Genomic DNA, 72,089 nt, shown 5'->3' with positions numbered 1-72,089 from the left:
ATGCTGTTCCCTTAACCAGGGCCTTCTCTCTTGTCTGTTGGCTTCATCTCCAGATGGATCTGAATCCCCTTCCAAGTTCCCTGTCCATTCCCTGCACATGGGAGCACTTCCCATTCACATGAAGTCATTTGTTTAACGTCCTCCACAGGAACTTGAACTTCACTCCATCAAAGGAGACGTGTCATTCATTTTTCTTTCCACAGCATTAATCAAAGTGCCCAGCATTTATTTTGTGTAAAGTAAACGTTTGTTTGTTGACTTGAAAGTGTATCAACAGAAACATTAAGAGGTCTACCATGGAATAACATGTAAGTACTAAGAAGAAGGAGTTAGATTCCCCCATATTGATTATAATCTCAGTATAGTACACCTCTATTTTTTTTGTAAAAGGTGGAAAAAGTGATCTTTTGGGGTTTTTTTTCCTGTATTTTTCTGAAGTCAGAAAAGGAGAGAGACAGTCAGACAGACTCCCGCATGCGCCCAACCAGGATCCACCCGGCACGCCCACCAGGGGGCTACGCTCTGCCCACCAGGGGGCGATGCTCTGCCCCTCCGGGGCATTGCTCTGTTGCACCCAGAGCCATTCTAGCGCCTGAGGCAGAGGCCAAGGAGCCATCCCCAGCGCCTGGGCATCTTTGCTCCAGTGGAGCGTCAACTGCAGGAGGGGAAGAGAGAGACAGAGAGGAAGGAGAGGGGGGTGGAGAAGCAGATGGGCGCTTCTCCTGTTTGCCCTGGCCAGGAATTGAACCCGGGACTTCTGCATGCCAGGCCGACGCTCTACCACTGAGCCAACCGGCCAGGGCAGTAATCTTTTGTTTTTAAGATTTTATTTATTCTTTTGGAGAGAAGGAGGGGTGGAGCAGGAAGCATTGACTCCCATATGCGACTTGACCAGGCAAAGCCCAGGGTTTCTAACTGGTGACCTCAGCATTCCAGGTTGATGCTTTATCCCCTGCATCACCATAGGTCAGGCTAGAAAAATAAATCTTTACCTTTGTTTTTGCCTATCTGGAAATAGCGAAGTGGATGGAAGAAATCCTAAGTGTAATCAATCCATGGTTAACCCAGCAAAGGAGATTGTAGGGGGTGGGAGGGATTTCCTTTATAACTGTTGTCTGACTTGTCACAATGAGCTTATCCTGCTTTGTAAAATCAATTAAGAAAAATAAAGATTGATGAATGAGTAAATAAGCTTCAGGAAAGAAGTTTTCAGAAAAGAGAGAATGTTGTTACTTTCGTGCAAACCCTAAGAAAGTTGAAAGAAGGAAATAAAACCCCCCAGAACATATAATTAAGGTATGATTACTCACTTTGTAGAGGATTTTTCTCTCCTCTCAAAGATCTCCAGAGGCTCCTTTTTCATAAAAGACAATCCCATTAAAGCTCTTACCCATTTGCTAACAGATCATTAACTGCAGCGCCTGACAGCCAGGTAGGACGGGTGGGGCCAAGAAGAGAAAGTTTTAGGGGCCGGTGACAATTGAAGATTAATCAGGAAGGAAGATAAGCTGCACTGATATTAGAATGTAATTATCAGGGAAATTATTACATTGAAAAAATTCAAAGGTCACAGGGTTTTTCTGGAGAAAGGGCACCCAGCGGTTCAGGGAGGTGGGGACAGGGGCCTAACTTCCTGGGCGGGGAAATGGGCAGGGCCCCAGACTGGGAAGCTCTGTCCACTTGCCCAGCAGATACAGTATCCAGGTCTTCATCTCACTCAGAAAGCAAATCCTGTCAAGTGTCTGCACTTAGTCCGTGAGGAGAGGTGGGAGGTAGTGGGCAGAAAAGAAATCTTTTTTTTTTTTCTTTTAACAACAACAACAAAAAGGTAAAGTAGACCTGGCAGTCACCATGAAAATAAAAGAAACTCTGAGAAACATTGTACCATGAGAATGATATGGCCTATCTTATACTTCGGTCATTAAAGCAGAGAACAATAAGAACTATTGACTCATTTTTAGTATTTAATAAGAAAAAAATCAGCTGGGCTTGCATTAGTGACTAACCACCTGCTTGTCACTAAGGGATAATTTAAAAAAAATTTTTTTCCCCAAAAACAAAGGAAATCAATCTACCTGTATAGACCTCTTGGGCTCCCATTTTCTATTTTTATACGATAAACATCAAGTTAAAACCGGTAAGTGCAGCCTTGGGAGCGGGAGGAAGAAGATGCAGTGTAGCAACAATTCATCTGACTTTTTCTGTAAATAGCCAGATAGTAAATATTTTAGGCTTTCTGGGCCAAGAGATAAAATCTAGAGTATTATGTAGGCAGTTTTATAACAAAAGTGAAAAAGAAATTTTTCACTACTTTTTTTTTATTGGCCAAATTTAAAATTTCATATATGGACAGTGAAGTTTGAATTTTATATCATTTTCATGTGTTACAAAATAGTATTCTTTTCAAAATATTTTCAACCATTTGAAAATGTAAAAAGCTTTCTTAGCTCTTGGGTCGCATAAAAATGGGGGGCGGGGTGTAGGTGAAGTTTGCCCCGGGGCTATAGTTTGCTGACCCCAGACATAGAACTTACTGAGTTATGACTGGGTTCCTTAATCAGGAAAGGCGCTAGAAGCTCAAGTGAAACTTAGGCACGACTTCAGAATCCTTCTCAACAAGGTGGTGACAACCTCAAGAAGTGGGGTGGGGTGGCCTCCCTACCATGCAGTAGCCATCTCTCTGGTGACGGTTCAAGGATGGTTAACTCAGATATCAGCTGGGTTCTCTCTTTACTTTCCAGCTCTGGAGGTAGTTGACTAAGTCCTCTGCCCCCAGCCTCAGGAAAGTGAGTTATTCCCCAAGGAGCTTGTATGCTTGTGTCCATGAGCAATTGCTTCTGCTGCCTTAGGTCAGTTTGTGGATTCCCTCACCCTTGTTTCCATTACCCCTTCAACCAGAACGGCAAATTCAATTTTTTTTTTAATTATTTTTATTTTATTTATTCATTTTTAGAGAGGAGAGACAGAGAGAGAGAGACAGAGAGAGAGAAAGGGGAGGAGCTGGAAGCATCAACTCCCATATGTGCCTTGACCAGGCAAGCCCAGGGTTTCGAACCGGCGACCTCAGCATTTCCAGGTCAACGCTTTATCCACTGCGCCACCACAGGTCAGGCAAATTCAATTATTAATATTATGAATATATGTATATTTTAGATTTTATTTATTCATATTTTTTTAGAGAGGAGAAAGAGAAAGAGAGAGAGAATGGGGAGGAGCTGGAAGCATCAACTTCCATATGTGCCTTGACCAGGCAAGCCCAGCATTTCGAACCGGTGACCTCAGCGTTGCAGGTCAACGCTTTAACCGCTGCGCCACCACAGGTCAGGCCAATCAATATTTTAAATATTTTTAAAGAAACTCGCAGACTTTTAGCTGAAGATCTGGGGAGACAATGATGATATAAACAGCGGTAGAAACAGCATCTGCTCAGTGTTGTCGTTACAGCAACATCATCGCCAATATTTTCACATGTTATCTTATTTAATCTTTCAATAATCATTGGAAATATTATTTTTAAACAATTATTATTTTGTTTTACAAAACAGAAAAGGGTGAAGTTAAAAAAGAGTAAGACATTTGCCACAGAGCTCGTTAGTGGTAGAACTGAACAGTTGGCCACCCAGAGTCCGTGCTCCCAAGCACTGCATGTTCTCCTGCGTGTCAGGTGAGCGCCAGAGATTCAGACATGTTTGTCCTTGTAAGTCCTTTCCCACCCTACTGGGGATTCTCAGTGGCCAGGCCACCTCATGGAGGGCCGTGACTTCCCGCCATTTTCCTGGCCCTGCTCCTCACCGTGTCTTTCTCACCTCTTCTTCCACATCACACCCATAGACTTCCGGTACCCAGAAACAGTTCTTTAGAGCAATTTGCGATTGTCAGTCACCTCATACAGTCCCAAACTGAGCCCTAGAAAAGGTCTTCTTGGAGAACTGATGTCATTTTACAGAAAGAAAATCTTGATGAGCCAATTGGATGTGGACAGATAAGACAAGGTCTATAACAGGAAGGTGGGAGAAATAAGGTGCACTAGGAAATTAGAAGATTAAAGGATTTCTTTCCTTTCTAAGAGAGAGGGTCAGTAAATAGACAAGAAGGGAGGAAATCAGGGATTGCTGAACTGAACGACAGAGAAAATACAGGACTTTTTTATTTTTAAGAATTTGTTCTATATGTAATCGTTTAGTACGGTCTTCTACACAGAGTGGCCCATCTGGGGATCATACTGTTGCCTCAGTAAGAAAAACGGGGAATGTACAGAGGCCACCGTCCCCAATGTAGCATTGAGGGAAGGCCCACTGTCTCCGTGACAGGAGCTGTGGGCCCTGCAAGTAGTGACTCTTGAGTTACACTGTGCCTGTTCTAATCAACTGAACTACTTGGCCAGGGCAACTGTTGAGTTTTTTTATGCTTCCCTCATAAAAATCTTGCCTCACCATAATCTCTGCCCTGTTAAGAACCCTAGCTGCAAAGGAGTCTTAGAAATATAGCCTTTTGTTTTTATGCTCTGCAGTACAGAAAGCACACTAGAAGAGATTGGGATGGAGGCAGAGAGGCATCTGTGACAGTTGTATATGTCATCTTGGTTAGGTTAGGGTGCCCCGTTTTTTGGTCAAACACCAGTCTAGATGTTGCTGTGGAGAGGTTTTTTTTTTTTAAGTTGTGATTAACATTTAAATCTTTGACGAAAGCAGATTATCCTCCATTATGTGGGTGTCCTCATCCAATCAGTTGAAGGCTTTAAGAGAAAAGACTGAGATTCCCAAAAGAGGAAGAAATTCTGCCTCTACAATGTCAGCCAATTCCTTAAAATAAATCTCTCTCTCATATCATATATGTGTATCAGTGTGTATGTACATGTACATATATACTCATACACGCCAGTAACTTTCTAGGTATTTCAACCAGAAATGAACATAATATAGGGAATTACGAAGCATAGTTTTACATATAGACATACACATCCTGTTGATCCTATTAGTTCTGTTTTGTTGGAGAATCTTGACTCAATACACTTGGAAAAGGTAGGGATGGGGGTAGAGGGCAGGGTCAATAGATCTCCCATTACTGAGGTAGAAGAAACAAGACTCAGTTACAGTTTCAATGTAGAGGAAGGGAAAGAGAGAAGTACAGGACTAAGTTGATTCCCAGGTTCCCAGTGCAGATGACCAGCTGGTGCCCCTGCCAGCGGTAAGGAAGAAGATACAGTACCAGACATCCCACAAGAAAACAGAGCATGTGCTCATCGCTCTTAGGAGACACAGTTAACATCTCCCCAACGCAGCCGTGCTCCAGTGCATGAGACCCACTCCGCACATGACACAGGTTGCCCGAGACAGGTGTTTTGGTTGTTTGCTAGTTTATTCAGTTTCTCGTCCATTAAATACAGGGGTGGGAAAAGTAGGTTTACAATTGTTTATATGGAAAATCATACAATAGTAAGTAATAATAAAAGATTAAACTGTTTCATGTTCTCACCCTGTAAACTTTTTTGCTCACCCACCCCTGTGTTTAAGTGTCTACCAGTGTCTGTCTGGTACTAAGTGTTAAAGGCACTATGGTGAATTAAAGATGAGTTGGCTTCTTTCATGATGTTTTCACTCTAATTTAGGAAGATGAGAAACCCACAAATGAACAAATGCAACAATTCCAGATAGTGACATGTGCAGTGAGGACATGAAACAGGGCAATGTGATGGAAAGTGACAGGGAGTGGGGGATACCCAAGAGATGGATCTTCAGCTTGAATACACCTGGACCCTGCATGGACCTTTAGGAGAGGGGAGGGCTGAGCTGTTCCGTCTGTGACCGAGGTGGGATGAAAACAAAGAACTCCACGCTTAGTGACGAGTTATTAAAGGGAACCCAAGCGCAATACTAGTGTCTAGAATCACTCCGTGGTTCCCCATACTGAAGAGAAGTAGATGGTAACTGAATAAGCCTGTGTAAGGCAAGACGTGCTGAGCTGAACGGCAAGGTCCACATCCAGGGCTGGGTCTCAGAGCAGCATCTGGGGCCCAGCCAGAGGTTCCCTGGGCTGAAGGCAATGCCTGGAGTTGTTACATTCTCAAAATGACACAGCGCTTGGTGCTTGGTGGGTCCTCCTCCATCAGGACGGGGTGATGAATGAAGGAATCCGTCGACTGAAGATGGAGGGGGCGGCTGTAGCAGTACCAGGGCGTTTGCATTCGCATGGTTTCTTAACTCCCAAATGCTGGGGAGAGGCGTTGGCCTCCCTTCATATCGCGAGTCCCAGAGATGTCTCTAATTCTGCGCCCTTGAGTTCAGCACTTGCAACCCCCCAGCTGTAGTCTGCCTTTAACGCTCCTGCTGTAGTCGGGCCCCAACTCCTCTCCCTGGGTTTGCCTCTTTTTTTTTTTTTTTTGCATTTTTCTGAAGCTGGAAACAGGGAGAGACAGTCAGACAGACTCCCGCATGCGCCCGACCGGGATCCACCCGGCACACCCACCATGGGGCGACGCTCTGCCCACCAGGGGGCGATGCTCTGCCCATCCTGGGCGTCGCCATGTTGCGACCAGAGCCACTCTAGCGCCTGGGGCAGAGGCCAAGGGGCCATCCCCAGCGCCCGGGCCATCTTTGCTCCAATGGAGCCTTGGCTGCGGGAGGGGAAGAGAGAGACAGGGAGGAAGGTGCGGCGGAGGGGTGGAGAAGCAAATGGGCGCTTCTCCTGTGTGCCCTGGCCGGGAATCGAACCCGTGGGTTTGCCTCTTTAGCAACTGAGAGAGCCGTGGAATTCTAGAAGACTTCATTAAATGCTAAGGGAGTAGAAAAGACTAGGGAGCCAAGAAAACACAGGAGGGATGTATAGTTTTCTGATGTTTCTAGACCTACCAGCTCTGGCACCACATACTGTGTAGAAAGACTGCTCATATCCAACCCCAAGAGATGGGTACAGTTTCAAAGAGGACGTGACTCAGCTGTAGGCCATCTCCACAAACAGGGAACAAATCTTACTTCCTCTCCGCAGCAAAGCTGGTATCTGCCATTTGGATGGCACTGACAAATCTAGCAAATAAATATACACGGCACTCGGTTAAATTTCAGATAAATAAAAAATTTTTTTAGTATAAAATATATCTCACACACTGCATGCTCTAAATATTTCATGTGACATATTTATATTAAGAATGAATTGTTCATATGAAATTTGAACTTTCCCAGGAGGCTCCTATTTTACCTGGCACCCTTAGTAAAGACCATGAAAGAGAGCTGAACTTGCCCCCTGCATAAGGCTTTCCCATTTGATCCTTATTCTGCTTCCAGCCTGGGGGAGTCTCCACACCTCCCTGGGGGTGTGGTGGAGCTTTTACACAGTCCCAGTAAGTGACTTCTCCCTGTATTGAAGACCCCACTGTCATTGCTACACACACAGGGGTCCTGCCTGTCTGGACAGAATCACGATATCTGAACACACCCTGGGCATATCATCCACACAAGAGTTACCCGTTCTGTCATGCTATTTATCCAGGCGGCATATGAGAACTTTGTACTTTTCTTTGGGGGTGCTGAGCTCAGTTCCCCAGGGGCCGTCCTCAAAAATCCTAAGGACGGACGGTACAGCTTCATGGACAGTTGGTAGATAATCAGGCTACAATACTTGCATTTCTCTGACATGTCAGAGGATTAACTAGTCAGCCAGCCACATGACATACCTGGCAGCTCTTTTCAGCTCTGTTTTAACCTGTTGAATTCCGGATAGCAACTTCTGTATTTTTTTTTTATTATTATCTTCGCTTATGCTTCCTTTGAGGCAATAAGTATAGGGCAGTGAAGTTAAACAGAAATAACTAACAACTTTCAAGAAAACAATCTAAATTAAGCACCTGTGTGATTATAAAAATAAACAGATTTCCTTTGCTCCCACTGGTGATGTTGAAGCCCATACATTTGTGAGGCATCTGCACGTGATGCACATTTACCCACGCAGTTCTTTTCCATTTAAGCTTTTAGGTCAGATCTGTTAGATTTCCTCCCTCCCCCAACATGTGATCAGTGCAGGATTTCTTGCTTTCTTGTGTGGAAGCAGAGTGATAACACTGTTTAACCCTTAATTCAAATATAAAATTAATGGCCACTTGTGCTGTTACAAAATACGTCCAAAGGCTGGAATTCCTGGTCCTGGTTCTTTGACTAACTCTGGCTGTCTAGACAATGTTTAAAGTGTCTCTAGTCACCTCCCCTGTTTTCCTTAAGTGGATTGTGAGTTCTTCAATATACCAGAAATTCAGTGAAGACCAGAACTTGGTCTTGTTCATTGCTGAAATTTTTTTGCTGTGGCTGCCACACAAAACCACTACAGACTGGGGGCTTAAGCAGCAGAAACGGATTTTTTCACAGGTTTGGCGGCTGTAAATCTAAGGTCAAGATGCCGGCAGGTTTGGTTTCTTCTGAGGCCTCTTTGGCTTACGGATGGCTGCCTTCTCGCTGTGTCCTCACATGGCCTTTCTCTGTGCATAGTGTCTCTTTTTTTTTTTTTTTTTTTAGGTTTGCTTGCTTATATACTTTTTTATTTTTTTATTTTTTAGAGAGGAGAGACAGAGAGGGAGAGAGAGGAGAGAGAGACACAGAGAGAGAAGTGGGGAGGAGCTAGAAGCATCAACTCCCATATGTGCCTTGACCAGGCAAGCCCAGGGTTTCGAACAGGCGACCTCAGCATTTCCAGGTCGATGCTTTATCCACTGCGCCACCACAGGTCAGGCTGTGCAAGTGTCTCTTTGTCCAAATTTCTTCTTATGGAGACACAGTCATAATGGCCTCATTTTAACTTAGTTACCTCATTAAAGGTCCTGTCTCCAAATACAATGATATTCCAATGTGCTTAGAGTTAGACTTCAACATATAAATTTTGAGGAGACATGATGCAGGCCCAAACTACTGTATGTCCAGTAACAAACTTCGTGGCTGGCACATGGTAGATGCTGGGCAAATGTGTTAGGCTTAACTCACTTGTACTTTGCCTGCTTGATGCATGACTATCGTGTGCACAGTCTATGTAAGGCTGCTGGTACTTGCCCTCAGGGCGGCAGATTGTAGGTTGTGATCGCCTGCCGCCATTGGGAGGGCCATTTTTTTTTTTGCTATTGTTTGCCAGAGAGTGGTTCCTCTCGCCACCCCAGCCTGTTTGCTCGTCAGCCCCAAGAAAGGGAAGCAGCCTTCCCTGCCTGCTAGCTCATCCATCCATTGCTAGACTCTAAATGGAATGGCCCACCATCCTCTGGCTCCACAGTTCCTTTACTGTCTGCCTGAATCCAGTGTGAATTGCATGGCCACGGCCACCAGCCTCACAGTGGACAGTACAAGTTTGTTGAGTGGGAACTCCGTCCCGCTCCCAGGCACAAAGTTCTTGTTGAGAATAGTAAGAACATTGCATTGATGGGTCACATCCACAAACTTGAGTTTCTTGTACCAGTTAATCCACGGTGTCTGATATATTTTTCTTAAATTTATTTATCGATTTAAGAGAGAGAGAGAGAGAGAGAGAGAAACATCAATCTGTTCCTCTATGTGCCCTGACTGGGGATTGAACTCACAATTTGTATGTTCCAGGATGACGCTCCAACTGACTGAGCTATCTGGCCAGGGCCCCCACTGTAAGTTTTTGTTACCTACACATTTTACTGGTCATTGCTTGTGTAAACGGAAAGTAATCTGACCAGACATAAAATTTGTGACACTGATTTTCCACGGAGATGAGGCTGTATGTCAGCGGCGTCCTTCCCGCTCCCAGGCACAGAGCTGGTCACCTCCACGTCATCCCCACCTGCTCCCCGTCAGGCTGGTGATGGCGGCAGACTGTACACGCAGTGGCAGTAATGAGGCGCCCCAGTTGTCATTCTCCAGCCCTCCTTTAGCAGATGCTTGACCTCACCCTGTGGAGGCATGCATCTCCCTGCTTCCGTTATTTCCTTCAAACCGGGAAGAAAAAATATAACCCACCCAAGAGCTCCTGCTTCCTTTCTAAGGGAGAATGGGCATCTCAACAACATACCTATTGTCTGATCTGAGCTTTGCTCTACTAGTCTTTCAGGGGGGGGGGGGAATAAGCCCCAAAACTTTGATCCCTGGGGAGGTGAAACGGAAGTTGATCTTCACCATTAAATTTTTTTATAGATAGCAAAGTCCATGCTTCCACCTGCATCCAAAGCACAGAGGCAGCTGGCAGAACAAAGAAGCAGAGAAAAATAGCTGGCCAGAGTCTCTTAAATTGCCCATGTACAGGTGCAGCTTGTTTTTCATCTTGGTGGCAGTCACTAGTGATTGACAATGTTTTACCCAGAGGATTTAACCTTTTTTTCTCTAAGATGAACCAGAGTCACATCTCATGGTTTAGAAAACAAGCCCTACTCCTCTGTATGTTCTAAAAAAATTCAACCCAAATGGATGGCAACAGTACTTTGAAACAATGTTACCTTCAATGAGAGAAGGAACTAAACAATTTCAGACAAAATTTTTGAAAAGTGTTCACTAGGTCTTTCCCGCTTTGTTGCCAAGGCTGATAGACACCCAGAGAGACAGATGGACATGGAGAGAGATGCTCAACTACAATGGGAGTGACCTTGATAATTCAGTAAGTCTTCAAGTACCTGACCTAGAAAATCAATTCCTGTTTGCCTTCAGCTTTTTTTCCATTACCATCAAACAAGTTGTTTTGGAGGGTAAGCAGCAGACAGAAGAGGCACTGCCGTGCAGCCAGTTTTTAAAACTTTCAAATATGGCGAACTGAACAGACTCGTCTCACTGGTTCTGTGCTGGTTTGACTGTTTCTCCCCCAATGACTCCCACTGTATTTCTCTGGTGGGTTACTTTTCATAGTTAGCACAAGGATATTAGCCATTTGAGGAGTCACTGGTCTGGAGGGGGTGAATTTGTGTAGAAGTCCAGACAGACCATTGCCATGGTGGTCTCTCTGGCAGTGTTTGGAACTTATATGAGGGGATGAATTGAGCGATCCCATGGGGATGAGGGTAATCTTTAACAAATGAGTGAGCAAGCATCGTGAGGGTTGCATGCATAGTTCCTGGGACCTCCACAAGAGTTGAACAGTTGGAAAAAGGCCAGGTACATAGGGGGAATTACCTCCTAAACAGGGAGCTGTCCTAGTGGGAAGGGAAGTTTGTCACTGCTGACTATTAAGTACTTCAGGAGAAAGCTCCAGAGCCTGGGGTCTGGACCCTCAGTTCTCTGCATCCTCGGCAGGGTCCCAAGCCAAGGGAAAGAGATTGTGATAAAGCAAAAGTATTATGGATCAGATGGGTATCTTGTGCTAAATCACCTCTGCTCAGCACAAGAAGCCTCACAGGTGAGCAATCTTGATATTTAAATGCCTGGAACGCACCGCAACGTGAGCACAGGGCACGGCCCCAATAACTCTCAGGCATGGGGCAATGGTTTGACTTATGAATGGAAGAATGACACGCAGACAACTCTGACACTTCCTTTGACAGTCTTAGTAAATTTCCAATTATCACACGTGCCTGAGAACCTTCCCTTGCTGTATCTTTGGTCTTGACATGGTTGAGGGAATCTGTATAGATGTTCAGGTCTCCACACTCAAACCAGTTAATCTGGAAGTAAAATAATCAAAGGAACTGTGTGGCCTCGAAGGCAATCTACCTCATTCATAAATCTAACCTTTTGTAAGGAGTTTTGATATACCTATGAGACTAAAAGTGATTGAATTTAACATATTTGAATTTTCGCTCATTGTTTTCACCTCAGACATGGGATAACAGCTACTACTGTTGGTGCATGAAATAAAATACCAAGATTATGCAGAAATTATAGCCTCGGCACCATGGTGATAATCTAATGAGGCAAAAGCTTGGATGCATGTCAGCTAAATCAGAACAATAGTGCTGTCAACCAGACAGGGACACTGTAGGAAGTAAGAACCGGCGGAAGAACAGGGCCGAGTTCTCTCCATCTGAGTTCATAGTGGGCACCTGGAACGTGCTTCTGCTTCCGTCTCATTCAGAAAAACGTCTGCGTGAGTGGTGAGAATAAATTCTGAATCCTTCTTCAATACTTACTCCTTTCGTTTGAACTTACGTCACCAGCAGAGTCTGGGTGCAGGGACTCACAGCCTGGACCAATCCATAGCAGCTGAGTGCTGTCACTTTCTCCACTGTAGGCATCCCACGAGGGACAAACTCTTCCTCATCACCACACACATTCTAATAGAAGCATGCACAAAGGGTTATAGAGAATGCTCTAGATTGTGGATATTCTTGGCCTTGGGAAACATTTTTTTCCCCCTAAAGTTTGTAAAGGTAATTACCATTTACAGTGCTGAGGGCAAAACCCCGCCCTGGGCGCCAGGCCAGGGGATCTCAGACTGGAGTGTAGTGAGGTGAGCCAACTCCAAGACAAAAGCACAATTATGTTCACACAAAAACCAACACTGGTGGTAGTGGGATGGAGGAAACACCCACGCAAGGGAAAGGTGTGGGTAGGGAAGGGCTTTCTTTGAAGTTTTGCATAAATTTGCCCCCCCCCCCGCCTGCCCCAGTGCGAGAATGAGGACTCTGGATTTTTTTATCTTGGGTCTCTTATTAAGCTGTGCCATATGGAAATGGACTTCCTCCTCACTTGATTTGTCAATTTTAAAAACTGAACTTTAAATAAAAGAATTTGGGAAGAATTAAGAAAATGGGAAATGTTGTGTAAGGCATTAAGAAGCTGTCTTCATTTCTTGGCAGGAGGGACCTCCAGTTAAACAGTCTGAGGAGGCGTCCTCCCTTGTTAAGCCCGCTCCCGTTTTAGATCCCTCACTCTACCTTTCGGATTCATGTCCACTGTCCACGAGTAGGGCTGGGGGGAGTTTTAAAGCTGAGAGGCTAGAAAAACTGCTGCCACAGAATATCTGGTTCTCCTCGTCTGACAGTGATTAGCTAATAACTCCTTGTGCACATTACCTTCTTGTTAACTGTTGTATCTTTTTCTTCCTGCTAGGATGAGGGCCAGATGGTCACTTGTGCTAATGTCATAAATCAGTGCCAAGGAAAACATGTGATGGAAGTGTTGACACGCTTCGAGATACACGGGCAGCACAAGTAACCACGGGCAGGGACAGGGTGAATGGGGACCCACCAGGCCCTCCCCACCTGGCCCTAGATGGCCAAGTGCACTCGTGCTCGAAGTGCAGGCTCCCCACGTCACCTGTGGCTCAGTTGTTCAGTAGGAAACGCGGAGCGAGTTGGATTTTCCCTTTAAGTCCAGATGGAAAGTGCTCTCTGGAACACAAATGTGGACATATGAAGTCCCTTGGTCATGACCTTGGTGAAGCCCAGGCTGAAGACATTTCAGACCATCAGCCTGCCCTTCCTCCTACACAAGTCAGAGGCAGACACTGATAGAACTCGAGCAATCAGCTCTGCACACCCGCTCTCACCTGCTGGGAGCCAAGACGACAGGGGAATTACAGGCAAGCTGGACTTGAAACACTGAATTTCAGGTGCCCCAGGGAGTGCTCTCAACCACCTGGAATTGAGGCTGTTTCAAGGTACAGATGCAATATATGTTTGTCTTGGGTTTGTTAGCACCTGAAAGCAAGTACCAGGAGGAAGCCAGAAGGTGTGGAGCATTGCAAACAATCTTGACTGTAAATAAAGAGAATGGAAGAGTTTAAAAGCCATTGCAGTGGGCCTGAGTCCTAGAGAGAAAGCTAGAGAGAGAGAAAGGAGGGTGGAGAGAGAAAGGGGGAGGAAGTGAGAGGAGATGGAAGAGAGAGAAGAAAGAGGAGAAGGGAGAGGAAATAGTTTGACTAGAGGAAATAGAAAGATACACAGAAATCTGCAATGGTGTGATACTGCTACATGATATGTTCATATCTCTACATACAGTTGATCCTCAATTTATCGATATAAAAAGCAAATAACGATTCCCGGCCAGGGCACATAGGAGAAGCGCCCATTTGCTTCTCCACCCCTCTGCCGCGCCTTCCTCGCTGTCTCTCTCTTCCCCTCCCGCAGCCAAGGCTCCATTGGAGCAAAGATGGCCCGGGCGCTGGGGATGGCTCTGTGGCCTCTGCCCCAGGCGCTAGAGTGGCTCTGGTCGCAACATGGCGACGCCCAGGAGGGTCGCAACATGGCGACGCCCAGGAGGGTCGCAACATGGCGACGCCCAGGATGGGCAGAGCATCGCCCCCTGGTGGGCAGAGCGTTGGCCCCTGGTGGGCGTGCCAGGTGGATCCCGGTCGGGCGCATGCGGGAGTCTGTCTGTCTCTCCCTGTTTCCAGCTTCAGAAAAATGCAAAAAAAAAAAAGCAAATAAGCCTTTGGATCCGTGATCTGCTTTGTTCAGTATTGAATGTGCCAACTCTGTTCCAGGCACTAAAGAAAACACTAGAAATAAAGGATGAAAGGCAGCTGCCAGACAGCGAGTTAACACATGACAATGTGATGGCTGACACGTGATGTACCGGGATCATGACAACATAAAAAACCAGCTATGTCTCCTTAGGATAGTGAAGGGAGACTAAAGAGGAAACGCATCACAAAGGACGATCTTACACAAACCTCTTCTTTCATCCCCCAAAGCAACCCCAATAGATACAATTCCCACAAAGGCATGAAATGCATACAAAGGGATATTAGTCATTCCTCTTTGGATAGGATTCTCGGCCTTGGTCTCCGTAGTATATACAATTTGGAAATACATTTTACTTTTAGCCTAAAGGTTGACGTATTTCCAGGGCAATGTAGAACTTCGACTTATTTCTTCTGATCAACCTATTTTGTTGAAGATTGTTCAGCAAAAGGCATTCAAAATGTGGAAAATATTATTTAGCATTCTTATTTTTTTTTAAAAATAGAGTTGCTTTTTGTCAATTGTGAAAGAAAAAAAAACATTTTAAAAGTAAGTCATTGCATTTTGAAAGAAAATACAGCATGTATTATAGGTTAAATACATTTTTGAGTGGGATGACCCGGTCGTGCTGGAGATTAATTTAATTAATAGGATAAACGTCAAAAGCACATTTGCCTGGCTGTGTAGGCAGAGCGAGAGTCACAGCGAGGTTACCCACAATGGCTTCTATTCTCCAGAAGCTGACCAGGCTAATGTTTACACACAGTAGTCATTACCCTAATCCTAAGGGGACTTAGAGGAACAGGAATTGAAAGCACATCAAGACTAAAAGTTAAAGGGGGTTCAACAGCATCTCTAACATCAGTCGCATAGAAATCTGAGTGCAAAGTGTCATGACCATAAGCAGACTTGATGTAGTTGAATCCATGCCAAAAGGTGTCGAGCCCCACCTCCCTGCTCCCGTCCGCCAGGTCTGTGTGCGATCCCTACACCTCTGCCTTGGGGTTCCCAGGGGGCTCCTGACACTTTTTATGTAAACACTGCAGCTTCACAATATTGGGCTTGCTTGTTGAACAAAGAGTTGTTTGAATCTTTCTCTTTTTTGAGATGATAGAAATATGGGTGATGAAAATGACTGGATTCATGTTACTGGTAGGAAAATACACAACAGAAATCCTTCAAGTTAGATGCTCAGCCTCACAAGAGTGATGCTGTGGATTTCTGTATGTGAGTCTGGGAATCTTTTCTCTCAGAAAACTACTGAAATTTTAAGAAGAGTCAAGGTATCAGGTTCACAGATGACAGGGTTCATATATACAAATTGTAGAAGGTTTTTAAAGGTCATTTTTTACCCTCAGATGAATGGGAATGCAAAATATTATGCAAATCAAATTTAATCTTTTGGATGATTTGCTTCAATATAAAAAAGATAAAGATAAAAAAGAAGACACAGCATCCACGTTTCAAGATTGTGTCCTTATGCAGAGAAGTTTGCTCAGAATGCACTGGGGGCTGAGCAGAGGTATCCAAAGTCCCACCTGGATGGCTCCTCCATCTCGGATGCCCCAGCTTCAGGAGCAGACGGAGATGATGATCAGTAATGACCTCAGTGGGTTAATACTGAATTCAGGGAATGCCACTAGCTGATGTCAGGGAGGGAAGAAAAAAAAAGAGCCAGGAAAAAGAAGAAAAGGGGCAAAGTGTGAGAAAGCATGAAAAGAGACAAAAGACAGATGTGACCATGGAAAGGTATGGTAGAATGACCGACATTTTCTTAAAGACTCCTTCCATAAATTCCTTATTCTTGCTGGACATTTAGAATTAGAAAAAAAATTTTCCCATTGATTTGAGAGGAGAGGGGGAGAGGGAGAGGGGGGGAGGTAAAGAGAGAGGAAGAGAGAGAGAGGCATCAACTCATTGTTTCATTTAGTTGTTCCATTTAGTGTGCACTCATTGGTTGCTTCTCATATGTGACCTGACTGGGGATCAAACCTGTGACTTTGGCACACCTAAACGATGCTCTATCCACTGACTGACGCGGCCGGGCCCTAGAATTTTAAAAAAGATTATATTCCAGGTGAGAACATCCTGTGATATTGAGCACAAGCCGCTTTATAAAGTTCATCTCAGGCACACCAGAAATGTTAAGTAACACAGTGACTAATAGATTATGTATTAATTAATGTTAAATAATACACTGATCGATACTGTCAGTTTCAATATCATGTGCTAAGTGTCTTTATGGGAACACAATTATCTGTCATAATTAGAAAAGGGACCACAGTGTAGGTGACATTTGAGATGAAACTCGAACAGCAATAGTCAGCAAAGGCTTTGGGAAAAAGGTGTTTTCATGTCCAGGGCTGCAGTGTTGAACAGAGGACCGCAACATGCAGTCATGAAATGGGACAGGCAGCGGGGGACAGACTACGGGCTCAGTCGTCTGGATCTTCTTTCAGACATCAACTAAGTATCTTACTTCTGCTGTCACTTCCAAGGTGACTGAATTTCATCTGAGAGTTTCCTGTGTTATCAGAGAGCACAGGACTAGATTTATAGGAACCGTTCTGAAGCAAAGAGAGCTCAATGAATTCACCGATAGTGAATGGGGTGCCAGTATGTTCTAAGCAGGCATGACGTGGCATTGCATTTTATGGAAGGTTCTGCTGTTCTTCCAAGATGGTCAGTTGATCTAATGAAGTTCTAGATCACATGGGAATTTATTGCCCTCTAATAGAAAGTGTAATTAATTTGGTAACTTGACTAAATAGCCATTTGGCTTGAATGTACAATACATGAAATGATTTTGTTTTACTTGGTTTACATAAAGATTTTGGAAAACGGACTCTGGCATTTTCTGCACACATCAATCTCTTCTGTCTGCAAAATACAATGAAGAATTCTTTATTTGAATTCTGTTACAATTTCACATTTAAGTTTCTTGGATTAAAAAATTTAAATATAGGATATCAGCAATAACACAAATACCTTAGAGATGACTACATGAGATCATAATTTGATTCCAAAAGACACATATCTAAATTAGTATTTCTATTAACTTATAGCTGTCTCTTGCATAGGGAATGTATATTGGCTCCCCATATAATTTATTTTGACATTTTTCACATCAGAATAATATTCCTGGTTGGAAAGACTATAGCTCTGGGGGAAGAGCTGGACTCTGGTCGATAGTTGTTGGGCAAGTCATTTAATCTCTTTGTGACTGTTTTGAAAAATGGGGAATAACGCCTTTTCTGTCTAAAAAAGATTGTTCTATGGCTTAAGTTTGGTAATGTATGTGGAGTTGCTCTGAAAACCACTGTAGGGTGTCGGTGGCTGTAGACACGTGACGAGCTCAAGATGAGACAGCAGAAGAGGAGTGCTTCTGGTTCCGCTGTCCACCCCTCTCCTGCCCAATGCTCAGCAAACAAGCATTCGATAATTGGCACCGAATGAGTAAATATTCACATACGCACACATTTGACAAACATTAAAAGTGTTAAAACTACTGGTGATTCTGAATTATAAAAATGTATTTAAGGAATTAAGTTAATAACTCCAGCTATTGATATGTAAATAAAATTATTCTATTTCTATCCAGTTGTCAATATAGTAAAAAAAAACCACTAAAATCAAAGAAACCAAACTCTCCCCATGCATGCATAGACAAGTCACTTCTCCAGACCTGCTGATGTCACCTTGTTTACATTTATACTTACTTTCAACCCTCACTCATTTAAATTCAGCACTTGTAAAACCTAGTTTTCACGGGAGAATTTATCTGAATGTAGACCATGTCCTATACGGCTCACAAAAATTAGGGGATGTTTTAAAATGAATATGAAGCAGTAAAATGCCCCTTCATTTTTGTGAGCAGAATATATAGGCTATTTCCTTTCAGTTGTGTATGAGGTTGAGATCATTCAGGACTTGCTCTGAGAATCAGGATTTCATGACGCAGGAAGCTCGCTGAGAATGTTATCTAGTAAATAGCAGTAGGAGTAGAATGTACTCCTGGTTTCTATGACCCGGGTAAGCCACTTAACTGGGGTGTGTCAAGAAAAGGGTCTTTGCTTTTATTGTTTAGGGACAAACATGCACACACACACACACATGCACGCACACATACACAGACGCACCATACCACTTCAGTTTTACACAGGAGAGCTCTGAAGGGAGCATTTCAGACTGAGGGCGTAGATGGAAGGATAGGAAAACTTTGTTACATTGTCTCTTGTTCATTCTTCCCTTGGGTTATTCAGTTTGGAGTTCTGATTTTTTTTTCTTTTTTTTAACTTAGGCCCAAGCAACAGACTTCTCAAGCCCTCTGAGACAGGATTCATTTTCAGTAGTAAGGTAAAGAGAAAGATCCTCAGTAGAGAAAATACAAAGAACTAAAGTGTTTACAGTTAGCCTTGGGTAACTGGGCTGGAAGCACTGCCCCCCCCCCCCGCCACCAGCCCCCCCCTGCCCCTCCCCCAGTCTTTTTCCACCCAGCAGGGCCTGCCCTGTTCTCTAACACCAGCCCTTTCCCCTCTCACTGAAACTTGCAGATCATGGTTCCAAGACCCCTTTGGGTCCTCTTGGTTATAGTCTGTGGACCTTCCAAAAAAAGGGGGGGGGCAAGGCTATGGATATTGATACAATGTAGATTTTACTTTTTAGGGGTGTGTATCTCTACTTCCCCAGCAAAGAGGAGCCTGTTTACTATGATTCATCCATCCCTAACACCAAGTACTGTAACACCTGTAACAAGTTACACACAAGAGATCATTTTTTTTCACACTGATATGAACTGAAAAAGAACTTACTGGCCCTGGCCGGTTGGCTCAGTGGTAGAGCATCGGCCTGGCGAGCAGAAGTCTGGGGTTCGATTCCCGGCCAGGGCACATAGGTGAAGCGCCCATCTGCTTCTCCACCCCTCCCCCTCTCCTTCCTCTCTGTCTCTCTCTTCCCCTCCCGCAGCGAGGCTCCATTGGAGCAAAGATGGCCCGGGTGCTGGGGATGGCTCCTTGGCCTCTGCCCCAGGCGCTAGAGTGGCTCAGGTCACGACAGAGCGACGCCCCGGAGGGGCAGAGCATCGCCCCCTGGTGGGTAGAGTGTCGCCCCCTGGTAGGCGTGCCAGTGGATCCCGGTGGGACGCATGTGGGAGTCTGTCTGACTGTCTCTCCCCGTTTCCAGCTTCAGAAAAATACGAGAAAAAAAAAAAAAAAGATCTCCTTTCCCTTTAATTCTGGATTGGAAAGGGTTGGAGCAGATTTATTTGTGCTCTAAATTTTCAAAATGGCACGACTGTGGCTTCCAGAACAGGATAAACAGAGATGGAGGTGGTCTTGTGAGTCTTGTTTGTAGGGAAGGATGTGTTCAAGAGGCTGCTGAGAGAAAACTGAGCTTCCAATCTCGCAGTAGAGAATCCTATCCTATCTAGCACCAGGCAGGCACACAAAAGGTTGACCAGGCTGTATCAACCCCCTACCCAGGGCCACCCCTGGTGAACACCACACAATCCAGAGAGCAGACCAAACTCAGGACCTCAGCCCCTGAGCTTTTTTATATTCTCGATATTCTTATTCTGGAATTCAAGTGACAATGTCTGCCTTTGGCTACAGGGCAATCTGAATATAATAGTGCTATATTCATGTTGGAAAGAAAAATGTACCTTCACTTTATGTGACTGCAGGATCTTCAGCTAGTATAAAAGTCTGTTGCAAGAGTATTGGATGTTTCAGTTTGCCAGACCTGTCATGATAAATTTATTACAGGATGTTGCAGAACTGGCAAAGCTCCAGCAGCATCTTGCATAGTTTAATATAGCCCCATTTCCCCATTTCAATGTATTTGTGGTTAGATAAATCCTCAGAAATTTACAGCTGCTATAGACTAGTTTATTATGTACTCTGCCTGCACACATGATAAGTATAATAAGAATTTGATGTTATTAAAGCGCATAGATCTTACTGACATTTCTTTACCAGGATGGAAATATTTAGTTGCTAAAAGTAGCATCTGCAGATAGTTCTAAACATTAACTTTTGTGTGACAGACAGGGCTTGTGAAAAACATTACAGTGCTTAGCTATCTTCCATTTTCTTTAAATTGAAGATCTGTAGCTCAAAAAAGAATCATACGAAACATTTTATATAAAGTGGTTCCGTGAATAAATAGGAAAAAAAAATTACTACTAATTCTCAGTTGAAAACCCTGAAAACATGAACTGAAGTTACCAAGCTTTTCTCCAGGGAAACTTCTTTGGTTTCATGACTGCTTTTTGCACGCTTCCGTTGTTCATTTATGCTCCGACAAAAAGTTATTTTCCTCACCTTCTTGGTTTATCATCTCTTGGACTCCATTTCCCCCCTCATTTTCACTAAGCAAATCATTTCCATTCCAAACAATTTTAAATGATTGACAATATATAAGTTTACCTGGATAACTGTAGGAAACAAACCATTCCTACATTTTCCAATACCATATTCTTCCACAATGCTTGAAAGGATCAACTGATAGTTTAAGAAGAAATGAACTAGATTAAATAAAAATCAGGTTGTTTAGTACTTTTAGAAATGACACAAGTGTATGGTTATAGTTTTTTTTTTTAGATTGAGAGAGGAAATTAAAATTGTAGATTCTTAGCAGTATTATCCTTCCTAAGTTTTTGAGACAATAAAAATAATCCACCCATAATCAGAATGAATTTGAGGTATTAGAAGAGTAATTTCAGAAAATGGGGTGCTTACAACATATGCTTGCTGTAAATTTGAAGAGGATCATTAGAAAAAAAAAAGCTCCTTTGTGTTTACAAAACAAATGTTTTTATACTATCTAGATCCTGCCTTAACTTAAAGTACTTCCTATTCATTTTAATAATTAGAGCAGAAATATATGATGAATGAAGTGCCTCATTATCAAGTGTGCTTTCTGGGTCTCTGCAGAGAGTAGCTGTCTGCGTTCGCCTACTTGGTCCATTGTTACCCTAAATGATGCTGATATCCAATTCTGCTGCAGATAATTGGGTCCAACCATAGATTGAGTTCGCCAGTCAACAGAGCCTTTTGGTTGACGTGACTCTTGTTTTTATTATCTCTTACATGACTGAAATGGCGCCTTCATTGCTTCTTGAATAATCTGCTACTGCATATATAATTAGTTTGATTCCACATAATTTATTTCTTAAGAAAATGTAAGAATTATAGTATAGATAAACAAATGATCAGTTAAAAAATATTTTTTACTCAGATGTATTTCATGTTATTTAGGTCACTATTGCATTAAAGACATATGAGATGTTTTTATTCCCTCAATGTGGTTGCAGGAACATCCGAATTACTTCTTTTTCCTCTTGCATGTGCTGGAGTATCCGACTATAACCATTTGCTGGCTCTCTCTGCACAGCAACTGAGATCCAGCACTTCAGAGACCTCCCGGCGGACGAGTCTGACAAATCTCTATTCACAGCTGGCACTGAGGTTTTCTGGTCAGGCACACGTGGACAAGCTCCTTAGCCTTCAAAGCCTTGCTTTCCCTATTTGCAGGTCAGAAAAGATTTTATCTACCTCATGGGTTTGATGTGAAGAGTAAATGAGGTCATGCACATAAATTAAGATTTGGGGAATATTTTCGGTAGTTTTAAGTTCAATGAAGTAGAAATCAACAAATATGTAGCCGAAAAAAGTTGAATTGTTAAAAATGTTCCCATAATTTACTTAACAGATATGGCCCTCAAATGGAAGTCATTTAAGTGTTTCTAAAAGTGTACGCTCACAAATTTTTGTTATAGTTTCTACAATTTTCTAACTCTCTCAAAAATATTTGTGTTAAATAATTGACTAAAGTGACATGTTATATAAAGCTATAAAATGGTAAGTTCTTTCCCAGATATAGTCTGGCTGAAATGCTTAAGGAGAAAATGTCTATAGCTTAAAAATAAAATTATGGCCAAGTATTTGTTCTTATGAAAAAAAAAATTGTATATAAGTTTTCCAAAGCACCAAGTTTTAGTCATTTTAAGTCACTGATTTTTAAAATGTACATTTTAAACCTAAAATTACATTTATGGTATAAAATAGATCATGCTTTAAATCTTTAAAAAATGTGATCTTCATTCTAGTGTGGCAAATCCTATTCATTGATAGTTTTGATACTGAAGAATCTTTTAATCATCAAGATAGAGTAGCCTGACCAGGTGGTGGTGCAGTGGATAGAGCATCTGACTGGGACGCGAAGGACCCAGGTTGAAATTCTGAGGTCACTGGCTTGAACACAGGCTCATCCAGCTTTAGTGCGGGGTCACTAGCTTGAGCGCAGGGTTGCTATCTTGAGCGTGGGATCATAGACATGACTTCATTGTCACTGGCTTGAGGCCAAAGGTCACTGGCTTGAAGCCCAAGGTTGCTGGCTTAAGCCCAAGGTCGCTGGTTTGAGCAAAGGGTCACTCGGTCTGCTGCAGCTCCCCGGTCAATGCACATATGAAAAAACAATCAATGAACAACTAAGGAGACTAAAGTGCCACAACAAAGAATTGATGCTTCTCATCTCTCTCCCTTCCCGTCTATCTGTCCCTATCTGTCCCTCTCTCTAACTCTCTCTCTATCACACACACACACAAAGAAGATAGAGTAGACTCAATAACTGGGAAGTAACTTTCTAAGAATGGTTTAAAATATTTAGATCTAGAAAAAACGTGTAAAACTGTCACTTTTTTGGAGGAAAAAAAAAAGACTTAAAAATGGGATAAAACACAGTAATTTCTGAATGAAGCTGAAACAAACCCTCACAATATTTTACTAAGAAAATGTATAGTTATCATAAATCTTCAAATGGATTCTTTTGTCTGATTCCTCTACTTGATTATACTTTGGAATTATTACTTGGATCTCCCCCATCAAATCTCATCTCAGAGAATATAGTCAAGATGTTTATTAATCTATCTGTGGACATCACCCAGTACTGCTTTGTCAACAGGAGAAGAAAGGACTGGGCTTTGAGTGAAACCAGCTTTTCCTGGTGTTTACCTCTATTGTAATTTCAGTAGTTGCAACATAAAAATAACCATTTATTTTCCACATGAACATTGAAAGTAACGGCAGTATGTTTAGCTCCCCCAATATATTATTTCACTTATCAAGACTTAAAATTTTCTGCAACGTATTTAAGTACTTTATGATTAAAACTAAAGTCAGATAATCAACACACATCACAAAACTATGAGCAGAAACCATAGAGAGATGCATATTTTTATTTCTTAATTTGCAAGGGCAATCACAAGACAGAAAACACAATCTTGCACAGGGTGACTCAAGCAGGCAGGGTCCAGCTGTACCCGAAGCAGACATCCACACCAGAACAATGAGAAGGCAGTGCTACCAAACAGACTTCTGTGCTGACCACTGAGGGCTTCCGCACTCCTCAGTGCCGCTCATCACCTATGCCCCTCCCTTAACTTCTGCACAGCAGGCGCCTGTTTACAAATTTTCATGCCGCTACAACATGTGCAGGGATAAGAGCTAAATATATTTTTACAAGAAGATCTTTCACATCGGGTATACAGCTGGACAAATGCTACACCTCAATGCCCAATGCTGTTTTTCTCACTTCTTATTTTAATAGAATCAATTGTCTAATTTGGTAAATAAGTTTTCTAATTTTATAATAGTTTTGGCCTTTTGGGGGTTAAATACGTCACTGATAGACTTATAAACACACAGTTGAAAAAGGAAAAGAGTCAAGAAAAAAATAAACTTTCCTACTATCACACTTCAAAATACAGTCATACAGTAATAACCATTATTTTGGAACAAAAAAAATAATACAATATAATAATTTAAAAATAAACAAAGACTGAAATAAATATTAAACAATGTTAGTCTAGAGATCACTCATATGCTTAAATATGGAGTGCTTTTTTGTAAAATAAAGAAATTTGGAACACTGTTGCCAATTAGCCAAAAGGCATTTTCATTTATCTGTATCAAGTTCCATATATGATTCTTTCAAAACAAGCAAATTTGGTCCCTTTCAATGCCTTTCTGACTGGAACTATTTGAATACACAATATTCTGAAACTGTTTATATTTTAAAGTTAATTTCAAAATCAGACACTTCATATTTTGAGCATAACATCACACACATAACCACATCACAGAGAAAATAATATTAAATAATCACCTAATGAACATCCTAACAACACAAATACTTTTTTCTTCACATTTGCTGAGTAGCTATATTATTATTTTTTAAACATTTACTTATTGATTTTAGAGAGAGGGGAAAGTGGTAGGAAGGGAGAGTAGGAGGGGGATATGGCAGGGGTGAGGAAGAGAGAGCGAGAGAGAGAGAGAGAGAGAGAGAAACATCCACCTGCCCTTACACTCATCCATGCACTCACTGGCTGTCTCCAGCATGTGCCCTGTCCGGGGATGGAACTTGTAACCACGGCACAGTGGGATGATGCCCCAACCAAGCTACCTGGCCAGGGCACAACATTACAGTGTCTACTTTATTGGTTTTAAACAGTAGTGACGTAGTTTCAATGTAATTGCTAATAAACACAAGTACGAATATTTGATCAGCAACAATCACAATGGTTTATCACAGTTAAGCTCAAAAGACCACATTTATTTTTACCAGCATACCTTGTTTCTGATTATTTTGAGATTCTTTTATAAGGACAAGAACAGTGGATTCTGCCTTTCTTCCTTAGTTTCTGAAAATTCTGAGCTCGGAAGAGAAATTCCATTTGGTTTAATTTGTCATTCCATTTCTGTGCACTTGGTTCTTTGTGTCTTCAATCTTCTTCAACTTTTTACTAGGAGAAAAGTAGATAAAATTTATTAAATGAAATGTCTTGGCCACAATCAAATCTTGGCATGCCTAGGCACAATGGCACAGGTAATAAGAAACATTGCAGAACACACACACACACCTCAAAACATTACTATCTTCTAGTTTGCCTTGTGAACAACTATTAACACCTTTTAGTGCCATCAGCAGCTGCTTAAAGCCCGCTGCAGCACTGACAGGTTAATATAAGCGTAAAAAGAAATACACTTCTCAAAAGAGACACTAAGTAAGTACTCCCAACCCTGGATAGCTTCCAGAAACTAAGAGCAGGCAATCAGAGTTTTAAAATTCTTCATTCATTGGAAAGAAAAAATTGTCATGGATCATGCTTTAGTCAGTGACTGGAAAACATGCAGACCATTTTTATCCACGAGCATTCTTTCATTTAGTCTGTGTCTCGTTTTACAAGTGGGTCAACTAGTACATATTTTTTCAAATAAAAAAAAAAGTTGTGGGTCATTTTTGATGGACAAAGACTGTGATGGTTAACTATGTATCTAGATGCAGTTTTGAAATAAAATAAATTATACTACTAATGCAAACCAAGGACTAATACACAGACGAGACAAGAAGTTGCTTCTTTCGAGACCATATAGTAAGGATACTACAACTGAGGGTGACAAACTAGTAGGGTTGTACCTGAAATTTTTAATGTAGTTATTCATGTACTAGTTATGGATAAATGTGTCTGGACTTACACAAAAATGTTGTCTTTTCTCTAAAGAGAACCAACCTAACACTTGGTTGCTCTTAGAAAACAAACCGCAGCCTAAGGACGGTGGCATTCTGGTTCAGGGGGCAGCCAGTCGCGTTGCTCACTCCTGAGAAAAGTAGAGGCTAAAGCATTATGGCAAGACAGAGCAGGCTAACTATTCCTTAAGGGCCTTTCCTGGTAGCACAGGAGGGTTAGGGAACATCTGTTCCTTTGGGGACAGGTCTAATCTTAAGTAAATGACTGAACTATCTTTTCATATGAAAAACATTCACACACGAGGGGGAAAAAAATCCTCTGTTAGGCTGTGTTTCCTGATTTTAATTTTTTAAAAGAGAGCTACCACAGATAAGCTGGTATTATATAGAGAAGCCCCAAAATATTTTAAGTGAAGCTCATAAAAGCAACTAAAGAAGGGTATAAAATGGTATAGACATGGTGTGCCAAAGTACAATGCGATAGAAGCAAAAAAAAAAAAAAAGGGCTTCACTTTTGTCCCTGTGTGGCTACGGGCACAGTACATCAAACCTGTGGCAAATCAGGGTCTGAAAAAAGTGGGAAAAAAAGCAGTAAAGGCTCAAATGGATGCTGGGCACAAGTCACCCAGAGACCTTATAAAAATGTGCAAGGGACAGTGAGGAAGGTAAGAGATCCCAGAGGACCCACAAGGCGCCACAGAGACAGGAAGTTTATGACAGTGGTTTGATGGAATGGAAGGAGGAAAACAGAAAAGGGAAGCGGGGGCGGGGGGGGGGCACAGCTGGAAACAAGTGAATCCTGCACGTGCAACTTCAGTGACAGGTGGAGATGGCACTGTGAGAGGTTAGTATATAGAGGAGCCAGGAGGATCCTCAGGAGAGAGAACCCCGAGAGAAATTTAACTAGAAAAAACTGAAGTAGGCAGTCAACATAACATCTTTGAAGAGAAATGAATCAGACTAAGAAGAGGAAGGAAGACTGGATAGAGAAAGACAAAGACTGCTTATGAAAGGGAGAAAAGGGACAGAATTAAAAGAAAAAGAGGAGAGACAGTCAAGTGTCTGCCACCGGACAGCCCTGGGACAACCAGAGAAAAAGCAAGAGAGGCACGCTATCCTGAGTGTGACAACACAGGGCCCGGCAAGCTAAGAGGCAGACTGCTGCAAGAGGCAAAGGAGGTCACCCAACCACAAGACACAAGATGAACCCAAATCCAGTCTACCTCTGAGGTATCTACTCCTAAAGGGTATAACCCAGGAAGCTAGCGGAGGGAGACAGTAACAAAGTCACGGTCTTTTAAAAGGCAAATCATATGAAAAGAAAAGAAAAATCTGTTCAGCAAGGTTAGTATTTGTGTGTATGTTACATGGAAGAAATAAGACTCATAAAAATACTGGGTTTGCCTGACCAGCTGGTGATACAGTGGATAAGAGCATCGGACTGGGATGCAGAGGACCCAGGTTCGAAATCCTGAGGTTGCCAGCTTGAGTGCGGGCTCATCCGGCTTGAGCAAAGCTCACCAGCTTGAGCACGGGGTCGCTCACTTTAGAATGGGATCATGGACATGACCCCATGGTCGCTGGCTTGAGCCCAGGATCACTGGTTTGAGCAAGGGGTCATTCGCTCTGCTGCAGCCCCACGGTCAAGGCACATACAAGAAAGCGATCAATGAACAATTAAGGTGCTGCAACAAAGAACTGATGCTTCTCATCTCTCTCCCTTCCTGTCTGTCTGTCCCTATCTGTCCCTCTCTCTGTCTTTGTCACACACACACAAAAAGATTACTGGGCTCTACTCCACAAGAAATTCAATGCAATAAATATTCCCCAAAGGTTTACACTGTGGCCAGACACCAGGCTAAGTACTGGGATGAAGAAAGGGAAGCATGTTATAGTCCCTGCCTACAAGCACTTACTATCTACCTAATCAGGGTTCATAGACAAAGCACTGTGTAACAGAAACAACCCTGAACTTGGAGCCAGAAGATCAAATCCTATCTTTGACACTTTTTAGCTGTGACTCTGAGACCATGATTTCTTAACATGTAGAAAAACAGGTTGTGGATGATTTCTGAAAGTACCTTTATTTTAAGAGAAATGATCCAGTAGTATATGTCAAATAGGTTGACTAGAAAAATGAGAAAATACACTAAAATGAAAGAAAAAAAATCACCACAATTCTGCCACTTCGAGATAAGTTATCTTTTTTGATATACTTATACTGTTCAATACTTTATGTATCTGTTATATAACTGTTTTATAATCACCTTTACTTCACTTAAAAATCTATCATAAACATCTTTCTATATCTCTGAAAATACTTCTATAATGCAATGAGTAATTGTCACATGGCATTCTATCATATAAATGTTTCACAAATTAATCAACCTTTTATTCATAAAAATAAATTTTCCTTCTATTTTTATTACTTATTTATTTTGTCATAAAATATTTACTGAGTATGTTTTTGGACTTGGAAATTCAGAGAGTTGAGCAGCCTCGGGTAAACAGTGGGAAGAGCTTTATTAATTATAAGTACAATAATAAATGCCAGGAGCCAAGAGGTCTTGGTCTTGAGCTATTAACTGACCATGTGGTCTTGGTCAGGCTCCAACTATTTTTGAAACACTGCTTGAAGGAGAATCCTTTTAACTGAATATCTGCATGTATTCTTGAATATTTTCCTACAACAGATTATTGGAGGTAGAATTGTCATCAAAGACCATGAGCAATTTGAAAATTAAAAAAAGTAAAACTTCCACAAAGAATGAATCAGTCTTATACATTTACTATCAGTGTATCAACTTTGGTATTTAAAGTTTGAAACTTATTGCCATTTTGTGAAGTAAAAATACCATATTTATTGTTATAAATTCTATTAATCTGATAACTGAAAGATGGACATTTTTCCTGTGTTCACTGACATTTTTATATACTTCTTTAAGAATTCCTCTGATGTCCTGTGCACACACTTTGCCAGTTTCTTTATTGGTGTCCTTTTCCTTGCTGATTTTTTAGGGCTTTCTGTATGTTAAGGCGATTGCATTAATCCTTTTTCTCCCATATACATTATGAAATTCTTCCCCATCTTAGGTTATTGTTTTTAGATTTTGCTTATAGAAGTTTTCATTTCTAACTTATAGGCATACATCATTTATTGTACTTCATTTTGTTGTGCATTGCAAATACTGCCTTTTTTTTTAAGCAAGAGAGAGACAGGAAGGGAGAGAGATGAGAAGCATCAATTTGTAGTTGTATCACAACAGTTGTTCACTCAATGATTCTCATACAAGCCTTAACTGGGGTTTCAAGCTGAACCACTGACCTCTTGCTCAAGCCAGAGACCTTGGGCTTCAAGCCAGCAATCTTTGGACTCAAGCCAGCAACCGTAAGATCATTTTGATGGTATCATGCTCGAGCCTGTGAGCCTGTACTCAAGCTGGCCAGCCTACGCTCAAGCTGAATGAGCCCACGCTAAAGCCAGCAACCTCAGGGTTTTGAACCTGGGCCCTCAGCATCCCAGGTTGACACTCTATTGTCAGCACTGGTCAGGCACCTTTGTTTTTTAAAAAAGCAAGCTAAAGGTTTGTGGCCATCCTTCACTGGGCAAGTCTATGGGCACCATTTTCCCAACAGACTCAGAGAATGGCTATCATTTTTTAGTAATTAACTATTTTTAATTAAGTGCTGTAAGATAGAGATAATGCTATTGTACACCACTTATTAATAAGACTATACTGTAAACATAACTTTCATATGCACTGGAAATAAAAAAATTCATGTGACTTGCTTTATTGCAATATTTGCTTTATTGTGGAGGTGGAGGTCTGGAATCAAGATATGCCTGCCCTTCATTTTAAAGTTTCTGTGACTTAAATCTAAAAATCTGTTTCAAAATGTTTTCTGATCCTGGTATCAGGATTAAAAAAATCATTAAAAAAAAAATGATTATGTAACTATCTATATGCCTTCAGTACAATTAATCTTATTTTCTTACAGTTAAAATCTGAAAATACCAATAAAAATTTGAATCTAGTTCCTAGAAAGTGACAATTTCATAAAAGTAAACATGCTAGAGCTGTACCATCTCACTTTCAGCAGACAAATGTCAATTGTAATGGGAAAAACAGAGGCCTTCTGAAAGGCTTTTCTTATGCTCCGCCCCTCACAAAAAACACTGCTCTGCAAACACACTTTGTCTACCTGCCTGTGTGGGTGGAACAGCGCCCCCCTTCCTGTTTCACGTTCTAATCCTGTGTATTTCCTTAGGTCCCCCTGTCATTTCCCTCTTATCATATATCTTCAATGGCTCCTCTCAGGGAACGCGTTTCTCTCAGTTTGTAAATATTCTTATCTTCCCCTGTCTGTGAAGGTCTTCTCTACGTCCTGCGTTTTCTACTAGTTACTGCCCAGCTTTTTCTTTCCTCTGAAGTCAGCTTCTTGGAGAAGCAGTCCATCTGCCCGTGTGTTCCCTTTCGGCTGGAGACGGTCTGAGTCACGCTTCCAGGACCCTCCATCAAACCCTCCTCTCAAAAGTCACAAACGGCTTCTTGGTTGCAAACCTCAAAGGGCCCTTTTGAGTCCTTGTTTAGCTTCTCCTGTCTTTGGCATTTGTCACTGTTGATGATGCTTTTCCTGCTGGTGCTATGACACAACTTTCTCCCAGTTTTCCTCTTACCTCTATGAGGGTGACTTTTCGGCCGGTCTGCGGAGTCTTCCTCCCCTGCGCATCCGCCGCACGTGCTTGGTCCTCACGGCTCGGTTCTTCGGCCGCTGGAGAACTAGAGGAGGAGAGATGAGAAACAGGAGCGGGTAAGGATGCTGCCACAACAAACAGCTCAGGTGAGGCTCTGATCTAAGAAAGCGGCAGCGGGAAAGGAAAGGGGAGGTAAGTGTGAAGACCTGAGAGGAAAACATTTGACAGACTCTCTATGAGTGATTACACACGGGGGCGAGAGACAGGGAGATGCTCAGAGTAACGCTGAGACCCAACGTTAGCTGGCTGGGCTCCTCCCTAGCCGTAACGAAGGGAGAAGAATGAAACAAATTTTACTCTTCTCAGAAAGGTGCCTGGGAAAATTCAGCAAGTTTTTAATCAAATTCGATGGAAAATATGTGTGCATATACGAGGTGTTCCTTAATGACAAAGAACAGGATGAAGGACATTCATGCATTAGAAAGCTGTGATATTCTGACCCATGGAATGGGGAATTCAGCTTTTCAAATGGTTCAACAGTGATCGCTAAATATAAAACAAGTATTTTGTGGAAGAGTCTGTAGTAGCACAAGTTATGTTAGGAGAAATTACAAAAACAACTCAAAAAGGGAAAACCAAAGAATGGAAGAGACAGTATCTCCTTTATAGGAGATCCAGGAATGGTGGGAGACATAAAAACAAACCTTGAAAAAGATGCAAACATTTCAAAATCAGGTAATAAGGAGAGTTGAGTAGAGACTGCTATGGACTGAACTGTGCTGTCTTACAATATGCAGGTTGAAGCCTTAACCCTCAAAGTGAATGTATTTGGCGATAGGGCCTTTAAGGAGGTAATTGGAATTTAAAAGAGGGTCAGAAGGGTGGGGGCTCTAATCTACAGGACTGGTGTCCTTATAAGAGGAAGAGACACCAGAAATCTTTCTCTCTGCACATGCACCAAAGGAAGGTTATCTGAGGACACAACAAGAAGGTGGACAGCTGTGATCCTGATGGAATCTTGATCTTGAACTCCAGAACTATGAAAAAATAAATTTCTGTTGTTTAAGCCATCCAGGCTGTGGTACTGTTATGGCAACTCGATAAGACTAATGTGGAGATGCCTAAGTAAGTAAAATGAAAAGTGAGACGAGCAAGAAGGAAAAGGTCAGAAATAATAAAGATGAAAGAACAAAGTATATTTAAGAAAGTAGTAGAATGACGAATGAGAAAGGAAAGGTTGAAAACGAATATGAAACCAGATTAGGGTTCAAACAGCTCTGAAAAAAAAGGACTGATACTGTACAGTCTTAATCAGTTTGAAGTCCACCCTTTTGGCCTATCTCCAGGGAACCTATGCTGTGGCATCAAAGTAACACTCCAGTGTCTGCGCAGGCGACAGTGATAAGGTGAATGAGGGAAGCTACAGATAACACAAGAGCACTGGGCACACTGGAGAGGGCTGGCCAGCTGGGGGAAGTGATCTACCGTCCCAGCTCTGGCTAACGCTGCTATGGGTGAATGTGAAACGGAGACTATTTTCAAGAGAAGAAATCAGCATCTATGTTAACATCTTTTTACATCTGAACAATAAAATTACACATATGCACAGCGGACCCAATCAAAGATACCAGGAAAGATACCTTGACAAAGTTACAGGAACCAGATTTACCTCTTGCCTAAAATGACCAAAAAGCTGGACAAAATATATGAACGAACAGTGTTTAGGACACTAAATCGGAGGCAACGAAGAATAGCGTTCCTAAGACATAGAAAATAAAGGAGATGAGCTTTATTGTGGCCAGCTTATTGCCTGAAGTGTTTCCAGGCCATGGCAGAGGAAGACGGAGCTGCCTGGAGCCTGGTGACAACCTGAGTAACAGCTGAGACTCTGGGAAAACCTAAGTGGGTTGAGTCCACTGAATGGTGGAAGAGATGGCCTCATGGGGTGAGAACTGGAAGATCGGCAAAGGCTTCCTTTCAAGTAGTTAGCAGAGCACTGATGAGTGCGTGTTTCTGAGGAAACTCAGGAACAGTGCTTGTTCCCATCAGCCAGGCTGGAAAACCTCACTCCTCAGAGGGCACCGGGTAGAAGGACTTTGTGTTAGTGATGAGGAATAAGTAGCCCTAGACTAAACATGGTTCCAGTCCCACCTAGCAAGCTTTAAGAGCGATACCTGAAGGGATCACACAGTTTTCAAGTAGCTTAACTACATTCGAGAACAGAGCTTAAGAATATTTATGGGAATACAAAAATATCCAGGAGCTAACAAGAAAATTTTCAATGTGTGGCATCCAATAAAAGTTTACCAGGTTGGGGTAGGGCAAAAAAATAGAAAAACAGAACAAATAATAAGGACAAAAAATGATTATCAGCCCAGAATTGACACAGATGTTAATAAGACAAACACATTACAACACTTACTATAATTGTTTTCTACCTGCTCTAAAGGTAAAGTAGACACATGGAAGTATATAGAAGACCCAAACTTCTATATATTTTTAGAGATGAAAATTTAAACGAGTTAAAATATATTCTGGGTGGGATTAAAGGCAGATTAAACATTGCAAAGGAAAAATTAGACAACTTGGAAGACATAGCAATAAAAGTGATCCAAGATGAAATATACAGACAAAAAAAAGATTTTAAAAAATACACAAAATGTTCGTGATTTGTGGGACTTCATATGGCTTAACATACATGTAACTAGAATCTTCAAGGAAGAGGAGAGAAACAATTGGGTGCAAAAAAAAAAAAAAAGGCAGAAGAGTAGTCCCAAATGTTCTAAATTTAATGAAAACTGTAAACCTACAGATCCAAGCTCAAATAAACCCTAGCTCTAGAAACACAAAGAAGATCAGAACTAAGCACCTTAAAAAATGGTTCTTTAAAAGTAAAGAAGAGCCTGACCAGGCAGTGTGGCAGTAAATAGAGCATTGCCCTGGGACACTGAGGACTCAAGTTTGAAACGCTGAGGTTGCTGCCTTGAGTGTGGGCTCACAGGCTTGAGTGCGGGGTTGCCAGCTTGAGCATGGATCATAGACATGACCCCATGGTCACCTGCTTGAGCCCAAGGTTTTCAGCTTGAGCAAGAGGTCACTGACTCAGTTGTGACTTCTATCCAGGTCAAGGCATGTATGCGAAAGCAATCAATGAACAACTAAGGTACTCCAACTATGAGTTGATGCTTTTCATCTCTCTCCCTTCCTCCCTTCCTATCTATCGATAGTTCCTCTCTCTCTGGCAAAACAAAAAAAAAAGAAAAAGAAAAAAAGAAAAAAATAAATAAGAAAGTTGTTTCTTTTTGAGATCTTTTTTTAAAATTTATTTTATTTATTCATTTTAGAGATGGGGGAGAGAGAGAGAGACAGAGAGAGGAGGAGTAGGAGCAGGAGGCATCAACTCCCATATGTGCCTTGAACGAGCAAGCCTGGGGTTTCAAACCAGCGATCTCAGAGTTCCAGATTGATGCTACATCCACTGTGCCATCACAGGTCAGGCTCTTTTTGATATATTAAAAAGAGTTCAGCCCTGGCCGGTTGGCTCAGTGGTAGAGTGTCGGCCTAGCGTGCGGAGGACCCCGGTTCGATTCCCGGCCAGGGCACACAGGAGAAGCGCCCATTTGCTTTTCCACCCCTCCGCCGCGCCTTCCTCTCTGTCTCTCTCTTCCCCTCCCACAGCCAAGACTCCATTGGAGCAAAAATGGCCCGGGCGCTGGGGATGGCTCCTTGGCCTCTGCCCCAGGCGCTAGAGTGGCTCTGGTCGCGACAGAGCGACGCCCCGGAGGGGCAGAGCATCGCCCCCTGGTGGGTAGAGCGTCGACCCTGGTGGGCATGCTAGGTGGATCCCGGTCGGGCGCATGCGGGAGTCTGTCTGACTGTCTCTCCCTGTTTCCAGCTTCAGAAAAATGCAAAAAAATAAATAAAAAATAAAATAAAATAAAATAAAACAGTTCAGCTTTACTAAAATACGTATAAATTGTTTGCATAGAAGGGATTGACATTTCTAAAAAAAAAAAAAGAAATTCGGGTAGAAAATGCTTGAAAAAGGTAGTCCCATGTGGCAAATTTATATATTTTGGTCAAGCAACTAATAAGTGAATGGTCCAAACTGAATGGCAAGATAGCAAAGAAACCAAAAAAATAGCTTCTATCCATTTACTTGGGTACAATTGATTCACTTGAGTAAATTAAAGAAATAAAGAGATGACTTTTTATACATACTAGGCTATAGTATTTCTGCCTTCTACTAGCAGTTTTCAAGTCATGAGAAATGTATCTGAATTCACCCTTACTTCTAAGAAATTATGAGTCTAGGGAAAGCCCAAAGGCTTTAGATGAAACAGAGCATTTAGACATATCTTAACTTCTCACGAAAATTTATTTTCAGAAGCTCCTCAAACACTCTGTGTTCAAAAGGAGAGGCCAAGCTGCTCTGACATCCTTGAGAAGCTGGGATGTTTTCTGAAGCTTTTTGAACTTGCCTCTGGAGAGTATGGGAAGGATCCATCACTTCAAAATAGGCATCCCATGAAGTCAGAGTGACTACAGTCTTTCATTCACATGTTAGGAAAATTCAGTGACTGTGCTCTGAATTGAAACTGTATATATATATTTATAGTTATATAATCATTAGTTGATTTTCTTTCTCTAAAAGAAAGATTTTAAACTGAAAGCAAAATGGTATCTTACCAAGGAGCCTGGTAACACTAAATACAGTTTAAAACATACACACACACACACACACACACACACACACACACACACACCTGGGAATTAGAATAGGTCTTGGTCAAAGAGCTGACATAAATGTGCCCTATGCAATTTGCATAAGGCCTTTCTTATCAGTTTTTTTGATTATAAAACAGAGGCTACAGGAAGAATTTCTAAGGCATCACTGAGGTCATGATTCGATGCCTCTTTCAAATACCGTTTAAAAATTATGTTTATCTTTTATCTGTAGAATAAAATACTGTCTTGTGAAATAACACATGCTTTCATTTGATAACTCCTGTAAAAAATAACAATTGAGAAATATTCTGGGAATGTTTTAAAGTAATGTTTTTGAAGTAAAAGAGGAATAGTGTATTTATGTATTAAGTGATACAGAAAGTACCAAATAAAAATACAAAACTACCTAGAGATCTTTTAAAATAAATATCTCAAAATACATTAGGCATTTGTAGAAAATATACAATACTAGTATTCTGGGTATTAGCTTTTTATTTTTAATGCCTGAAAAAAGGCATTTCATATATACATATTATTTTTTATCACATAATCTACTTGTGTACATTTAATGTCAATTTTAAAGTTACTCAAACAGCCCTGGCTGGTTGGCTCAGTGGTAGAGCATCGGCCTGGCATGCGGAAGTCCCGGGTTCGATTCTCAGCCAGGGCACACATGAGAGGCAACCATCTGCTTCTCCACCCCTCCCCCTCTCCTTCCTCTCTGTCTCTTTCTTCCCCTCCCGCAGCTGAGGCTCCATTGGAGCAAAGATGGCCCAGGCGCTGAGGATGGCTCTGTGGCCTCTGCCTCAGGCGCTAGAGTGGCTCTGGTCGCAACAGAGCGATGCCCTGGATGGGCAGGGCATCACCCCCTGGTGGGTGTGCCGGGTGGATCCCAGTCGGGCGCATGCGGGAGTCTGTCTGACTGCCTCCCCGTTTCCAGCTTCAGAAAAATACCAAAAAAAAAAAGTTACTCAAACAAAAATAAAAGACGAAATGGGTCCCCCTAAAACAAAACTTGAGTGTACTATTCTATTTTAATTTCTTACAATTTTTCATACACATCCTCAACAACCAACCATTAAGATATTCTCCTTAAACTAGCTAAAGTCTTTAAAAAATAAATTATCTGAAATTTAACTCAGATAATGTGATATTTTAAAAAGGAAAATGAGAAATTGTCCTTAATAAAAAACCCAACTATATGTTACTGCAAATTATATAGGAAGAAAAGTTGCTTACTTGGTCTTAGATTTCGTGCCCAATTTGCAATCCTGAGACGTGTCCTTTTGGGCTGACTGTTGCAAAACAAGAAGAAAACAAACAGTAAGTCAAAATTTAGAGAAGATAACACAGGTAATACTCACATGCTGAAAACCCACCAACTTGCTGAGCAAGGAGAGAGCATGCCTGTTCTGAACATTATTAGACTAACAGTTCTCCAAACTTTTCAGGCACTCTATAAAGAAAGCAAACTTTCAGGTGTTGGCAAAAAGAGTCATACTGAATCAGCCTAAATTTATCTAGTAATATGATATGGTATACTACTTAAGTTTTAAATTTACCTTTCCACCCTGTATCGTGACTTCGTAATCTTTTCAGTATACTCTGTCACAGTATACTCACTGAATGAACTATATGTAAAATATTGTATGTGTGAGCTCTTTAATCTTCTACAAAACTTATTCCAAGTATCTATATATTTTATTAAAGGCACCTCTGTAAGAACAACAAATGAGTAAGTACTCTCAGTGGTGCTGAATTATCCTCTGAGTGTTAGATTGTTCCTCTAGAGTCCATCAATTCCAAATGAAAGTACACTGTGGGAAAACGGTGTTTGATGTAAGACAGTTTTTATAAATCAACCCAGTCTCGCCATAAAATAGACTGCAAATGTTTTTTACAGGTAATTACATGTTATGAAAGGAACCACTTAAAATTCCCATAATAATAAAAAATTATACTATGTTAAAGTTTTGAAGTATACAAATTGAACTATATACAAATGAAAGAGATTTACCATATCTACTTATTTGAATAGAAGTTAGAAAAAAGCCAAAATGAAAGAAGTACAACCTGCTCTTTCTGTTTTAACTTGTTTGAGTAACTAGTGCTTCCCCAGTCTTATCTCTACTGCAGCTTGTTTTACCTTTCTCGATTTTATTCTTCACAGTGATTTCTGCAGGATCATTCTTCAGCAAAGACTGGACACTGAATATCTTTAAACAAGTATTATCTTTCTTATCAAAAAGTTTTCAAAAGAATACTGTGCTTTTCTGGACCATAATTATATCATACCATCGCTAGCTGTGTAGCATTAAATCAAGCACATAATAAATACAAGAATTAAAGAACAAGACTTACTACTGAAAAGTTGTAGTAAGGGACCCAAATTTCAGAAAACAACAAAAGAGCCAATAACAAACACCTTATTATTTTCTACCAGTGAAGATGATCTGAATCAGTTAAAATGTGTTTTGGGGGAAAAAGTACAAAAATATAGAAAATTCAAATTCAAGGACTAATTTACAATGCAGAATAGTTGACCTGCCTTCAACCCAAAGAGCAAAAAGCTAAGTAAACCATCAGAACCCATCTTGAAAAGCATCAGTTATAATGGAACTTCTTCAGTTTCTCCCGACTTATGAAATAAATTCCAAACATAGCCATCAAATTAAAGGTAAGATGCTTTATTCTTTATTGGGTCTGAGCAGTACTTCTATCCCTTTTCCCATGGCAAGACAAGCATTTTACCATAAATATACTTACATATATATGAAACTTTTATAAAACTACTGGATTAAAAAAAATAATGGCTCTAATTAGAATCTGAACTACTCCAGAGGTGGGGGGAGAGAGAGAAGTCAAACTAAATCACCCATCAACATGGCAATGTTACTTTTAATTACTTGACGTGACCTTGACAAATGAGTGTAACATTCTATCACGTGCAGGTCTTACCAAACCTGCTTTTAATAGTGTGGTCCTGTGAAATGGATGTTGTCGGTGCTCCGAAGGTTTGTCTTACACAGGTTAAACATCATCCCAGCCATCTTTTCTACCGTATCATCGCATTACTGTAACTGGCATATCCAAAGGTACATGAAACAAAGGTGGCTTCACCTGTGTTCAACTCCTATGAATCCCAAATTAGTACGGTATCCACATTACAGAGTTTTCATACTTAGCGATAAAAGTCTACTTATTTAATTAGGACCAATACTTCACTTCTAAACACCTTTACTCATTACTTGGTCTCAGCAGCAGCAGGCCATTTGGGTAGTGACCCATGGAGGCAGAAGGAGGGGGAAGAAGGAGGTGTCTCTGTGAGTTCTTTTGTTTTACTTTATCTTTAAACAAAAACGATAACCCCAAGGCTCCATCACCATCAGCCCACAAGCATCCCCCCCCCCATCGACAAGGCCAAGGAGCATGACTGCCCTTCTTTCCCTCCTGTCCACACATTCCTCTCAGTTGTTCTGTGAGTTTGTTTCTTCTGCACGGAAAGCCTTGATTTGGAGAGGAAGGGGTGAAGAGAAGAAGATGAGCAAAGCAAAAGAGATGAATGAAAGAACAGAGTCTAGAGACTCCCGCTTCCTAGTGATGCTTTTAAATTTAGATGCAGTGAGACTTATACATGAAAGGAATGATTTTAAGTGTCTTCTACTAGTATATGGAGGTTAACCGATAAAGAAAACAACTCATAGCTTTGTAAAAGAAAAATGGGTCATGCAAACAACTCACCCAAGCATTGCTTATAAACTTGAAGAATGAATGTAAAATTACGTTAAGTGTTCGATTAATGTTGTAACTAGCACACAAGCTTTCAATAAAGCAAATTTGATAATAGTATATAGCTCTATTTTTACATGCTGCTTATATCTACTTTTTCCATATAATTAATATCTGTAATTTATTTATTCCCATTCTGTAGGAATTTTTTAAAGAGAGAGACAGAAAACAACAACAATCAGGATTGGTGGTTCAGTTCTAGTCTTGATTCTGTCATTGACTCTCTATGTGGCCTGAGTAAGCCACTTCTCTTGGGGGTCTGGTTTTTTTTTTTTTTTTTACTTCAAAATGGACAGCAGGGGCTCAGAATGAAAGCATGAACTATCATAGCACCATTTTCATATTTTACAGATGAGGAAATGGAGGCCCAGAGTCACCAAGGTTATATATAGAAGTAGCCTGAAGGTTACGATCCTGTTTTTCAAAATGATTTAACGGCAAAGCAATGTTTCAGTACAATTCTGTTTGAAAACCTCAAATATAAGCACTGAGAAGTAGAGCTACTCTAAGTGAAGCAAGGTTCAGTGGCCTGGCACACGTCCCCCCAGCCCACCCCCAGAGCCCTGAGGAACGGGGCTCTACAGAGGAGAGTTTACAACCAGACTAGACAAGTTCTCCAGGTTTGTTCTGCTGCTAAAATTCTGATTCTGGGAGCACAACTCTATGATTTTTAAATACAAATATTGATTGACTTATGACCTATGCAACTTACGACCATTCGACTTTATGACCACAATCACTAGCCATGACTGCTCCGTGTCTGGCAGCGCAAATGTTGCCCAGCTGGGCGTATGACAGTGCGGACCAGCTTCCAACAGCACTACCATCTCCATGTGCACCATTTCAACTGTCATCCCAGACTCGGTACAGCAATTTGAGTTTTATGTCTTGGATATTTTTCATCAAACCCTTCCCAAGATGTCTACCAAGAGGAAATTGTCTTTGTAACAAATATTAAACCTGTTGTACTGGTAATGCAGTGTTTTACTTAAACCTGATGAATGTAAAAATAAGAAACAAAATGGTGTAGAGATGATACAAATGGCATAAAATGAACAAAGAAATTTATGATATATAACAATAATGAAAGAAAATTATGATAAAATATGACAAAGATTTTTATAACATCATATCACAGTACTGTACGCATAGCCTTCTCAACTTACGACCAAATCGTGTTACGACCGGTCTGACGGAACCAATCGTGGTCATAGTTCGAGCACTAGCTGTAGTCATGTAAGTTTGATGTCGATTTGATTTTAGAATTTATTATTATGTGAGTTGCATTTGATGCTAAATCTTCCAATTATAATGCTTTTCCTTAAGGACAAAATTCCTCTGCATTAAGATGCCTTTTCTGTAACACACTAAAAAGTGAAGGCCTTTATTGTGTTTCATGATTTGCAGTTTTGGATACTCACTGTGCCAATTAAACAACACATGCTGTGGGACACCACTCTACCCGCAGGCGCTGCGCTGGACACTGGGGACAGAGCGCTGAGTCGGCTCAAGGAGCCCACACTCGAACGGGGACAGGCATGGGTGCAACGAACACCCACAGTGAAGGTGAATAGGACACGTGGAGAAAAAGAACAGGAGGCCTGAACTGTATAACTGGCAGCTTCTGAGAAGGATCCAGAGTAGGGAGCATTTGATTAGGTCTTAAGGGATAAATATAAATTTTGATAATTGGAAAAGTATTAAGAACTACACCGTCAGAGAACACAGGGTGAGCAAAGGTTGGAGGAATGTGTCTGCAGGGCAGCATCCTCGGGAGCCTGCTTTGGAGGATGAGGAAGAGTCAGAGGAAACTTCTATTCAACCCTGGAGGGCTGGGGTCTAAAAGTGTACGAGACTTGGATTATGTAGATAAATATAGAGCGGGCTGAGATTTCTGAGCTAAGTCACACGACCTGATCTCTCTTTTCAGAAGGGGTCCCCAGTACCCAGGTGAAAGGTACATACAGGCTGGAGAATAAAGGACCAGGAACTGCCTGTAGGCAGGGACCAGGGGCTGTTTCACAGCAATACGCTGCCCCAGCTCGTGCCCCCCAGTGACTCTAAAAAGACTGGCACCCTTCACTGACTTCTACTCCTTGTCCTTTTCATTCCCTACACTCCTCCATTCTCACGGACTCCACTAGCGTGTTTACGCTGATGACTTTCAAATCAATATACGTAGTGAACTCGGGTCTCCAGTTTTCTTCCTAATGAACTGGCGATCATAACTTTTCTCTGAATCTTAAGAACACAGTAGTTTTTCTAAAAGCACACTTGGATCCATAAGTTCTCACCAAAATTATCTTGCAAGTCTGAGTTTTCTAATCTCTCCTGAGTCCCACAGAAGCCTCAAAACTGTGTCTCAAAACTGAAGTTCCTTCTCACACTCTTATACACACAGATGTTCCAGTTAGAAACCTAGAGTGCTCCTTTCCCTTCCGGTGGATTTAGTCACCAAATCCTACATTCTCAACATTTGGCTTGGATTACTGCAACAGTCCTTTCTGGTCTGACTTCTTCTAGCATGTACTGTTTATTCCAGGTCTTTTCAGAGCGTCTAGAATGAGCTTTTGAAATAACCAATCTGATGTCATTTTCCATGCCATATATCCTTCATTGACTCCCTACTACCTTTAGGATAAAATCCAGCTCCTACACATGCCACTCAAGGACCTCCTTGATCCTGTCTACTTGTTCAGCCCTGTTTTTAACTTTGCACCCTATGTTCCAGCCATGACGAAGTATTATATTTGTGGTGGCCCAGGTGCATCGCGCTTTCGTATATGTCTACCCACTTTGCCTCAAATGTCCTTTCTCCCATAAAACTCAACTTAGAAATGAACTCCTTTGGAAAGCCTTTTCTGACCTCATTAAGCTTAGGTCAGGGCCATTTATGTTTGTTCTTCTAGCATTGAATGTAGAACTCCACCTAAGCACTTCTACCACTATGCTACCAACCCCCTCTGATGTTTTTTAGAGAGGACTCCTTGACCTTCAAGGCAGATAGATGATGGTTCCAGGTTTTTTTTAAAAAATTGATTTTAGAGAGAAAAAGGATGGGGGGGCAAAAGAGAGGGAGGGAGGTGGGAGAGAAAAATAGACATAGAGATCGATTTGTTGGTCCACTTATTCATGCATTCATTGGTTGATTCTTGTATGTGTCCTGACTAGGGATCAGACCACCAATCTTGACATATTGGGATGATGCTCTGACCAACTGAGTTACCTGGCCACGGCTAAAAAACTCCAGTTTTAAAAAATGATTTGATTTGGGGCATACTGGACTAGACATTCCAGAATGATATCTACATGAAAATTTCTAGTTGGCAGTTACACACTTGGGGGATGCAGACCAGGAGCCAGGGTTGCAGATGCAGAATATACCAAAGTAATATTTGAAACTATACGGGTAGAAGGAGAAAATCCAGAAAAATATTATCTTAGAGAAAAATAAAGAAACAAAAGACACAGCATGTATCTTGGTGGAGGTTTGTATCACAGTGGCAGGCAAAGTCAGAGAATGAGAGAGAAACAGGAGAGGTTAAGTGCAGAGTTTCAATAGTTAGAGAAAAAGTAGAGACAATGGTACTAATGACCCAGAACACTGGAGTATTTCTTTACAGGGTCGGTAAACTGCTGGATTGGGTCCTTTTCTCTACCCTTTTTTCATTCCTTGTCCCTTCCCATTGTGACTAGCTGGTGTTTGTTTCTCTGATGAGCATGACTCGCCTCTTTAAGGCTTTTGCACATTCTATTTCTAATGCCTCCGATGTATCCACCTGCCCACCTTATAGAAACTTGGCCGTCTAGTTTCCTTGACTACCCTTTTATTGCTGATATGTTTAATTTTGTGACTTACTAACTGTAGTTGCTTTCACTCATTAGACTGTAAGTTCTGTAAGTAGAGGGCCTTCTTCTGTTTAATTCACCATTATTCCATGTATACAATACTCCACCACAGTGCCTGGAAAAACAGTGGGCACTCAATATACACATGTCAAGTGAACAAATAATGAGGATGCCAAAGGGTGAGGAGTGAGGATAGGGATCACTGATGGAGAGAGGGCTAGAAGGATGTTGGAGGGGAAAATGACCAAAACACACGTGGTGAGATCAGCCATAGAAAGGAAGGGCACTTCTTTCGTGAGATCTGAAAGCAGCTGGAAGAGGAAGGTGAAATCGCAGAAATAGAGATGGTAGGATGAGAAGTTGAGGTAATTAATGTTGGATATCTGCTCTTCAAGAAAACATGGAGACAAAGTCAAGGTGGAGAAAGAACTGAGGAGCTTGACCCAGCACTGTAAGCAATGGGGTAGGGAGTCAGAAAGAACAATGAAAGAATGATCAAGACCATGGGCCTCACTAAGGGAGGAATCACAGATGTGACACAGAGACAACCAGTACCATTCTGTGATTTCTTTTTAGCAATGATAAAATTCCAGAGTATAGGGTATAAGTGAGGAAAATGGACAACTGGTATACCCCTAGCTCTGGGCACTGGTAAGACAAGTATGCCAAATTACACGTTCCAAGGGCTATGCGTGCATCTGACATCAAACCACTAATTGCTTCTATGCATTTATTTCCTAGTGATCTAAGTGACCTGGTTTGGGGAGAGTGAAAACTGGTAACAGATAACAAAGAAGGCAGGGAACATCAGAATGTTACCCTTTACATTTTTAATTTTAATTTCTGCAAACTCAAGACTCATCTGGGTCAACCACTTCCTCTTTTGGACCAAACTATTCCCTAGAAATGGGAGATTAGGGAAGGGAACTGGAGAATGAAGGAGACTGACAGTTTTATGAAGTCCACTGTCCCCTTTGTGCATTGCTGAACCCCTGCCCATGTGCCTGCCACTCTATCACTGCTGATGTCTCCGATGGGGGTCGGGTCCAACTTGGAAGAGTAATAACACTGCAGTACAGCTGTTACTTGTTTACCAGCCCCTTGATTCAGTAAACACTTATTCATACCTGCTTTGTACTAGGTGCTGGGAAGACAGTCCCTGTCTTCAAGGAACTTTTAGCACTTTAATTTCTATCCAAAGAGGAAGAAACGCATAGAAGAAAAAAAAATCATATGCAGGAGCCATGCTGGGAAAAGCAGTAGGTTATGCTTTTCCTTTTGACTTAACTTCCTTTACCTAACCTTTTCCTCCTTAATCTTTCTTATATAGACTTATAGGTGGTTTCTTGTGTTTGGTTTTTTGGGGTGTGTGTGTATGTGTGTGTGTGACAGAGACAGAGAGAGGGATAGACAGGGACAGACAGACAGGAAGGGAGAGAGATGAGAAGCATCAATTCTTCATTGTAGCACCTTAGTTGTTCACGGATTGCTTTCTCGTATGTGCCTTGACTGGCGGGCCACAGCAGACCAAGTGATCCCTTGCTCAAGCCAGCGACCTTGGGCTCAAACTGGTGAGCCTTGCTCAAACCAGATGAGCCCGCGCTCAGGCTGGTAACCTCGGGGTTTCAAACCTGGGTCCTCCATGTCCGACACTATCTACTGCACCACCTCCTGGTCAATTGATTCTTGTATGTGTCCTGACTAGTGATCAGACCATCAATCTTGACGTATCGGGATAATGCTCTGACCAACTGAGTTACCTGGCCAGGGCTAAAAAACTCCAGTTTTTAAAAAAGATTTGATTTGGGACATACTGGATTAGACATTCCAGAATGATATCCACATGAAAATTTCTAGTTGGCAGTTACACACTTGGGGAATGCAGACCAGGAGCCAGGGTTGCAGATGCAGAATGCAACCTGGTCAGGCAAGACTTACAGGTTTTATGAAGCAAGTATGAGCTTTTATTTTTAATGAAGTTTCAAAAATAGCAGATCCTCATTATTTGTGGATTCCCTATTTTCAAATTAGCCTACTTACTAAAATTTATTTGTAATCCCCAAATCAATACTCATGGAGCTTTCAGTCATTTAAACACACACACAGGCACAGAATGGTGAAAACACTGAGCTGCCCAACGCACACATTTTCTCAGCCGAGGTCGCAACATTATACACTTCTGATGCTTCCTCATGTTGCTAATGCTCTCTCTGTTTTGTTTCAGCTCTCATATTGTGAACAAGTGTCCCTTTTGTGGTCTATTTCAGTGGTTTTCAACTGCCAGTCTGTGGACCAGTGCTGGCCCGCCAGAAATTTCATGCTGGTCCATGAGACTGGTGGTTGAAAACCACTGGTCTACCAGTGCCATGTTTTTTGTGTTTTTGTGCTTTTTGTTGGTGATTCTGCTTTTTAAAAAATGGTCCCTAAGCTCAGATTTGAAGTGCTGTGTAGGGTGACTAAGTGTGAGAGGCTCACGTGTCTTACAGAGAAAATGTATGAGCTGGTTAAGCTTTGTTCAGGCTCAAGTTACAGTGCTGTTGAGTATGCGTTCAATTTTAATGAATCAACAATATACATGTGATAAATAGAGCGTCTTTAAACAGAATACATGTAAAACAAGGTTATGTACTGATTGACTGATAAAAATGTTGTGATCAGAGGCTCATAGAAACTGAATCATGTATTTCCCCAAGAAGCGCTGATTCAGTATTTGTTAATTCAGTGTTAATGGTAAATTTATAGAACATAACTACTCTACATAATGACTGTATATTTTTCAGCATGGCTTCTGTTCATTTACCAAATTACTATTTTATTGTTCTTAGTTGCTACGTTCTTTAATATTATTTCTGGCATATCTATGAAGTTTTTGGGAGCTCTGTCTCAATCAAATTGTAATCATTTATTGAGAATATCCTATGTGTAAAGTACTACGATGGGAATTTTGGGAGAGGAATGCCTCTTATAAAACTGATTTCCATAGTTTCACATAGCTATGTGTAATGGCTTATAGACTGCTATATAGTCAGGTCAACTGGAAGTTTATTTTCAGAGATCAAGGGGCCTGAAGTAGAGATGTTATTCTTCTAATGATACTGGAAGAGCATTCTCAAACAAAATTCCGTAACTCTTGTGTCTACAAAGGAGACTTTCAGAAATGGAATGGCATATCTGCCAAAGATTAGGACATTTCAGGTAGGATCTGGGCATTGTTAGGTATTTTTAATTATGGTAACTTTTTAAATTTATGACATTATATAAGTTTCAGGTGGGCAACATTATAATTTGACATCTGTATATGCGTTGTGCTCACCACCAGAAGTTTCCATCCATTACCATACAATTGATCCCCTTTAACTGTTTTGTCTTCCTCCGCCCTCTACTCCCCTTTCCCTTTGGTAACTACCAATCTGTTGTCTGCCTCCATGAACTTTTTGGTTCCTTTGTTCTTTTTAATGTTCCATATATAAGTGAGATTATACGGTATTTGTCCTTTCCCTTCTGAGTTATTTCATTTAGTATTAATACTCTCAAGGGTCATTGTGTTGCTGCAAATGGTAGGATTTCACTTTCTTAATGGCTGAGTAGTATTCTATCATACACACACAGCACATCTTTATCCATTATCTGTCAATGGACACTTAGTTTGTTTCCATTTCATGGCTATTGTAAATCAGGTGGTCATGAACATAGATGGTATGGGCATGGGTATTTTTACAGAACAATGCAGAGTGATTTTGATGCATCAGTTTGAGAAATACTAGTCTGAGCTGTGTCAAATTGGCAATTTGTGGGGGTAAGAGCGCTCAGGTCCAATTATTGACTGGTTTCTCTGAAGCTGACTTAGTAGCCAATAAGCATGGATTGTTGTATCCCTACTGTTTCTTCCCTCATCCCATCCCCTCTTATTTGAATCTCAATTCTTACCAATCCTTCCCATTGAGGATTTCAATTTCCTTCCCAACAAACAATGGTAAACAGACACAGACAGCAGGGCAAATGTATGTATAAATAACTTGGTACTGAGGTAGAAGGTGTTAAATGGAGTAAGAGACAAATAATATGCTACAAGATTATGGGAGAAAAAGAGATCTCTCTGACCAAGTGGAAATTCTAAATAGACTGTATGCAGCCCAATCTAAACAATTCTTTTTTCCTTACTACCTCAGTATGTGTATATGTGTGTGTGTGTGTATTCATATTAGTTTAAACAAAATTGTTTAGTCATGTTGCTCTTCAGTTGTCTTCTTCTATAGGTTTATATCTACTATGTATAGCTAAGCACAAATTATTTTGTTTTATGATATTTATAATGTGTAAGTTTAGTAGCTATAACAGACTAAATAATTATATATGGTATTTGTGGTAATTTCAAAAGTTGTAATAAAAACCTTATTCCTGCCAATGAGTTTAAGGATAGGGCAATATGCAGCCTTCCTGATCTTGTGGAAATGTTTCTCTACGGTTGTTTTGGGAATGACACTACTTTCTAGTCAATGACTGCAAGCTGGCAGGATATGGCAGAGAGCCTTTTTTTATTTCACAATGAAGATATCAACCTTTGGAGGTCTACCAAACATTCTATCTCCTCTGTGTAAGCTATGTCAGTGCGTAAGTGGTTGTAGCTTAAACACACCCACAGTAATGGGGAAGCAGAAATAGGGGTAAAAAAAGAAAGAAAACACTCATTAAGTACAAACAAGTTCAGTAAAGAGTGACAAAAGCAAATCTGTTCCAATACGTTGAAAGAGATCTTTTATTGCATGCATGGCTTATGTAGATAAAAGAGACATTTAAATAAAAGTGTTCTTCCCTTTTTATGTCAACTAAGGGACAACCACATTAAAATTAGAGGCCATTATGACAACATTATTGTGACTGCTAATAACAAGAGTATGGCATACAGTTCATTTTCAATGGTTTATATAAAGACTAGCATACAGTTAATTTATCAAGCAAAGGAAATAGCTGGTAGTCAAGAGCTATCTCCATTTAATCAAGAGATTTTTATATTAACTCATCGTGTTGAGTCTCACAGAGCTGGCTGGATACATCTTTAAGTGAAACTGTTCTTTTAATAGTCTATAACTCCAACTACCACATATATATTTGCTGGTAATCAAAAAATGAAAGCAAAATTTTAACAACAGGATCTTAAATTAAGAAAAATTGTAATTTAAGGAAAAATACACATCTACACACAATATTTTATGTATTTTTCTATTAAAATAGAAAAGTTCTCAATGGTGAGTTTGCATGAGAGAGAGAGAGACAGAGAGAGAGATTGATTTTGACTTCAAGAGAAAATCAGGCAATGGAGGACACTTGTGATTATTCTAACAGGAGGGGGTTCGTGCTCCTGGCCTCTACTGGAGAGAGGCCAGGGAAGCTGCTAAACATCCCACAATGCACGACTCATGCCCCCCAAGCAAAAAATTATCTAGCCCAAATGCCCCCTGTGCCAAGGTTGAGAAACGCTGGAGCACTTGACAGAACAAGAGGGCAGCAGAGGCAGGGTGGCAAGAGAACTTCTGAAAAAGGTCATGCTGATTGTCAGTCAGAAGACAGGGTGACTGAAAAGCACACATTCTGGCACTATCTAGAGGACAATTTACACCTAGTAATGGATGGTTGGAAGTTCTCCCAATAACATCTTTCACATTTTAGATGCGTAATAGATTATGAGAGGATGTTACTCATATTTAAGTTAACCGTTGAAATATGTAATAATGAAGATCAAACACTGTATTATTTTATCAACTTCTTTCAAACAACGGTCAAGAGAGTAGAATTGGGCCAAGTGGGACATTGGTTTGACAAAGCACATTACTTATTTTATACTCTTTGTGTATTTATTATTCAAAGATTAAACTCTGCACTTGACTTCTCAGAAGAAATATCCTACAAATACTCATCAATGGTTTACTGGGACAATTATAAAATCTTTATTGAGAATTTATATTATTCTCCAAACTTGAATTTTCATGGAAGATCTGTGTAAGAAAACGAGACACAGGCTAGACTCAGAGACTCAAATCAGCTGAACTAGAAATCAAGTCCACCTTTATGCTACTTTGTATACACTTTAAGTAACTGGAGTTAAGAAGACATCAAGGAAATGGCACATCCCTCCACCAAACCCAGTTTTGGGGTGGAGCCTTCACAGCCTGTTTATTTCAGAACCACTGGCAATTATCTGGTCTCTACCCAGAGATTAGATAACCTGAGAAGACAAGCCATCTGTTGGGGGGGGGGGTGTCTCAGTTAGTTGAGAGTAATAGGTCCTAGAAACTTGGAGAGGAATTGCCCACAGGAACAAGGAGGACAGCCACTGGGGGAAGGGGCAAAGCAGGGGCCAGGGCACACATGTGAAACGCTACGGCCGAGGCTACATTATAAAAAGGGGAATGTGAATCAGAACTGGTCCCCTGACCTTTCAGAGAGTCAAGACCTAATGGGTTCCTTTCAGGGTAAGAGCCTCGGAAGGCTTTTTTTTTTTTTTTTTTTTGCATTTTTCTGAAGCTGGAAACAGGGAGAGACAGTCAGACAGACTCCCGCATGCGCCCGACCGGGATCCACCCGGCACGCCCACCAGGGGCGGTGCTCTGCCCCCCAGGGGGCGATGCTCTGCCCATCCTGGTCGTGGCCATATTGCGACCAGAGCCACTCTAGCGCCTGAGGCAGAGGCCACAGAGCCATGCCCAGCGCCCGGGCCATCTTTGCTCCAATGGAGCCTTGGCTGCGGGAGGGGAAGAGAGAGACAGAGAGGAAGGCGTGGCGGAGGGGTGGAGAAGCAAATGGGCGCTTCTCCTATGTGCCCTGGCCGGGAATCGAACCCGGGTCCTCCGCACGCTAGGCCGACGCTCTACCGCTGAGCCAACCGGCCAGGGCACGGAAGGCTTTTAAAGGTCCTCTGTCTAGGGAGGTTATTGTTGCAGTGGAATCTGTGGGAGTGAGGTGACTCACATTGGCTTTGCTGTCACATCCTTGGGGTCCCACTCACTTTCTTTGTGGGACACAGATATTTTCAAATACAAATGACATTTTTGGAAACCAGTGTTTTTTTCCTCAAGATATTTCTGTTACTGAAACGAATTATAGGGAGAGAAATTCTTATCAGTGCTGCCTGCGCGGAGACTCTTCATGGGACACAAGTTAGATAACCGTATTTTCTTTGATAAAAGTACTAACGTATACAAAGACACAAATTGATATTATTCCTTAGCAATAGGAAAGAGGCAATACAATTATGATCGTATTTTCAATGATTTCATGTACTCTTACTAACTCTTAGGTATTAGGAAAACCTTCTTTGCCAAACCAAAAATAACCATTGTCTGATATAAATTTGTTATTGGACTTAAAACAACAATCAAATTACATTATTCCTATGGTTAAGAATAATTTAGATGAACTTCTGGTAAAAGGACCAGTAAATGGAAAAAATGTTTTTTCCTCTATAAAGTGATTTTTGAGAATAGTGAAATATGGCACAATTGATCTAGGTTTTAAAATGGGACGGTAAAATTAGTTATTTTGCAGACTAAGACAGATATATGCACACTGGAGGCAACTTATTTTTTGCCTACTGCTTTTCTGAGAGGTTGTCAGAATTACCAATGGGAAATTTTGTCCGCGTGTGTGTTTGGCTGGAAACCACCATGGAGTGATACGATGCTTTCTGTTTTGTACTGGACAGGAAAACAGCCAGCCCTGAATGGAAGTGGCATATGCACTTCTGTTCAGGAGCCAGATCTCTTTGACTTGACCCAGCCTGCTCTCACTAACATCGTGCTAAGTAAAAACCGAAATTACTAAAACAATCGTCAAGAGTTAGTGAAGAGATGAACTATAATGGATATTTTAATAACTACCTTAGAATAGCAACACTAACAACTACTATTGTTTAATGAGTTTTTAGAGAAAGATATCAGTAAAAACATCACAGTAATTAGTTTACATTCACAGATATAGTCTCACATTTCTGTCATGCTTTTCACCATATGTCTAACATTAAAAAATACTTGATTTTGTCAATGGTTAAACATTTATAAAAGACATTTCTACTTTGGGTTTCGCTTTTTAAAAATAAAAAAAGCCAAGCATTTTCAGAAATTAAAAAAAGGCATTTTAGGAATTAAAAAAATTAAGCATTTTAGTAACCCGAAACTGTTAAACAGAACTGCTAATAAGGAAATATGTTCAAGATATACATTAAAGAAAACCATCATAATATATATTAATGACCTTCGTTTCATGAAATCAGAGACGTGAATGAACACGTATATTTACATATGCAGAGAACATTTTTAACAGGAAATGCAAGTTAGAGTGAACATGACTATTAGCAGGACAGAATTTTATTTTTCATTTACAGTATTCTTTATTGGTTGACTTTTTTAACCCTTTGAGTGGTGAGTGTTTTTCATGCTCGCTGACACCTGGAAGTGAGTTTTCTTTTTCAAAAAATGAAATTACTTCCAGTTCCAGTTTTATTAACTTAAAATTATGTTTGTTTGATAACCAATTTATGGAAACAAGAACATACATTTCCCTTTTTTAAATGTTGCCTTACACATGTTTAAAATAAATCAATTGTACTTTGGATGGTCAGGAGGCACGAGGACGTACATGAATGTTCATGTAACTCAAAGGGTTAAACTATGAGCATAATTACTTTCATAGAGAAATGAAAAATTATTGAAAAATTAAAAAAAAAAGTTTTAACAACTTTACTCCCCAAATAAATCAACGATGTAGGTATAGCAAATGATATAAGGTAGCAAAAATAAAATGCCAAAAACGAAAGTCCCCACCAAAAACGCCCTAAAAAAACCAAAGTTGTCAGCCTTGCTTTCTTTTCTGTTTTTTTTTTTTATTTTTATTTTATTTTTATTTTTCTGAAGCTGGAAACTGGGAGAGACAGTCAGACAGACTCCCGCATGTGGCCGACCGGGATCCATCAGGCACGCCCACCAGGGGGTTACGCTCTGCCCACCAGGGGGCGATGCACTGCCCCTCCGGAGCGTCGCTCTGCCATGACCAGAGCCACTCTAGCGCCTGGGGCAGAGGCCAAGGAGCCATCCCCAGCGCCTGGGTCATCTTTGCTCCAATGGAGCCTCGGCTGCGGGAGGGGAAGAGAGAGACAGAGAGGAAGGAGAGGGGGAAGGGTAGAGAAGCAAATGGGCGCCTCTCCCATCTGCCCTGGCCGGGAATCGAACCCGGGACTTCTACATGCCAGGCTGACGCTTTACCACTGAGCCAACCGGCCAGGGCCTTCTTTCTGTTTTTTTAAAGCCTCTGAGTTTCTTCCCTCCAGGATACCACCAATATTCTTCCTCCTATTAGAGGCAAATTTACAGCACATGGTGACAAAAATGTTCCCGAATTAACTTGAGGAAAACATTCTCCTACTTTCACGCCATGGGGTACAGGTAATTATTGATTTCTTTGGGGACTCTAGCCCAGTGATTTTCAACTCTTTTCATCTCATGGCACACATAAACAAATGACTAAAATTCTGCAGTACACCAAAATATAAATCTTTCCAACCTGATAAAAAAAAATATAATTTTGGTTTGTTTACACCGGACAGCTATTGTAGTTGGCTGTTGTCACTTTCTTTATTTGAGATCTAAGGAAAAAGAAGTCAGTGTTGCTGGCTATGTTTTAGAAACCACTGTGGCACACCAGGGCGCCCCCCACCCCCACTGACAATCGGTGCCCTGGCCTAATGTGGACAATCACTAACGAGCGCCTGCGCCCTCCTCCTCTGCAGGGAGAGCCATACTCCCAACACCCCCTAGCATTTCAATGAACCAGATGAAATGTTGGGAGGGACCTGGCACATTTAGCAATTGAACAGGTGTGTTCCACTTGGAAGGACTTAACAAGATCCAGCAGCTGCCAAGCTATTAAAAGGTATAATTTTACTTCTTATTCAGTAGTTTGATGAGAAATAATTAAAAAAAAACAATTCAGGAGGTTTCTTTCCTTTTTTCCTTAAAAGGTATAAAGAATACAACTCTAGAGACTTCCACATGAGGAAGGGTTCAAAGAAACAAACATAAAGCAGGGATGTAAAAATCAGTGTGGCACAAAACGTGGCTAGCTGTGCAGGTAACAGCTGTCTGCGCAGGGACATAGGGACGCAGTGGAGGAGAGAACAGCGCTGGCCTGGCAGGGGGCCGAGCTCCTAACCAGGAGTGTCATCTAGCAACCTCTCTGGGTCCTGGTGTCCTCATTTGTAAAACGAAGGGAGTGGACTAGAATCCCCAGGATAATCTCTCAAGTCCCTTTCATGTCACCAATTCTATAATTCTATGAATTTAGAACCCTCCCCCACTTCTAGTCACTTTTCAGAGACTTTCCATGTTTTTTTAAACATATCTTGCATAGGATAATAAAAATAAAAGTTGCACATGAAATTAAACACCTGATAGAATCTGTGGTAGGTTTGTAAGGCAGGATCTTGATAAAATCAAACCATATATATTCTGATAAAGGAATTAAACTGAGAACACGCAACTGCGCCAGGTGCTAAGAAAGCCCGGCTGGTGTGCCACCCAGTTCTCTGGGGTTGGCTGTTTGCGTCAGGACTGAGTGTACCTGAGGCACTTTGGTCACCTGGGACAACACCATCTCTCAGGGACTTCTTCTCACATAAGTGTAGACCAGGCTTTATACACTTTCTCCCACCGGAAAGCAAAACACTGTCAAACTATACACATGGTACATGGCCAAGAAGAAAAACATATGTAGGAGTCTAGCCTAACTCATGGATTCAAACAAGCATATCAAATCATGTTCTTCAACAAAAGGAATCTATGCATCTTAAACTTTAAAGCCCAATTCAGGTTCCCCTTCCTCCAGAACCTTTCTACTCCCTTGCCCAAATGGGTTCTTATTCTCTGCACCTCCCTTGCTTTACTTATGTTATGTTCTTAAATGTTTTACTCTGCATGTCTGCAAGTGCCTTGAGATCTATTAGAATTAGGATTGGGGCAGCAGTGGGTTAGCCTGAAACACACCTCAAGGGCCAAGAAGAACTGGTCTGCTGTGATACGAACAAAAAGGTGTATTTTAAGCATGAAGATCAGTCTGTGAGAAGTAAAGGCACACAAAATAAAAAAATCAACTACAGTCTAAATTAAGACTATAAATTAAGTAAAAAGAATTCTAAATTGAGGAGTAGCACAGGCAGTAGGAACTGGAGCATCTATCCATGGTAACACAGAGGCATCAGGAAGAGGAAGGCATCAGGAAGAGGAAGGCATCAGGAAGCTGCCAGTAAGAAAGAGTTCCTCACGTCTCCTCGGGCTGTGTCAGACTTAGTTCAAGACTACTGGACAGGGGCACACAGAGGTGGGGGGTTAGGTAACCCCAATTTCAAAGATCAGCATGATACAGCACCAGGGATACCAGTAAGCCACTACAAGTGAAGACTGCCCATCAGAGCATCTCACACAGTTCCCGACATAAACTACAAATACCATTAGCTGTCCCAATGAGTCCCTGTGCCAATGTTATAAATATTTTGAAAATTTACCTTATCTTCCTACGTTCTTAAATCTCATGAATTCTAAACAGTGGATAATATTACATATGTAGCATTTGCCCAGAGTCAAATTCCTTGCCAGTCCTTTCAACTGTAGTTCCCATGCTGTCATAGGCAACCATCACCATATATCGCTGCTGTATGTGAAACTGGCGTCTTACTGTTAAAACTATTTTTCTTTCAGTTCCTTGCACTGTAGGCCATTCATTCGAATATAGTCCCACCATGAACCACAGGGACCTGGAGTTAGGACTGGCCTCTTAGCTCTCTGTTGCTAATTTTAGGCGATGATACATCCAAAGTACTCCTCCTTGGGAGCCTTCACACCAGCTACAACATCCTCTATTTATCTTTGCCACAGTTACCTTTGGGCATTGTGGTCACTCTAATACAATGGTTCTCAGTGTTGGCTGCACATTAAATCACCTGGGAAGCTTCTGAATTCTATTCACACTGAGGTTCCATTGCAGACCAATTAAATCAGCTTGTGGGTGTGGGACAAGCATTGGTATTATTATTTTTAATTTCCTACAAGATCTCAATGCAGAGCCAAGGTTGAGACATCTGCTCTACCACAGGGATTAAGGACTCTTGGTTCACTGGTTCACTGTCCCCATCACCCCGACTCTTGCAATCATTACGGAATTTTTACAGCCTATCCAACACTTGGTCCTAGTTCCTCGGCCAGTTCAATTCTAAAAAGTCAGTCAAAAGTCCTTCAATTTGACTTCAGCTCTTACTTACAAACAACTCTGAATTTATCATAACCTTGATCTACTTACCATCTGAAATACTAATTAAGCAAATTTCTTGATTTACTGTCATAGTGTCAGTTTGTTAACTCCTTTACTGCATGACACTATGCCTCTATCTGGGCATGGTGACTTACGGCAACCCTGCAGAGAACTCTGCTTTCTAAGTTGGCCAGTCTTCTCCTGATTCCACATCTTTTCCAATCTGGCTGATCTTCTACAATGTGTCACTCCACTGATTCTCTTTCCAATGCTTTCAAGTCTCTTATCCTCTTGGCCTCTATCACACCCACAACTCCAATTATATACCAAACCAAATCTGTCTTCTCTACTGCTATGTCTCAGAGACCGAGTACAATTGAAGAAAAAAAACCCAGCTACATAGAATTATGCACCCTACTGTATTCAAATAGCAGCTCCCAGAACTACTCAGAAATCTCTTTATATGTCCCACATGAGCTCCTGCTCCTACTCTCCTCACAGGTATTCTAACGGTCACTCTTCTTCCTATTTTATGCCTTTCTCCCTGACATTTGAGGTGGACCTTTTTTCTGTTTTTGAGAACATAATCTTAATTTCTAGACATTCATTTTATTAACCTATATTATTCTGTATCCTCAATAATATTTATCTGTCTCAGAGGAGTACTGCTCTAAGCTGAGCAGTGCTGACATTTTCGGCCAGGTTATCCTTTGTTGAGGCGGGCTGTCCTGTGTATTCCAGGACATTTAGCAAAATCTGTGACGTCTACCCACAGGAGGCTAGTGGTATCCCCCTCCCTGAAGATATTTGCTAACATATCTCCAGACACTGCCAAATGCCTCCTTGGAGGCAAAATCACCCTCAGTTGGAACCCACCGCTCTAAGACAATACTAATCTATCAGCCTGTCTTTGCAATAAAAACCTCTTGTTGTCTCCAAGGTCCATATGTGCTTTCTTTATCTGTCTTCAACCTGAGCCTGTCCCACTGACTTTCTCTTCTTAGAATATAATCTTATGTGTCTCTGTAGTATTTAAAGTCATTCCTGGAACAGGGTCTCTGTCTAGCCACTGCTTGATTCTCCCCCCCCCCCTTCAAATGAAACTCTGGGAATGACTCCCATGAGCTCACTCACTGAGGCCACATTCTACTCTTCAACCCTGTCATATTATTATTAATCCTTGACACCAGTGCAAAGGTGCCAGGGGCCTCTTAGTTACCAAATGGTTAGACCACCTACCTGAGTGGCCATTTCTGACACTGCTGACTATACTCTACCTGAACTTCTCTCCTCCCCGGCTCCCAAGGTACTTCTTTCTGGATCTTTCCTTCCCCTTTTATTATTCTTTCTTAGTCTTCCTTTCCTTTGATTAGCTTTTAAATACTAGTGTTCAACTGGGATTCTGTCCTTGAACTTTTCTCTAGAAACTCTACAGTGTTTGTTCTAAGCTATCTCCTTCATATACGCTTCAACTCTACTAATATAATACAATGAATATGTTAATTCTTCCCTATTTTTTTTTTAAGCCCTACTTTCTCTCAAATTCCAATCCTGCATTTCTGGCTCCTTAGTAAAAATGAGTATTTGAACCTGGGAGCACAATAAACACTATTAACAAATCAAGATATCTAAAACTGAACTCATTACATCTACATACAATTCCTTGTCTCCATCTCCCCTAATATTCCTTATTCTTTTATTATTTCTGTGGTACCCTATTCATTCACTTATATAATAAGCCAGAGCCCTAAGCACACTTCCTACATTGCAACATCACTAATCATACCCAATCCTTACATCCTGTCAATTATACCCCTCCACTCTGCCCCCACTGGTTTAGGCTTTTATATTTTATTATGATGGGTTCCTAACTTACTTCTTTTTCCCAAGTCTTGGCTACTTCTAATCCCATTACTATGCTGCAACTAGAATGACCTTTTTAACATGAAAATCTGTACTCCGTCACTTCGTCGATTACGTCCTCCAGGGGATCTCCTTTGTCTGAAGAATACAATCTAAGCATCTTAGCAGAGTACAGAGACACTCCATGGCCTGACTCCTTCATTACTCCTATCCTTCTCTCCATTGGGCCCAACACTCCACAAACATAACTACACTGTACCACAACTTACTCAAGTTGCTGCCCCTGCTAGAATATTTTTTCTAAGATCATCCCCTAGCCCAGACTCTGTCATCCTATAAGCCTCAGCTTAATTAAGCATGAGCTCTGGGAATTCTTCCTGGATTCCTCAGGATGAATTTAGAGGGTTTCTTTCTGTGTGTTCCTAATACATCGTGCACGTATCTTCATTAGCGTTCCTACCATAGTCTACTGGAATCGTCTGCTTGCAGGTGTCTCACCCACCAGCTTGCTAAGTTCAAGGACAAGTGCTTTGCCTACTGAATCTCATTTCAGTGAGGACTAATGGAATGTTTGGCATGAAAGTAAGCACTCAATAAATACAGGCTGAATGACTAATGATACAGGACAGGTTCAACTGTCAAAAAATTCTATACCGGTTCATGTTGTCAAGAAGTGAAGTTATTTGGTCTAAGGCAAAAGCTAATGTCACAGAATAGAGTAAGTTCAATAAGTGATATATATGTTGGCACTCTGCTTATTAAACTTTGTACAAAAGCACTACTAAGATCGGAAGAATACTGAGTAAGGGATCTGACGGTCAGGCTAGAACATGGTATTTCTCTAGCTGTTAATATATCCATATCCATTTTAACCTGAAAATATTTTAACTTGCTAGCAAGTAGAAAAACTGCCCCAGGAAAATAAAACTTCTTTATTCTACGGGTTCCAATGACCTCAGCATACATGTGTACCCCTCAGGTGGGGCTCATGACAGTGTTAGTATCACTGGTACAGAAACTTAAGTATAGGGTAGAAATAACTTCCCACTTAAAGTCTCAAGTTCTACTTTGGGTCCTTGTCCCTTACTTGGGCTGTGACTTGGGGTCCACTTTAATTTCTGAGCCTCCTCAGTTTCCTTATCTGGAAAATGGCTATAATAATATCTGCCTTACATATTTCATAAGGTTGGTGCCAATATTACAAGAAATAATAATGTAAACAATGAAGTATATAAGCTTAAAAAATAAAGCAGTATTTTATCCAGAGAGTGAAAATCAAAATACATGTGCTATGCATACTCTGAAAACATTTACCTTTTCAGAAGACGGTTCCTCCTGTGTGGGTTTTCTCTCGGGGGTTGAAGGAGGAGATCGTTCCTTGGTCGGTGGAGGCCGTGACTGGTACAGGGCTGCAATGGGAAAAGGAATTCAAGCCATCAAATTCAGGAGTACTTCTTCAGGGGGCACAAACAACGATGAAGATACGACACTAAAGAAACTGATATTCAGTGTTTGGTGTAAAAATAAGCTACCTAGTACGTACTATTAATGCCATTTGTATGTTCACACATTAGTTCTCTAAAAAAAATTACTTATGATTGTAAAGTTTTGATCAGCAGGACTTCAGAAACGTAGAAGGTATGCAGATAGATAACTGCTTCATTACATTTCAATATACATTTATTCAGGACCTGCTCTAGGCACGGTTATCTGCTCGGTACCACCGGGACAGACAGGGAGATGACCCAAACTGTCTCTCACGGAGCTGAAAATCTAGTCAGAGACAGATGTTCATAAGAAACTGTAATATAAAATAAAATGAGACATTATTTAAAAGAAAAAGAATAACAAAGACACACTCTGATGTGAGAATGGCAAATGCTTAATGTAGGAAATAGTGTGTAAGATTGTGAAGAACGGGTGGGATTCTGCCAGGCAGAGGCGTGACGAAAGGGTAATTCTGGAAGATGGTGTGAGAAAAATAACCACAGGGAAAGGATGCTGCACAATCTGAATCTATTCACAGTGCTGAATCTAAAATTTTTATATTGTAAAATTATAATCTACATAATTTATTTAGTCTACACAGTGCTGAATCTCAGAAGTCAAAATTTTAAAGGCTAGAAAGAATATAAATTTTGATTAAATGACTTGGGCAACTCTAAATTGAGAGAAATTGTCAAAATACACCTAATCAAAACTCTAAGATTATAAGATGAATAACTTGACTTTGTGAATGGGTTGATTTTATTATTGACTTTTCTTAGCTGTTATTATAAGAATGTTAGATGTGATTAAGGGAAGCTGATCACGTTTTTCCTCTCAGTGGCTTAAGATACAAAAGGAATAATTGTTTACAGTAACAGGGCACCAGTGTCTTCTATTGTGTTGTTCTGTAGAGGACATGGCTTTCAGCCCAACAGTTGGTACACACTCTACTCAGGTAGAAATATACTTCCTTAGATCATCTGCTCTTATCTTCCTTAGATCAGACGTGGCTCTGGATAAAGATAAAGGATAATATTTCCTACTATTTTTTGAGTGAAATACGGTGCTGACAGTTACTTTTTCTCTAATGTTAAAACTAAGCAGGCAAGATTTTGTTAAATTCAGATAAAAGGTAAGATAAAAGAGAAAAAAAAGAAAAAGATTCCCCAATGAAGTGAGAATTTGATCATCATATACTCAAGTTATCTGAGGACTTTTTCTGTTTCTTCTGGCCTTTATAGGGCTTTTCCAAGAAGCAAGAACTGAAACCAGAAGAGAACATCAGTTATTCTGGGTACAATAAGGAAGTGAGGCCGTTGAAGGGTAGTCACTACCGGAGACCACCCATTTCTGTATGTAGCCAACCATCATTCCAGTCTGCCTCACTACAGTCAGGAGGTTCACTTCGGTTATTATGGAAGAAAAGTTTTATTGGACTTTTAACCCACTGCAGGTCAAATATCTATAGCCTCTCAAGATTTGGAACCAACTAAAGTTTTCATGTGCCTGCCTGGTAATACACAATCTTTTTATATTATCAGGTTAAAAAAAATGTATAATGTTTTCATTTGCATCTGGATTAACAATGAATTGTACTATCTACTTAAAATGACAAACCTACTCCAAAGTGACTGTGATTGTGCAGGCAGCTCTGGGTTTAAAAACAGGAGCGGAATTCCAGCTGTTGACCCTGCGGGAAAGCCATCATTGGGGAGCAGAGGGAAGAAACTCAGATATTCGAGACAATCTGGAAGTTAGAAGCGAAGATCTTTTGCAAGGTGACTGGGTATTAACCTATCCTAAATTTTCTTCCTTCCACATTGCCTTATGTTTTCTCCATTAGGCATCTTCTTTTAAACACAAAAATAGATGCCTGATAGAATTTAAGAACTATCAGTCATTTACTACTAGAGAAAAAGAATGAAAACAGTGGCACAGAGGAACTTCAGAATTTTGTTGTGTGAGAGAGAAGTGGGTAACTTTTGAGACACTTGGAACTTCTGAGGGGAGGATGGAGTTGCAGCGAGGCTGGGGGCCCTCGAGAGACTGGGCAGGGGAGCCCTGGGAAGCACCAGGCACAGACAAGGTGGTGGAGAGGGTACCAGAGAGAAGAGATTTCATCTGGGCCTCTGCCAACACCCCAGTACTCATGGAAGGAATTCTTTCTCTGCCATTTCCTTTGCACTCAAAATTCAGAACTTAGGCTAGGAAGGAATAGTTCTTTTGTTCTGCCATTACTTGGGTTAAGTGGGGTTTCACAGACTAGCCTAAAAAGCAACTATTATTTATAATAATTACTTCTTTCCAGAAATAAAAGGTTTAACAATAAGTATGTCAAACAGTGTTCTCATGGCTGTTTATATTAGATTTTAAATCAGAACTATATGATTTTAGTATGTCTGCAAGAACACTTAGAAATGACAGAGCTCAACATGCTCATGTACAGGAGGAAACTGAGGCATATCAGTAATAGTAGTGGAGGAGCTAGGATTAGAAATCAGTTTTCCTGACCCCTGAGAATGGTGTTCCCCCCCCACACTCTGAAGTGCAGTGCTGAGAGGAAGCACGCCTCTGAAGAAGCATTACTCTGTCTCTCCGCTTCCTACGTCGTCTCCTTTGTCCATTCTGTGTTCTCTCCTCACCTCTTAGGGTAAAATCTTCAGCCAGCAGGAAACCAACCACTTTCAGAAACTGTATTTAAACTTCGTTCTGCAGCTCCTTTCTTTCTCCTTTCACAATGAGGGCTTCATTTCTTTGAGAACAAAACAACCTACTGTAGGTAGGCAATAGGAAGCCGTTGGGCAAAGGAGAAGAATGGGAGTTGGGGAACTAGAGGTCCTTCAAGTCCCGTCGACAGAGGGGTCACTGTGGCAAGAGAAGGGCTGACATAAGTGTGTGTGCAGGTGGCCGGGGAAAGGGGTGAAGGTTGTAGGTAGCTGGGCAGGTCCCCTGGGATGACAAGTCCATGAAACAAACATTGCAGAATGTAATAACTTTCTTAGTGGACTGGTGCCCCCCCTTTTATTTTTTTGCCTCATGAAAATGAAAAGCAGTGCCCGCTGGTAAACAGATGCAAAAGTTACAAAGACAGTAAATTAAAGGGTAGAACATGATAAAATCTTGCACTATCAATTTTACCATAGTATAAACCAGGAAGGGAGCATAACACTTACTTTGACCAGACACACAAATAGTTGGAAAATAACCTTCCTGTCCCTTTCCTATGCTGCCACACGACCAGCCTTCATTATTTCTGAAAAACACTTGGATAATGTCTCCGCGACGGATGATTATTTCATCTGATTGATTCGCTGTGTAGTCATAAGAAGCCACTACCTAAGAGAGAGATAAGACCACCACAGCTTTATCACAACTGTACCACAGAGAAAACCCCCAACACTCACTTCCTCTTGCAGAAGAGCAGCTGAAACCAAAGCAGTACTTTGGTAAGTCTGAGGCGGTCTCAAGGTTTGCTAATGGGATCTCGGGTGGTGGGAACACAGCAGGAGAAGCAAGATAAAAGGCTGTGGGATTGAGAAATGGTTAAGAGCATTCAATACACCAAGATTAGCTTCAAAACAGCAGATGTTAACTTTTTTAGAGTAAATTACTTGTGAAGCAAATAAAGAAAAATCACACACCATTCACTTTCTTAGCATTGTTTTATACTACCTTTAGTTCCCATTCTCTGTGCTAAGCACATGCATCTGAAAAAAAAATTCTTCAGAACGTCAACAAGTTTACAAAAAGAAAAAATTCAAGAGAATAAACCAATTATATAACCTCATAGTGACCATTCAGTATGCTGTTAAGACTCTTTTTGAGATATATTTCTCTATAGACACATGTATTATCATATTTTATACCAACAATCTAAAGCTTCTGACTACCTTTTATAATACTCTGATAAGCTTATTTTTACTAGACAGAAATTTAGGAGGAAAAGCCTTTCTATGAGAATCCTCTTCTCTGTGATGTTATAATAGTCACTATATTTGATTTTCTTTTCTTTTGAAAAACCCAAATCAAAATGAATAATCACACAGGCAATTACCAATCCCTTATAGCAATTATAAGGAGGCAGACGTTGACGCATTTTAGTTGTGATAGCTGTACAAACTGGCACATAATATAAATGCTAAAGAATAAACTACTTCTTTTTTCATTTAAAGGGGACTTGAAAATTTACAGGTTATATAATTATATATGTATTAAAAAAACTGCCATTATAACCCTTTTGCATTTAGGTTGAATGCTGAGTACTCATTCACTTAACAAGTATCTTTTGAATTCCTAGTGAGCCTGGTACTATGCTAGGGGCTAATAATGCAATGATAAATTGAGGAATTTCTGGAAGAGGAACCTCATTTAGGCTTTGCAGCAGAATAAAGAGCAATCAGGTATTAGTCAGGAAGAGAGAAGGAAAGTGTGTGGCGGTCCAGATGGTAGGAGCCCGGGATTAGAGGTAGGAGCCCAGAGAGAAGGGCAGGGAAGCGGAGGCGACTGAAGAAAGCAGCGGCCAGCTCACACGTGTTGAAAGAGTTCAGACCCTCATACTGGGGGCAACAGGAAGACAGAAAAGTTTTAAGCAGAGAATTCTATAACAGTTCACAAGACTCTGTGGTAACTTCTAATTAATTTCCAATACAGTATTAACTAACTCATTAACCAGGAGATTTTAATGAATAAATTTGGAATTGACTGGCGTCACTGTATGATATAAGGGCAGTCATGATACTTTAGTTCAAATGGTACAAATGCACTTCCTATTGTAATGCTTAGCACGGTCTCTCATTTCCAACATGCTAGGCAGGAGATTGTTTAAAGGTTACAAATCTTTTATAACTCTTAGTATATTGATGCCTAACCACTTAGGTAAAAGTGGAACTCTAAACTTTTCCCTTTACTCTTCCTTCTCTAGATCTGTTCTCCTTTGTCCTCCTAGTGGCTCTACCGCAGGAGAGGAAAGCCAGAGAAAATGATTTGAGTGCCCGCCATGTCCTACATACCATGCTAGCTGCTTACGCAAGTTATCTCTCTCAATCTTTATGACAATCCGTGAGGGCAGACATCCCTATTTCAACTTTATAAATGAGAAATTGATGGACAGAGAAATTAATGACTTGCCTAAAGTCAAGTAAACCACTGAGTTGTAGGATCAGGACTTAAACTGAGTTGTTGTTTTTCTTCAAAACTAAATACATTTAGAGGCTGTGTTTATCTAGAATATCTAGAATCAAACATGGAGAAGAAGAAAAAAAGGAGGAACACGAAATCCTAATCGCTCATGAAAGATAAGACATCTTTGGACAGAACTTCAGCAGTCAGCTGTGGTGAGATGAGCTGTCCTGGGTCCCCTGCAGGCCACTGTGTTCCTTTCACGATGAAACCCAGTGCCAGAAAACGGGCTGCGCCCTTCGTTCCTCAGCCGGGCACTGGAACTGAGGCAGCCCGAGGCTGAAGATCTTAGCAAGTATGAGGTCAGGGTGTGCTTATTTAGCTGGAGCCAGAGGTGGATGCTGGGAGGGGAGCAGGGGAGACTCAGCTTAGGCACTGGAATCACTTGGGAAGCCCCATATCTGGCTTATACACTCTGTGGGCTTCTGACAATCTGGAATTCATCAAACCGAAGTCAGAAAATACCAGATTTTTCCACTAGGCTCTGTTGAAGAAAGAGTCCCTTTAGAGGCGCAGGGTCCAAAAGACCTATAAGAGCCTACACTTCAATTTTCCCATTAACATACCCACTGATTAGCCTGGTTTCACAACACAGCACACCCACTTCACACGGCCTTTGGTCCTTGGAAACATGTCTCCTAGTCCGGGTCCTTGCCAAGAACTGAACTGCGAGTGTCCCCACCAAAATTCGTAAATTGAAGCCCTAACCACCAAGGTGACTGTATTTGAAGACAGGACCTTTAAGGACGTAATTATGATTAAAGGAGGTCATATGGGTGGGTCCCTAATCCAGTAGGACTAGGGTCACTACAAAGAGAGGAAAAGGTACCAGGACCACACGTGTACAGAGAATAAAGTCACGTTAGAACACAGTGAGAAGGAAATCAGCAAGCCTAGGACAGGGGGCTCAGAGGAAACCAACCTTTCAATCTCTACAACTGTGGCCAAATACATTTCTGATGTTTAAGTCTTCTATTCGACTGCATTCTGTTATGGCAGTCCCAGCACACTAACAGTGCCACTACCTGATTGTGTCAGGTGAATCACTCATTACTGTAAAATGGCTGTAGCCACACTTATATCATTTTATTGTAGGTCCTTACCAGCTTATAGTCCTGTGTTGTTCACTATTACAATGCTACCTCCTGATGTAGAAACAATGTTCTTGTCACAAAACTCCACAACCAACATCCAGGAAGGTGATGACTGGGGAGGCTACATCCCCTAAAGCAAAGGAACAGTCTTGGGAGTATGTCACCATAATGCCACTACTGCCACTTAAGTGCAAAAGTGCTGTGCAATAAGGAATCAGTGTGTTTCACATGCAGACAGTCCACATTCTGGCAGTGGAGTTATGACCATTCTCTCATGATACTGACAAGAGCCATGTGGCTCATGAGAGTCTGCTTGCATTCCACTATGTGTTTATCCCATATCTTCTCATCTGAAGACCACCTGCTCTCTTCTGAGCATCTCAGTATATATGATACAATAACTTCTTTGCTTGTTTTAATATGGCAGTGGATGGATTCTGCATAAACTGTGTCTCCCACATCTCCAGTTTGATTTTGTGATCTATCTCCCTGTTTCAGGTTAAACCAAAGGGCCGTAAAAAAAGGTGGGCGACAGCAGATGGAACAGGAACCTTTGGCTTCAGCGAGATCATGTTTTTCTAGCATTACCTCAAAGAACAGGGAGACAGCAGATGGAACAGGAACCTTTGGCTTCAGCGAGATCATGTTTTTCTAGCATTACCTCAAAGAACAGGGAGACGGGGGACTATGCTCTGAGGACGTTTGACCCACAGGATGACAGACCTGCTCCACCCATCCCGCTTGGTTCTCCCTAGACAACAAATACTCTCAACACTGAATCACCATCCAGAAATGCTTTGAGGTGCTGATGACCCAGCAGCCATGCCCTTTCCTTTGAGGGTCTCCTTAAATTTCATTTTCTCCTGCCACCTGCTATCCTTCTGAGACTTTCCAAGACCAAGCTCTTCTTTCTGTGAGTCTTGAAACCTTCTTACCAGCCTTGCGCTTTGGCTTCCAGTGTCATCATGACCTTTGATTGCGTTGTGTGAGACAATCATGGCAGCATCTCCCTTAAAGAAAACTAGTTTGCATATTCTTTTTGTATTGTTGACCCATTCCCAGGTTACTGAAATTATATGAAAGAAAAAAAAAAAGTTGAGAGACACAATCCCATCAAGAGGTTTGTTTTGAATTAATATTATTTCTATTTTCTTCTTATTCTGCTAGGTCTTGTCATAGAAAGTCTGTCTTGACCATTCTCTTGATGAGCATCCCCTATAATATACCATCTCTTCCAGACAGTGGTCGGCACTGTGGGTATGGTATCTTTGTGTCTGCACTGTAAGTAGATGCTGTATCCTTGGCAGTATGTTCCAGAAATCTTTCTGCAGTAGAAGTTTAAAAACATGGGTTTATGTGCCCATGTTGGTAATGACAAGTCTAGGAAATGCAGCGCTCCACAAAATCCACTTGGTCAAATTCTGTCCACTCTTCACATATTTGAAACAGAGTCCCTTCTCTTTCTCAAAGCTTGCCGAGTTGCGTGGATATAATTGTGGTGGAAATGCCATTTTATTTTTTACATACATTTTTTAGTCTCCATAGCAGTGCTTGCCAGATACTATTTCATGGTTTAAGCCGTCTGCCAAGCTGTGATAAGACATTTAAGTGAATTCCTCCTTGTATCATATTATCTGAGAAATTTGTGTTCATTATAGTTGTCTCTGAAGAATTCTCAATGGTTGTTGAAACTATAGTACTGAAGAAATATTAACCAGGATTGTTCAGCAGATGTTCCTTTCAACTTTATCCAAAATACAATCCAAAAATCAATATTCAACAAAACCCCAAGTCATTCAGCAAGCTAAGCTGTGCAGACTGAACTCACGTCTGAGCACCTTCACCTCCAGCACCATTCCGGCTGGGCCCACAGCGGCTGGGGCTTCTGTGTGCCAGCCTGCAGCCAGCGTGGCATCTGGGTCACACCATTTGCCCTCAGCTTTCTCCCTCTTCACTTAATTTCAGACTCGGGTCTCCAGAACCGTGAGAGAATGAGTTTTTGTGTTAAGCCACACCGAGTTGCTGGTATTTGTTTCAATAGCCCTCAAAAACTAAGCTGTGTGAATTTTACTTTCTTGACTGCTGGATTTTCTTGTATTCCTTTAAAGAGTGTTGGACCTTTTTTGGCATGTAGTTACTAGAGATCATTTTTAAAGCAGATTCAGAAAAACTTTCTTCTAAGACTCAATAAACCCCAATCCAGGATATAAATTATCCTCCTGATAATTCTAGCTGATGCCTTATTTATTAGCAGGTTTTACCATTCTGGCTGTCTGAAATATGAATTATTTCCATCTTGTGCAGCCTACTACTTTTGAGTGGTTCTTTCCTTGGGTAGTTTTATTTATCTCACACACATGCTGATCAGCACTCAGCCAAAGGCTTGTTACAGTACCACTTAACAGTTATTGGCAGAATCGCCAATTAGTATAAGATGAAATAAAAAGTAACATCTTAGTAATTGTTATATGCCAGGAGCCATGTTACAATTTAATGAACATTAACTAAATAAAATGTACATTGTTTGTGTTTATGACAAATGCAATTATAACCTTATTACACTTTTGGCATCCTTTACGAAAGCACATTAAGGTTCAATATAGAAATAGTTAAGTTACACTTAACTTGTCCTCAAGTAATAATAAAACATTTTTTTTCATCTCAGACACTCCTCAAGTATGGCTCATTTTCTGTCTGCATGTAGCAACACTGGCTACCTGATGGCCTTGTTACTTCCCCACTCTGCATATACTGGAACAGAAAGCTACTTACATACAAAAATTAATTGGAGCGAAGGGAGAAGACATTTCTTTGTATTGATTAAATAACAACTATGCAGAAATGTGTATGGTCAAGCCAGGCAGTTTCATTTACAGCAATGTTTGTTACAGAGTTTCAACATGATGTGATGGTAATTTTTCAAACTATGAAACCCTGGCAGGATTGTGCGTCTTCTAGTTAAAATGAAGTATTCATAACAGACTGCGGCTTCAGATTTTGTTTGCTGCTTCTTGGACATTTCGGAAACACACTTAATGAATTTTATAGAATTCTGAGGACAGGATTTCTCCCCACTTCTTTCATTTTTAAACTGCTTCATTATTTATAAAAGGTCTGGGTATAATTGTAGCATTTCATATGCTTGCTCAGAGAAATGGACCATTTCCTTGGTCACTGAGGATGTTTCTCACATAATCAAACAACAGTTTATATGCCTTGATCTTATTCTTTTTTTTATTTATCCCTGTGTGTTTTGTGGAAGTTAAAATGGCTACGATAGCCTAACCAAATAGCGCCAAACACTGCACAGAGCAACATACTCTGATATCTCTTGCTGTTTTCTATTCTTGTTCCACACATATAGGTTTTTCTTTCATGACATTTGGTCTTGCTAACGTTTGGGGGTCACCTCAGAGACCAAGCTGAGTTGCTGTTAATAAAAAAGTTACATTTGGCGCATACTCCTTAAGTTCTGGTACCCATTCCTTTTACATTGTGAAATGAGGCTACCCTGACCACAGAGAACCATATAAGGAAGACATCACTCACTGGACTAGATAAAGGTCTCAGACAATCATAGTCTTCCTGTGTGACCATAACTTCCCTGTCCGGCCGTGTCACCGAGTCCTAGGAGGTACCGCCTGCCTACTAACAGTGATGCTGACTGTGTAGAGGTGGGGGATGGCGGACACTTAGCTCTCTGGGAAGGCGTCGCTGGCATAGCTCTTGAGTAGCACATCCTGCCCACAGTCCTGTCACCAACCACCACGCACGGGAGGATGAGTGTGCATGGCAGTGAGCCACGCTGCTACTGGACGCCTTCGGGCTCGGTCCTGGCTCCAGCGGCTTCTACCCATTGCCTCCAATAATTATTTAACAAGTGAAATAAAATAAGGTTTAAGAAAGTCTTATTTCTCAATAATGTCAATGGAAGACTATTTGGTCTTTACTATTAAAATAGAAAAATAGAGCAAAGTTAGTAAAAAACTAATTTAAAAATAAGTCCTGAATTTTATAGAAATACATTACTAAGTATTCAGATGACTCCTTTATGTATTCAGTGACATTGGGACTACATTTTTTTATTTATTTTTTATGAATTTTTATTAATGTTAATGGGGTGACATCAATAAATCAGGGTATATATATTCAAAGAAATCATGTCCAGAGTATCTTGTTATTCACTTATGTTGCATACCCATCACCCAAAGTCAGATTGTCCTCAGTCACTTCTTATCTAGTTTTCTTTGTGCCCCTCCCCCGCCCCCTGTGCCTCTCCTCCTTTCCTCTTGCACCCCCACCCACCCATCCCCCGGTAACCACCACACTCTTGTCCATGTCTCTTAGTCTTGTTTTTATGTCCCACCAATGTATGGAATCATGTAGTTCTTGCTTTATTCTGATTTACTAATTTCACTCCATATAATGTTATCAAGATCCCACCATTTTGTTGTAAATAATCTGATGTCATCATTTCTTATGGCTGAGTAATATTCCATAGTGTATATGTGCCACATCTTCTTTATCCAGTCTTCTACTGAAGGGCTTTTTGGTTGTTTCCATGTCTTGGCCACTGTGAACAATGCTGCAATGAACATGGGGCTACATGTGTCTTTACGTACCGATGTTTCTGAGTTTTGGGGGTATATACCCAGTAGAGGGATTTCTGGGTCATAGGGTAGTTCAATTTTCAGTTTTTTGAGGAACCACCATACTTTCTTCCATAATGGTTGCACTACTTTACAGTCCCACTAACAGTGAATGAGGGTTCCTTTCTCTCCACAGCCTCTCCAGCATTTGCTGTTATCTGTCTTATTGATAACAGTTAATCTAACAGGTGTGAGATGGTATGGCATTGTAGTTTTGATTTGCATTTCTCTAATAACTAAAGAAGATGAGCATCTCTTCATATATCTGTTGGCCATTTGCGTTTCTTCCTGGCAAAAGTGTCTGTTCATGTCCTCTTCCCATTTTTTTATTGGATTGTTTGTTTGATTGTTGTTGAGTTTTATAAGTTCTTTGTAAATTTTGGATATTAGGCCCTTATCTGAGCTGTTGTTTGAAAATATCATTTCCCATTTAGTTGGCTGTCTATTTATTTTGTTGTCAGTTTCTCTTGCTGAGCAAAAACTTTTTAGTCTAATATAGTCCCATTCATTTATCTTTGCCTTCACTTTTCTTGCCTTTGGAGTCAAATTCAAAAAATGCTCTTTAAAACACAGGTCCATGAGTTTAGTACCTATGTCTTCTTCTATGTACTTTATTGTTTCAGGTGTTATATTTAGGTCTTTGACCCATTTTGACTTAATTTTTGAACAAGGGGACAAGCTGTAGCCGAGTTTTATTCTTTTCATGTGGCTTTCCAGTTTTCCCAGCACCATTTGTTGAAGAGGCTTTCTTTACTCCATTGTGTCTTGTTGGCCTCTTTAGTAAAAATTATTTGACCATATATATGTGGTTTTATTTCTGGACTTTCTATTCTGTTCCATTGCTCTGAGTGTCTATTTTTCTGCCAATATCATCCTGTTTTGATTGTCGTGGCCTGATAATATAGCTTAAAGTCAGGTATTGCAATGCCCCCAGCTTCATTCTTTTTCCTTAGGATTGCTTTGGGTAATCAGGGATTTTTATAGTTCCATATAAATCTGATGATTTTTTGTTCCATCTCTTTAAAGATTTTCATAGGAATTTTGATGGGAATTGCATTAAATTTATATATTGCTTTGGGTAATATGGCCATTTGATTATATTTATTTTTCTTATCCACAAACAAGGAATATTTTTCTATCTCATTATATCTTTTTTGATTTCCTTTAACAATTATTTATAGTGTTTGTTATATATGGCCTTTACATTCTTTGTTACGTTTATTCCTAGGTATTTTTTTGTTGTTGCAATCATGAAGGGGATTATTTTTTGAGTTTGCTTTTTAATATTTCATTGTTGGCATATAGAAAGGCTATGGACTTTGTATGTTAATTTTGTACCCTGCGACCTAACTGTATTGGTTTATTGTTTCTAGTAATCTTTTGTGGAGTCTTTGGGGTTTTCAATGTATAGCATCATATCATCTGCAAATAGTGATACCTTTACTTTTACTTTTCCAATATGGATGCCTTTTATTTCTTTCTTTTGTCTGATTTCTCTAGCCAGAATGTATAGCACCACGTTAAATAAGAGTGGAGAGAGTGGACAACCCTGTCTCGTTCCTGAATTAAGGTGGAAAGTCCTCAGTTTTATGCCATTTAATATGATGTTGGCTGATAATTTATCATATATGGCCTTTATCATGTTGAGATATTCTCCTTCTATACCCAGTTTTTTGAGCGTCTTAAACATAAAGTTGTGTTGTATTTTATCAAATGCCTTTTCTGCATCTATTGATAAGATCATGTGGTTTTTTGGTTTTTGTTTTGTTGATATGGTGTATTATGTTAACCGTTTTATGTATGTTGAATCATCCTTGAGATTCTGGGATGAATCCCACTTGATCATGATGTATTATTTTTTTAATATGTTGTTGTATTCGATTTGCTAGTATTTTGTTTAGTATTTTAGCATCTGTATTCATTAGAGATATTGGTCTGTAGTTTTCTTTCTTTGTGCCATCCTTGCCAGGTTTCAATATGAGAGTTATGTTGGCCTCATAAAATGTGTTTGGAAGTATTGCTTCTTCTTCAATTTTTTGGAAGACTCAGTAGAATAGGGACAAAGTCTTCTTTGAGTGTTTGATAGAATTTACTAGTATAGCCATCTGGGCCTGGACTTTTATTTTTGGGGGAGGTTTTTTAATGTTTTTTTCTATTTCTTCTCTACTAATAGGTCTGTTTAGGCTTTCTGCTTCTTCATGACTCAGTCTAGGAATGTTGTATTGTTCTAGGAATTTATCCATTTCTTCTAGGTTGTGAATTTAGTGGCATAAAGTTTTTCATAGTAATCTACAATAATTCTTTGTATATCTACGATGTCCGTGGTGATTTCTCCTCTTTCATTTTGTTTATATGAGTTCTTTCTTTTTTCCTTGGTAAGTCTTGCCAGGGGTTTGTCAATTTTGTTGATCTTTTCAAAGAATCAGGTCCTTGTTCTATTAATTTTTCCATAGTTTTTCTGTTCTCTATTTCATTTATTTCTGCTCTGATTTTTATTATCTCCTTTCTTTGGCTGGTTTTGGATTGTCTTTGTTTTTCTTTTTCCAGGTCCTTAAGGTGTGAGGTTAAGTGGTTCACTTGGGCTCTCTCTTGTTTGTTCCTATAGGCCTGAA

The 72,089-nt window shown here is 40.8% G+C and overlaps 1 long non-coding RNA gene and 1 pseudogene across 1 annotated transcript; both read right to left on the bottom strand.

The window, feature by feature from the left end:
* Nucleotides 1-24,929: 24,929 nt before the first annotated feature.
* LOC136318225 (uncharacterized) lies at nucleotides 24,930-61,887 on the bottom strand. Its single transcript, XR_010728032.1, has 5 exons — nucleotides 61,730-61,887; nucleotides 58,383-58,477; nucleotides 36,516-36,571; nucleotides 30,531-30,633; nucleotides 24,930-25,127 (listed from the first exon to the last, which is right to left on the bottom strand). It is a non-coding gene; the product is annotated as an uncharacterized lncRNA (long non-coding RNA).
* Nucleotides 61,888-68,015: 6,128 nt separating this feature from the next.
* Nucleotides 68,016-71,582, bottom strand: LOC136318224 (rho-related GTP-binding protein RhoQ pseudogene; annotated as a pseudogene).
* Nucleotides 71,583-72,089: the final 507 nt, after the last annotated feature.

This window comes from Saccopteryx bilineata, unplaced genomic scaffold, assembly GCF_036850765.1.
Source record: "Saccopteryx bilineata isolate mSacBil1 unplaced genomic scaffold, mSacBil1_pri_phased_curated manual_scaffold_16, whole genome shotgun sequence".
In the NCBI taxonomy this organism is placed as follows: Eukaryota; Metazoa; Chordata; class Mammalia; order Chiroptera; family Emballonuridae; genus Saccopteryx; species Saccopteryx bilineata.
This window is presented reverse-complemented; position numbering and strand designations above follow the sequence as displayed.